A 60,267-nucleotide genomic window follows, 5' to 3' on the forward strand; every position below is an offset into this window, starting at 1 on the left:
CCAGAGAAAGCCCGCACACAGCAACGAAGACCCAGTGCAGCCAAAAAAAAAAAAAAAGAGACCAACTCACTAAAAAAAAAAAAAAGTTAAAAAAAAAGACATAACAACCACGTGCAATGTGTCTGGACCCTGACTCAGGCAAATCAAGTGGAAAAGGTCTTTTTTTTTTTTTTAAATAACTAGGGAAAGTTGCACTTCGATTTATTGGGTGTTAGATGATTTGAAGAAATTGTTAATTTCATTAATGGGAATTGTGATGGTTAAAAAAGTCCTTATCTGTTATGGGTGAAAATGGAAAAAAATTAAGTAAAATATATTCCCATTTCTGATTATAAATACATGTACATGTTTTATATGTATAGAAATGCATGGGGTGGGGAGTTGGAAGGAAGTACTCCAACTTATTAGTATCCTTGGAGAACACATATGGATGGTTTTCTCTTTTTTTTTTACTTATCTTTATTTTCTTATCAATGTACAACCTTGTGTGATAAGGGAAAGTTCAGTCACCATCATATCCTAGTGACTAGGGCACTGCAGTTGACCCAAGGAGCCTCTTGGGATTCCTGCCAGGGAGGAGGAGCTGAGACAGGGCTGTGTGAGAGGTGTCCCGGACTGGGGAACCCAAGGGGACCTGTAGCTGGCAGCCCGGTGCATACAGAGCTGTGAGGTCAGGGCAGGACCCACGGGACTTCAGCATCACCCACCTGAAGCCTGGAGCTGGCCCCAAGGGAGCTACTCCGCCACTGTGCCTCAGTGGTGCTAGACCCAGAACAGGCCCAACTTTGGCCCAGGCCCACCTTCTTCCCACAGCTCCCTCCTCACTATGGATGAACTGCTGGGCTCCCCCACCCCCAGCCAGGCTGTGCTTCTGCCTGCAGTCCTACATGTACCACAGAAAGGCCAACTGGTGATCACACACAGGGAAGTCACTGATGGGGCCAGACCTCCCCAGGCCCAGCTCTGGGCGTGCAAACCCCCTGATGATCATACCTAAGAGCCCAGAGGACAGAGGCTTCTCTCCAACCCGTCACGCCCAAGAAGCTCCCACTGATGGTGAGATCCACTAAGAAACCTCTTGGCAGGAACACCTTGCATACATCCTGTACCACTTTCAGGTGTCCAAGGGAGGAACGCAGTATCTGACTCAGCCAAGGCTTTTAAGAGAGGAAAGCCAGGAGAAGTGGAGGCCGTGGGAGTATTGATGTGCTGCTTCACTACAGCAGTGGCTGCAACAGAGTACATCTGCTGTCTTCGAGGCACTTCCCTTGGGTGATGAGCTCCTGGCCAAACCACTTCACTGCTGCCCTCCCTGAGCCCTCAAGGACCTCAGTGTGTGGAGGCAGACAGCGAAGTTGGAGACCTGCCTACTACCCAGGGATGTGGGTCCTATATTTTGGCTTCTGTACTCCAAACTCAGACTTAGATCATGTGCAGAGGAGTTCTGAGGAAAGGCAAATATCCAATAAATCCTATCTGTCTCCCCCACTCCTAACCTCTGGCCCAACCAAGTTCCCATGGGCCTCCTTTGCTCTCCCAATGGGAGCAAAATAGGAACCAGGAAGGAAGAGGTAGGACTGTGCTACACAGAAATGAGACTGGGATGGCCTGAGGACCAGGGACTGGGGATCCAGAAGTGACTTCCTATCAACATCCACTGTAGCCAAATGTGGATGGCAAGAGGAAGTGGCTGGAGCTGTGTCCCCTCTCTCCTTTGACATCTGTGGGGCAGCCTCCCCCTTGCACCCTCTAGTCTGCCTGCAGGATTCTTCTTCCCAGCTCTCCACCCAAGCTGGGAGTGCTGGCTGGCTGGGATCCTCAGTACTGACTGCTGCCACACGAGTGACAGAGCACACAAAGGCTGGCAAAGCCACCCAAGCTTGGAGGGGAATTCGTGGGGGAATTCATATTCTTGTTTCCGGAACCGATTCACTGAATCAACACTTACTGAACACTTGGTGGAGGTAGCGAGAGAACTGAATTCCTGGGCTTCCTGCAGCCCCTTCCAAACAGTGGAGGGAACATTTCAACAAGGATGCAGAGGTGGGGGAGCCCCAGGGCCAGCTCAGTGCCACTGACTGGGGCCCTCTCGCCACCTGGAGGACTTGCTGGCAGCTCACCCACACCACTCCCTCTCCCACCAACCATGCTCTCTGCCCGTGCTTGGGAAGCTGTGAAACATCACAGTAGGTTGAGAGCGTGGGGGGATTTGGAAACGGAGTGTTCCCTGAACTGCTGTTTTCAATCAGCCCATTCACTCTTTGTAATTGCCCTCATGGAGGTATCATGAAGCCCATTTAACAGGCCAGGGAGTGGAAGCTCCAAGACACTGACTTAGAAGATCCAGACCAATCACCATTGTGAAATGTGTCACATGTCTTTTGTCCTTGATAGCCCTACCTTTCCAGGAGTCCCCACTGCAACTCCTCTTTTTCAGGTTCAGTGGCTTCCTCGCTCCACCAAATCACAATCAGAGGGAGAGTGGCTACTTGTGAATTTAACGTAGTGAGTCCACCTCCTTCAGGAGCATTTCTATTGGAAGACTTCCAATCTAGAAAGGGAAGAGTCTTTCTCATTCCACATTCAAGGAACTTTGGGCATCACTGAGCTGGAAAGAGTTTCAAGAAAAGGGAGCTGGCAAGTTTGGCCCTACCTAAACAGGACTCAGAGAAGGAAGCAGTGTGGCTCCTGAGTGTGTGTATGTGTTGTGTGTGGACTCAAGATCCCACCCTCCTCCAAAGATAACATGAGAAAAGAAAAGCAGTGTGTGACCTTGAGCAAGTTACTTGATTTCTCTATTTCCTTAGTTGTAAAATAATTATATTTGGCTTGCTGTGAGGATTAGAGATCATTAAAGTAAAATTTCAACAGTCAATGAAAATTGTACTTGATGCAGAAAATGCATCACTCTCAAAAAATTCCAGATGCTTCCTTTTGTGAAATGGGTAACCTAAGTCGATTGCTCCCTAAACAGGGCCACAAATGGTGGCAGCAGTCGAGTACTACAAGCAGAATTTGTTACCCAAACCAATTTGAGGAATCCCAGGCACTGGTTACAGCCTTCCCTGGTCACAAGAAAACCAGAACCTCTTCAAACTCACCCTCCACCCCCAGAAGAAGTGAGGGATTAGACTGCAGTCCAAGTCAGGTCACAGCTACTATATCCTCATTCTTGACTAGTAATCTCAAAGTCACAAATGGCATGATGTGATTTGGATCCAAATCTTACCCAGGAAACCCCCATGATTAAAATAGATAAGGTTGGAACTATCCTTCAAATGGACAGAAAGGTACAATGACCCTTAACTGGCTCTGAGAAGGGAAAAGGTTTTTTGCTCATAATGAACAGATTGTCTAATAATCATCAGTGAGCTTGGAGCCTAGGAGGGCATGCTAACCCTGTGGGGTGGGTAAGACAGATGTACTGACCAAAACCTCCTGGACTAGTCAAAAGCGTGATTTAAGGTCTCCCATGAGGACTTCCCATGGCTGTCCTTAGGTAGGCGCCTCCTGGTTGCCTAGTGACAAAGCAGCCTGCAGTGGCTGCCTCTGAATGTGCAGAAGAGTGGGGGTGTGGCGCGTTGGGAAGGCAATTCTTCACCTTGCAAAGTAAGTTACACAGAATTCTCAAGAGTTGAAGACGTAATTCTTCAAGCAGCGCTGAAAAGTTCCTTGTCTACTTCTACATTTGAGGGATGCAAGCTAGCTGTATCTCACATGGGACTTCAGTTTTATTTGCTTGGTTTTTAAATTATCCTAGAGTCCCTTATTCTCCTTCTATCATCATACCAAATAGCACTTATGTCTAGAAGCACTGTGTCCTAAAGTAAAACTGTTCACAACCTTTCATCCCCAACTCTGAGCTGCAGATTTTTGTGAAAATCAGGTTCTGGGCCAGTTAAGTCTTGATAAAGTTGTAAATGGTCTCTTCATAACTGAGCCCTCATCCCCCATCTGGCCACAGTCACAGTAGAACCAGGAACCCAATGGACAGATTTCTCTCCTTACACAACTTCCACGCACTCCAGAAAGAAGGGGAGTCCTGGCACCTACCTGCCAAGCTCTGCTCTACTTGCCAAACTTTGATCAGCACGAACAGGTCATTTTGGTTACAAGTTCCCCCAAATTCTCCCTACCTGTGTGTTTCTTTTTTAAAATATTTATTTATTTATTTATTTTGGCTGCACTGGGTCTTTGTTGCTGCACACGGGCTTTTCTCTAGTTGCGGTGAGCGGGGGCTACTCTTTGTTGCAGTGCGTGGGCTTCTCATTGCAGTGGCTTCTCTTGTGCAGCACGGGCTCTAGGCGCATGGGCTTCAGTAGTTGCAGCACGTGGGCTCAGTAGTTGTAGCTTGTGGGCTCTAGAGCGCAGGCTCAGTAGTTGTGGTGCACAGGCTTAGTTGCTCTTCAGCATGTGGGATCTTCCCAGACCAGGGATTGAACCCGTGTCCCCTACACTGGCAGGCGGATTCTTAACCACTGCGCCGCCAGAGAAGTCCCTCCCTACTTGTGGTTTTTTTATTTTATTAATTTATTTATTTTTGGCTGCATTGGGTCTTGGTTGCTGCGCGCAGGCTTTCTCTAGTTGCGGAGAGCGGGGGCTACTCTTCGTTGCGGTGCGCGGGCTTCTCATTGCGGTGGCTTCTCTTGTTGCAGAGCATGGGCTCTAGGTGCGTGGGCTTCAGTAGTTGTGGCATGCGGGCTCAGTACTTGCAGCTCGTGGGCTCTAGAGTGCAGGCTCGGTAGTTGTGGCACACAGGCTTTGTTGCTCCGCAGCATGTGGGATCTTCCCGGACCAGGGCTTGAACCCGTGTCCCCTGCATTGGCAGGCAGATTCTTAACTAGTGCGCCACCAGGGAAGTCCCCCTACTTGTGTTTTTAAGGCACACCAACTCCTCTGTGTAAGCCTCTCTTTTTATAATGAATTATTTTAATTATTCTTACTACTCAAAAGAAACTTCCACCACTGCCCAGCCAACCACTCAACCCCAAGATGCTGAGAGTGGGGACAAGGACAGAGCCCAATTCATATCATGGATTCTGGTCCTTGGGGTCGCACTTGATCATGACTTTCAACCCCAATCCCTTTTTGGATGTTTCAAAGGCCTCCAGAGCTTTCTCCAGAGGAAACCGATGGGTGACCAAGGGCTTTACATTCACAGACTTGGATGAAAGCATTGAAATCGCCATCGGCCACCTGGAAAAGATCACAAGCATCACACTCAACTTTTAGGAGGAAAGAGGGAGGTCCCCAAAACTACCCAGCACAAGATAAGTTTGGCCACATTTGTTTGTAGCTCTGTGGTTCTGCAAGGGTCACTTCTACAGGCCAACAATGGTGGAAAGGATCTTATGACTTATAATTCAGGAGTACAGAGTCTGTTCCCAAATGTCCCCTGCCGTCTGCAATGTCTGCCATGAAGCCTAGAATTCATTTGGCATGAAGGCATAAGGCATATGGAAGCCACTGTGAAAAGGCAGATAAGCCTCCAGCGGGGAAGCCCAGGATGATCCAATCATACCCTTTAGCAGCTTGGCTTGGCAGAGTTTACTGGAAAACTAGCACTCTGCTGAGGGAATGGTTACAGACTCTGAAGATGGAAGAAAGGGCCACTGGTGGGGAAGGTGGTCCTGGACAGAGTGCCCCAGCAGGGGAGAGGATGGACCCACAGAACATGAGGTGGGATTTATTAAGACCCTCTCATTTCCCAGGGTGGGACCTGGGGATCTGGAGTGAGAACCAAGGAACTTGAGTTCTTGCGGTTGTCCTGCTTCCCTCCTTCTTTGCTTTAAAGGGGGAAAATGGAGATCTGGCCACTTAAAAGAAATGGAAAAGGGAGGGCCTAGGCAATGAGTGGCAGACATCCAAGAAGAGCATGTTTCAAAATCCCCCTCCCCCCCTCTTTCCCTACAGCCCTGTCAGCTCTGCCCTCCCATTCTTTAACCACAAGTGAATGCTCTATCTTTGGATCCTTATCATAACACACAGGCTGTCAGTGTGGCCAGGGAGTGCCCCTCATGAATAAACAGGAAGAGACTCTTTGTCCCAGAGGCCACCTAGGGACTTCCCTGGAGTTGCTGGCCACTCGCCACCCTGGCTCACCCACAACATACTCACGTGTTGCAGTATCGAAACACACCCTTGATGTCCACCTCCCTGGTAGCTGCGTGCACTAGGGGCACACTGGTCATCTCAGAGCCCAGCCCTACAAGCACCAGCGTCCCACCAGATTGAGTGGCCTGAAGAAGAGGTAAGAACAAGAAAACCAAGAAGATAAGAAAATACAGACCCCACTCACAGTAGCACTGTTGCCATACAAACAGGTAAGTATCCAAAAATTTCAGAGCATGACTCTTTCTATACTGCTGGACTCTTCAGCATGTTAACCAAACTCAACAGAGCAGCAGAGTAAACAATGTCTCCTTTAAAGATCCTGAAATAATACACTTACCAGTGGAGGCACAGTGGGAGCATCTTCTGCTGTCCACAACATCCCAGGAAACAGCAAACGTTCTCCAGAGAGCAATGAGAATCTCCCCTACAACCATCGCTGACCCTTAAGCAGTCTGAGCATCTTTCAAAGGTTTACTAATTCAGGGGGCATCTCTGGTGGTGCAGTGCTTAAGAATCCGCCTGCCAATGCAGGGGACACGGGTTTGAGCCCTGGTATGGGAAGATCCCACATGCCGCGGAGCAACTAAGCCCGTGCGCCACAACTACTGAGCCTGTGATCTAGAGCCTGTGAGCCACAACTACTGAGCCCAAGTGCCACAACAACTGAAGTCCACGTGCCTAGAGCCCGTGCTCCGCAACAAGAGAAGCCACCGCAATGAGAAGCCCGCACACTGCAACGAAGAGTAGCCCCATCTCGCCGCAACCAGAGAGAAGCGCACATCAGACAACAAAGACGCAACGCAGCAAAAATAAAATAAATAAAATTTAAAAAAATAACAATTAAGAAAAAAAAAAGCTTTACTAATTCAGTACCAGATGTTGGTGTCAGCCACTTCCTCCTCCAGAGTGCTCCCCACAAGACAGAGTGTCAAACCTCTAACGGACCACCTTCTTGGTAAAAAAAAAAACAAACTACCAAGCACTATACCAATGGGGAGGGCTGTAGGACTTCTGTGGTTTAAAAACTGCCTTGTATGTGCAGGCTGGCAATTAGAAATTTTTGTTCCAGAGACATTCTCCCAATGGTATCAGTCATAATGGATTCATCAGTTTCCTCTTTGAGTGGGCAGAGAGCAAAATTTTCCCCGACAATCTCCACATAACTTCACGAGTGCTAGGCCTGCCCCAGAGATTTTGGGGGGTCATTGTGCTCAATGCTGTGAGGGACAGAAAAATGGACAATTCATTCATGCTAAGTTTTCATTACAGTTAACAGCAGAAAGCACTTACTGGGACCATTCTAAGTGCTAAACAATGGAGCAGTAAGACAGCAAACATCACAGCTTCTACCTCCGAGGGGAAGGATACACCCTGGAGAGAGGGCTGTAGCGTGGAGGTGACTCCCAGCATTTGTACTTTTGAGCTCTGGGACCCTAGACAGTGCTCTCTCAGCCATGGGTTCCTCATGTGTGAGAATAGGACGATGCCTCCCCCTCAGCAGGGCTCTTAGGGGTGACAGTCACAGTGGCTGGCAGTAGGATGGGCTCAACGTTTGGCATGTTTTCTGTTTTTATTGAAGCGCAGTCACTTACAAATCACCTGTGACATATAAACACTGTCAGTAAGGGGGAGGGTATCTCACAACTGAAAAACATTGCTGTCCTCATTGGAAAAGTGTTGGGGGAGGGGTTCAGAATCGTGAGGGAGCCACAGAATACATTGAGAAATTTTCCAGGAAAACTGTTGCCCATTCAGCACTTCCTCTCCACCTGGTAAGGAGGAAGAGGAACCTCTTCCAAACTGGTCATCCCAGGCTGCCAGGAGGCCAGTAGCTTACTGACCATAGGCAAAGGAAATCTCAGACCACTGTTTTGTTGTTGTGACTTCCACACCAAGGAGATGACATCAATTCTACCCTAAGCATTTGCTATGTCTTCTCACGAACATTATCTAGACATCACATGGCAGAAAGGTGACTCTCAGGTATGTCCATAAGGTGCCCCCGCCTAACCTGCCCTTTGGCAGAGTGACCTGTAGCATTCTACAGCACCTGTCATGCATGATGCTCCACTCCCCACTCAGGACAGGCACCGGCTTCAGGCTTCATAAGGCCCTTGTGTCACATTTACCTCCACGCCCACCTCAGGTAGCCTGGCAACTGGACCCCCACCATCAACAGTTGGAGATATCAACTTGTTCTCAGATGCCCTCCAGGCAGGGCACAAGAGGAAGGAAGGACTTGCACTAGGAAGCCATGTCTTTTACTGCCTCTCTCTTGAGTGGGGGGTCACTGACCTGCTGACAACTTGAAAACAGTAGACGCACCTTCCTGGTCAAGCCCTCAAGGTGTCTGGCACAAAGCCAGGCACAAGGCAGGAACCCAAGCCCTGCCATGGGTCGAACACAGCTCCACTGATCACACACAGACCCGTCGCCCTCTGGGTTTTGGTTTCTCTTTCCCCCTTCCCACAAGGTGACCACTGACTGTCTTGGACAGTGGAGCAGAGAGCTGGCTGATTCCAGCTGGAACAAGGTTAGGGCAAAAGTGGCACCTGCTCCTGCCTCTCCCGCTGCTTCCTTGGCCCCCGGTGCCATATGCATCTTGGTAGGAGGAGGGGAAGGCAGCTCTGGCTGGGTGTGCCAGGCTTGAGGGCCCTGCCACACAGCTCGAGGGATCAGGTTTTCCCAGAATGCCTTGCACGGTGGACAGTGCCCTTGTGTGTGACTGGCTGTGACTGAGAAGGAAGGAAGAAGCATGTGCTGCTGTGAGAAAGCAGTTTGGGAGACAGGGCAGGAGTGCCCAGCGGTGGCAGCTACCGATGCTCTCCCCAGCCCAGCCCCTCCCACCCTAGCACTGGTTCCTTGTCCCCTCTATCCCTTCCTCTCCAGAGGAGCCAGATGGAGTAAGGAAAGCCCAGGCACTGGAGCAGTGCGCTCAAGGCGAGTCACTGGGCCGCTCTCCTTGTAAAATGTGGAAAACGAGAACTCATTTTCAGGGCTATTATGCAGATTAGGCATCATGTTTATAAAGCACACAGCAGAGGACACGGCCCACGGTAGAGCTCGGAATCTAGCTCTTATTCTTTTCTTCCTTCTTTTCCTCATACTTTGATTTCTCAATTTTACTCCTCCCTGCCCCTCCCCCTCCAACATCCCATAAATTACTGGTGGGTTGCTGAGGGGTAAATCAGGTATTGGCAGCTTATCTGTTCGTAATTCTGGGAAAGGACAGTAGTAGACAACTGTGACACTGAAATATCACCTCACCTTTGTGACTAAATGAATTAACAACTCAGTTTGTATCAATGACTCAAAGACTACAGTTTTCCTCAATAAAACAAGATAGGGATTTCCCATACTCAACTAAGGCATGCTTCCTTGTTCCTCCTGTTGATTTTTTTTTTTTACCAAGAGCACTATTTTCATGATCACAGATGTGATCATAACAACAATCCCATTCTAAAGGTATGGGTCACTTAACATCTTTCAAGGCCCATGTATATCTGTTACCTAGTTTGAACTTCACAATAACCCAATGAAGATGTTAGGGAACTGTCACTACCTCCACAAGAGAGATAAGAAAGCAGTTAACAAAGAATTACCTGGTTGGGGGAGGGGTGGTCAACATAGCAAATCAGTGGAGAAGCTTGATCCTAGGAATCCTACTTGGTTCACTACCCTGCACTGATTCCCTGAAGCTGCCTACCAGCTTAGCTACCCTTATTCCACTCACGTATATGCCCGCCTGGATGGAGGTCTCCACCCCTGTGCACTCGATGGTAACTTCTGGCTTGCACCCCAGCAGGCCTTCCACTTTATTGGCAATTTCCTGTGGGCTCTCGTTGGAGATCTGGAGGAGGAAATCAGCTCCAACTTCCTTGGCTTTAGACAACCGAGAGGCTGACAGATCTAAAGTTGAACAAAAGTTTCTTTCAAACTGAGAAACTGGATGGTGGATTAGGAAGAAACAATGAAGGTGCAGATTCCGATGGCAAGGAAGCTCTGGTGTAGTGATGGTATCACTGAGCCCAACACACATACTCTCTAAACACACCCTCACACATAATCTCTTAGAAAACTTCTCAAACATCCACATCCTTCTACACCCCGATACACCCCCATACATACCACACAGCTCTACACAGCTACACACACACTCTCTCACCTTCTCACACAAAACACGCAATGACATCCTTCTGCATCCCCACTCCCCTCATATATCCCCAACACCCCATACACCACACAACTCTACATGCCCACCCACACACTCTCATATAACCTCTCCTCACACCTACAAACACTCTCAGATACATTATACACACACACATTCTCTCTCACGGATGCCTTCTCCACACACACACACCCTTCTATACCCCACACGCTTCCATCATACCACACTGCTCCACACACACATACCCACGTCCTGTCAGAGAAGCTCTCCTCACACACACGAGTACATGTCTCTCACTCATACCACACACCTCACACATAAACATCCTCTTATAAACACATCACATACCCCACTAACTCCACATCACACACACACACGCACACACACCCTCTGAGCTTGGTCAAACAACCCAAGGGCTGAAACTCTTCTTAGGACCAAGTGGGCAGTATAAGCATCTGAGGTCCGCACATAAAGAGCCAGGTCCTCTTCTCTGCAGCAGCCACCCTCTCCCAGGAGCTTCAAAAGAGTCTCCTCCTCAGCCCTGACTTGGTCATCTCCTGGGTGGGCTTTTCAACCCTGGAACCCAGAAGAAAAGAGCAGGAGCCTCGTTAGAAACCCACTACTCCAGGAAGGGAACAGGTCTCATGCTCCTGCTCCAAAACTGTAGGCCCAGCTGCTTCCATCCCAAGGAGATTTAAAAAGAAGAAAACCTTACCAGTCACCACCACTTGAGATGCACCCATTGCTTTGGCCACGAGCAAACTGACCAGTCCAATTGGCCCTAAATAAAGCAGGAAATAGGAGACATTTGTGAAATATCAAACACCAGCTCTCCCCCTTGTCTAGGCCATGGACAGGAACTGTATCTTTTGAGTACCTCTAGCATCTATCCCAGTGCCTAACATATAGTGAGACCTTAACAACTGTTTGTTGAATGCATGAGTAAATGAGTGCATGAGGGACTGTCCTCTACCTGGAATCTGCTCCCAGTGCTGGGCTCCTCTTCTCTCTTTGACCCCCTACCTTCTTAGAACCCAACATGCCTCCCCAAGGTGAGATGTATCCTTTCAGGTGCCCTCTGAGAACCACCTTGGAGGGTGTCCTAGGTTGACCCAGTTAATCAGGCAGCTCCAGGATGTCCAGGTGCCTGAGAATCAGCCCAAAGACCACCTGCTTCCCCACTTTATAGGCACACTAGATGGTTTTACCACAAAAACCAGACCACAAATAAGGCTATGCAGAATATCTTTGAGGATTTGCTTTTCGGACACTCCCCTTGAGAATAATTTAGTGAGTTCGCCCAGAAAGCAAAACACTGAGAAATACCTGAAATAACCAACAAAGGGGTGACTACTTAACTTAACTACAGAAGGATACTACACAGCTATTAAAAATTATGTCGTCTAACTCTTTTATCTAATGACATAGAAAAATGTTCACAGTATATTAATTTTTTAAAAGAGTAGGTAAAATGAAGCATATTCAGGATGATCTCATGAGTTAAACAAACAAAAACAAAAACCAAACTGAAATATTCTACACCAAAATGTTAAAAGTGGTTCCCTCAGGCTGATGGGTGATGGGGCTATCAGTGAATTTTTGTGTGTGTGCACGTGCGTGCAGGTGTGGTATGTATGATTTAACTTCTTTTTCTATAGCAAAAAAGTATTACTTATGCAGAGTTTTTTTTTTTTTTTTTTTTTTTTTTTTTTTTTTTTTTTGCGGTACGCGGGCCTCTCACTGTTGTGGCCACTTCCGTTGCAGAGCACAGGCTCCGGACGCGCAGGCTCAGCGGCCATGGCTCACGGGCCCAGCCGCTCCGCGGCATGTGGGATCCTCCCAGACCGGGGCACGAACCCGTATCCCCTGCATCGGAAGGCGGACTCTCAACCACTGCGCCACCAGGGAAGCCCTATGCAGAGTTTTTTAAAATAAATCTGTCACGTGAATCCTACAGTCTGCTGGCTCATTGAGGCAAATCTGTTCTACACCCATCACCCTGCTTAGGAAGCCCTGTAGTCACTTATTTGGCCCTGCCAAAGAAAATCAGTCACAAAGTGTATGAGGATTAACTCAAAATGGATTAGTGACTTGAATATAAGACCCGAAACCATAAAACTCCTAGAAGAAAACATAGGCAGTAAGCTCCTTGACATCAGTCTTGAGTTTTTGGATTTGACACCAAAAGCAAAGGCAATAAAAGCAAAAATAAACAAGTGGGACTGTATCAAACTAAAAAGCTTCTGCACAGCAAAGGAAACAACAACAAAATGAAAAAGGCAACATGTTGAGTAGGAGAAAAATATTTGCAAATCATATATTTGATATGGGTTAATATCCAAAATATATATAAGAACTTGCACAACTCAATAGTAAAAAGCAATCTGATTGAAAAATGAGCAGAGGATATGACTAGACATTTTTCCAAAGAATCCATACAGATAGCCAAAATAAACATAAAAGGATGCTCGACATCACTAATCAGAGAAATGTAAATCAATACCACAAAGAGATATCACTGTACCCCTGTTAGCATGGCTATTATCAAAAAGACAAGAAGTAAAAAGTATTGGTGAGGATGCAGAGAAAAGGAAACCCCTATGCACTGTTGGTGGGAATGTAAATTGGTGCAGACACTACGGAAAACAGTGTGGAGATTCCTCAAAAATGATCCAGCAATTCTACTTCTACTCAGAAGTGGAATTTTATCCAAAGAAAATAAAAACTTACTCAAAATGTTATCTCCATCCCCATATTCACTGCAGCATTATTTACAATAGCCCAGAGATGGAATCCACCTAAGTGTGGATGAATGGATGAATAGGCAGAGAAAATGTGGTGTGTATGTGTGTGTGTGTGTGTGTGTGTTTGTATATAAAATATTCCATAGATATGAAGAATAGATATGGAGCTGAGCTCATAGATATGGAGAATAGATTGATTGCCAGAGGTGGTGGTGGCAGCAGTGAAATGGATGAAGAGGGTCAAAAGGTACAAACTTCCAGTTATAAAATAAATAAGTCCTGGTTATCTAATGTACAGCATGGTGACTAAAGTTAATACTGTATTGCATGTATGAAAGTTGCTAAGAGAATAGATCTTAAAAGTTCTTATAAGAAAAAAAATTTTATAACTGTAAGGTGACAGATGTTAACTAGACTTATTGTGGTGATCATTTTGCAATATATACAAATAACAAATCATTATGTTGTACACTTGAAACTAATATAATGTTATACATCAGTTATATCTCCATAAAAAAATAAAAGTGTATGAGGAATACCAGAGTACACCCACAAGGAGTGAAGCATGTTGTTTGAGTCACCAGAAGCAGTTAGAAGCCTAGATGATTCAGTCTAAGGCCGCTAGGCTTGTTCAAGCGACGGGAAGCAGGGGAGGAAGAAGGCAACTAGCTGCAAGCCAATGTGGGCAGAGTGCTGACTCACAGTGAGCTGGACCCCACTCCTTCTGCTGGTCGTAACCATGGGCCGCCTCATTCTGGAAGGACCAGGAGACCAGTTCTCTAGGATGATTTGAAAGTTCCAAAAGTTGCCCTTCCCTTTACTACCAAAAATATTTCCCTAGTTTCCTGTCAAGGGTTGAAAAATAATCCCAAATTGTAATCTTTAAGTGAACAAAAGGGTTATGTTGCCTAGGAAATAACATTGGTTACTACCATGCCTGCAGATATTTATTTAGCAAAGTGCGTGTCATTGAAGGAATGGGACACTGTGATCCTCCCTAACCCGGAAAGATTCTAGGACCAATTTCAGCCCTTGGAGGGGGAATGAAATGGGCAGAGGGATCCCCATATTCCCCTTTAATGAACTCATAACCAGGGTGTCATCTGTTTCTTACCAGCTCCGCACACAAAGACCTTGTGCCCCAGGGTGACTCCAGCTCGCCGGCAGGCATGGATCCCCACAGACAGTGGCTCAATCAGGGCCCCTTCCTCAAAGGTGACATTGTCAGGAAGTCTGAGGAGTCATTCAACACACTTAGTTAGTCCTTCTGGGTTAACAACAATAACAATAGCTAATATTTACTGAGCTTTAATTTATGTGCTGGGCAATGTGCTAAGCAATTTACATACATTCACTCATGTAAATCCTCAGAATAATTCTGTGGTAGATATTATTATTCCCATTTTACAGACGAGGAAACCAAGCCTTGGAGGATTAAATGGCTTGCTCCAAAAATTCAAAACCAGTGAGTATTGAGAGGCTTAAAGGGTTTGAACTGGAAGCCAGATATGTCTGATTCCAGAGCCCATATCATACTGCTCCCCTCTGAAAATGCTATCCAAGATAAAGTGTGGTGTGGCTGTCATTCATAAATGAAAAGTTCATTTCACAAGGGTTTAACTTAATACCATTCCAGCATTTCATCTGCTTCTCAAACTTATAACATTTCTGGTTTCGTTTTAGCAAACAATCCAGACTATCAGCAGCTTTGCAAAACAGTGATTAGAAGCTGACTTCACTCTGTACACTGTCTCCCATATTAACACGCTCCAGAAGAACCACATCTGATAGCAGCAGCTGCCTGGCTGTCCCTGGATTGGTTAAGCAGATTAAATGCTGTGTCACCTTTGCCACTGGGTTCTTGGTTTTCACTTCCCTGTCCACTGGCACCTTGACCCTCTTAACCATCCCACTGATGAAGACAGCAAATATTTGCATAATGCTTCACAGATTTAGAGACTTTCTCCTCCATATCTCATTTAATCCTCACCATGAACTTGTCAGGCAGGAAGGGTAGGCTTTGTTGTTGGTGGTGGTTTTTTGTTTTTTTTTTTTGGCCACAAGGCTTGCAGAATCGTAGTTCCCAGACCAGGGATTGAACCCAGGCCCTTGGCAGTGAAAGCCCAGAGTCCTAACCACTGGACCGCCAGGGAATTCCCGGGCAGGCTTTGTTTTTACCTTTATTCTACAGAAGCAGAACTGAAGCTGAAGACATTGAGAGACTTGCCCAAGGTTACAAGGCTAGTGAGCAGAAGAACAAGACTTAAACCCAGATCGCCTGATTCCATATCCTCTGCCTGTCCCGCATCGGCTGCCTCTCGGTACAAGCAGCTCCGTAGTTAATATCTAACTTCTGCTAGCTCCTCACTGCCCAGTATTTATTCAGCACACCCACAACCTCCGCATGCAAGAACGTGAAAACCCTCAAGTTCCAAAAAGAGAAAAAAGTGGCAGCCAAACCATGTGCTGATCCCCATGATCCTTCTATTCCTGATCCTCCACAGAATAAATAACAAGGCCTGCATTCGGCCTGACTGGTGCCCACCACCCCTTTTTTCTCCCCTCCCCTCTGCTTCTCTCACATCATTTCCCACACGCCAATCCACTCTCTTGCTCTGACTGTTGTCATCATCCCTTCTACCCACCAAACCTACCCCATCAATTCCAAATAAGGGGGAAGAGTTTGAAGTGAAATAATGAAGATTCCCAAACTCTCTCAAGGACCCCCAGTCACACACACTCTCTCCGACAGTCCTGCCTCTTCACATTTGGGCCTCCCCCAAAGCCGGTGCTGGGGCTAAACTGAGGGTGGCCTGTGGTCAGGAACTGTGTGCTCCTCTCATCTTCTGCTCTGACTTCCCTTTGGAATAAGAATACCAGGGAGAAATGGGATTGGGGATGGTGATGAGAGAGGATTGTTACATGGGAGATTATTCCACTGATTAGGCAGATGCTGCCTTATCACACATGCAGCCGTAGCCAGAGTCCTGGGGTCCAGCCCTTTTGCCACTGACCTGGGGAGAGTTACTGGGTCCTCCTTCCCCAACCTTGTTCAGTGGAGGTTGAGGGAAAGGGGATGAGTTTCTTCCCGGCCCTAATTGTTCATGATTTTACAAACACCAGAAAATGACAAAGCAACTTGGTGGTTTTCAAAATGGGATTCAGGAAATAGGAAAAAGGGTTAAAGAACGATCAAGAAGCCAAGGGGGAAGCAGGAAGACAGAAAGAAAATAAGGTGGGTCGGAAGATAAAGAAGGTGTGGCAGTGTACAAATCCGCACAAAGAGAAACCAGAGAGAAGGGTGTAGATCCACGGCTGGGCTGGGGACATAGATACAAAGTACCCCAGGAGAAGAGGAAAGGTAGGGGTTGCATGTCCCCTAGAGGCCCTCCACAGCCCTCCCCTTGCCATTGCCAACCAGAACACTTCCTCCCGCACCATTCCCTGCAAACCACTTGCGCCCCCGTCCCCCGCCCACGATTCCCAGTGCAAGGCTCCTTTTCAGGCCTATCCCTGTAACATCCCCCAGATACAAGGCCATAGCTACGACACATCATGGCACTGTTTACTGAGCTCCTCTTCAGTGCCAGGCCTCGTGCTGAGTACTTGATATGCTTTTCCCACTGAATCCCATCTCTAATTCTATGCATTTCATCATGGCGATATTATTATTTCCATTGCACAGGAGATTGAGGTTACAAAGTTTAAGTACCTTGCTCAAGGTCACACAGTTGGCAAATGGGAAAAACCAGTGGTTAGTCTCAAGCTTTACCACCATGCTCTTCTGCTTTCCACGAAACACTTGTTTGCCACTTTGACTTGGAAAGGACCCAGAAAAAGTGGGAAGATTCAGGAACCACTTGCTCAAAGGTGGACTCTGCACAGGTAAACTGCTCTCTCCTAGAGTGCTGACTTAAACTCATCATGAGGTCCCTGGCCTGTGACTCCTCTCAAGACTTCCAGTAGGCACTAGAAAACTCAGATCTGTCAGACCGCCCCTGACTGGCACCTGGACTTCAAAAGACAAGCCCCATCCTGGCCCAAAGAGTCACTGCCAGGACCAGGCTGGGGTAGGAGGAAAATGCGCCTCGTTGGTTCAGAAGGAAAGCAGCATCCCAGAGCTCCATGGGCTGGGGCCCATGCAGAAGGTATAGAACTCTGCTTCTGCCAGACACAACTTCCCCAAATCACTTTGACAGTTGAGGTAGGGTAGTGAGCACAGGGCAGGAGCTTGAGAATCACAGCCACCCCAGCTTGACTCCTGGCTCTGTTCTGTGTTCAAGCCAATTAGCCAGTTAGCCTTCTCCTGCCTCTGCTGACTCTCACACAATACTGCAATACTGGTGCCCACCTCGCCATTACAGTTATGAAAGTTAAATAAGGCATGCAAAGCACTTATTAGCACAAGGCCAGGCACGTAATAACAATAATTGTGGGGACATCCCTGGTGGCACAGTGGTTAGGAATCCACCTGCCAATGCAGGGGACAAGGGTTCGAGCCCTGGTCTGGGAAGATCCTACATGCCGCAGAACAACTAAGCCCGTGCGCCACAACTACTGAGCCTGCGTGCCACAACGACTGAAGCCCACACGCCTAGAGCCAGTGCTCCACAAGAAAAGCCACCACAATAAGAAGCCCATGCACTGCAACGAAGAGTGGTTCCCACTCGACACAACTAGAGAAAGCCCACGCACAGCAACGAAGACCCAACGCAACCAAAAATAAATAAAAAAACAAACAATTGTGACTTTATGTGCATTGCCTTATTTAATCTCCAAGTGATTAAAAGAGACTGAAGCAGAAGAAGGTTAAGTCATTTCCTCAAAGTCACTCACTAGGAGGGAGTGGATCCAGGGTCCCAAAGCTCATGCCCTGGCTCCATGCCACAGTAAACCCTAGTTGTTGCCAAGGTTTCTACTGTTACAAGATCTCTTTCTTGTGGCTGCAGTGGAAACCAATAATGGAGGACAACTACAATAAATTATCTCCAAGACGGCTGGAGAGGAGTGAGTGATTTCAGCAATGATTTTCTATTATTGCTCTAGGTGAGGGAAAGTTAGACTGAAAGACTAAAAGCAAGCACTGTGAGTCAGTCTTAGCCCTAGTCAGGCTACCCTCCCTCAATGACTCCAAGAAGGGCAGGCCTGCCAAGGGATGCCTCATGTCTAGAATTATGAGCTAAAAAGAATGAAGAAAACTAGAAGAAAGAGCACCAAACAAACATTGGAGAAGAGGTCCCAGGTGGCACAGCTGGGCCATGGGCACTAACTTGTAGCAGAAGTTAGCATTGTGCTTGTAGAACCGGCAGAGGTTCCCGTCATCAGGGGGCGTGGCACAGAAGAAGATGGTTGGTGACAGATTGTATCGGCCAATCTTGCAGAATTCATCAGCTTCTCGGGGAGCACCAGGCTCAATGGCAACACGATCACCTGGGGGAAAAAAAAAAACACAGGCAGGGGCAGAGATGCTGTGAAGAGATACGTGCTCATGGACAGATGCCAGCAGGGGAATCTGGCCAAATGAGCCTCCCTCCCCGCTGGGGACCCAGGGAACGCCAGGCAAGCCCAGCCCATTAGTGCTCGCAAAGGAAATACCAAATGCAGCACATACACTCTGGAAGAAAATGACCAGTCTGCCTCTTCACAGGCTGGTTTGGCTTGCCTGCTCTTTTATTGGCTCATGGAACAAGCCAACTTGCCCCTCCAGCTCCACAGCCACCTCCCAGCTTGGGAAACACACAACCAGTCCCATCAAGCCAGGTTTAGTTCCCATTTCAAACTGCTGTGAAAGAGGTGGCTAGTGTGTGGAATTTGCAGGCATTTTTTTCTTCACCTGTTTTGATAATATGCTAAAGGGAGTCATAATGATGGCATGGTTTATGTTCAGTCTCCTAGACAATAACTGATTCCTGGTTAGCAGAACCACTAAGGCAAATGACCCACAGAGGCCTCAGACTCTGGTAGAGCAGAGTAACATTCAGGCTTGTGAATGGCCAGCTCTATTGTACTTCTATTCTGTGTCTCACTAGGCCCACTTGGAAACCCAGCTTTAGAACTGGCTCTTGCATCTTCTTAGTATGAAAATTTTCAAACGTACAGCAAAGTTGAAAGAACTGTATGGTGAACACCCAGATGTTCTCAACTTGGTTTCTTCACTTAACACTTAGCTACAAATTAATCTGAAACTTAACCTTCAAGGTAACTGGGACAATATGCTTGTAGAAGTGTTTGCTCCCCTTTGCTTTTATCATCAGTGTACCTCTTTAATCCCCTTCCAGCCTGATTCACTTATCTTGTTATGAGAATAATGTGTAACTTTGTGGCTGAAGACTTGCAAAGAATGAAGATAACGGGAACTTTTATTCTCAAAATAGTGACATATTACCTGCAGCCACAGATTCAATATCAGCCCTGAGAATAAAGATCCCTGGTACTTAAAAAAAAAAAATTTAGCTACATTCACTTTATCACATATCACATATCCATGCCATTTATCCATCTCTCTTCCATCCATCAATTCATCTTCTTTTCTAATGCATTTCGAAGTAGGCTGCACACATGGGTACACATCACTCAGCTTCCTATCATTATACTTCAGCTTGCATATCATTAACTAGAGTTCAAAACTTGTTTATGGTTCCTTATTAAGGTGAAGTTTAGATGCTGACAAAATGCACAAATATTAAGTAGATCATTAGATGAAGCTGATAAAGGCATTCACTTGTGTAACGTAAACTCCCATCAAGACAAAGAACATTAACACTACCTCAGAAATTTCATTCCTTCAAGTCCCTTCCCAGCCAATCCCCACCCCCGCCACCAGAGGGCGTACTAACAGAGTTAGGGCCCACCTGTGCCTGAGGACTGTGTTAGGAGCCTGAGAAGAACCTGTGAGAGGTCTGCCCTTCACCAAACAGAGACATATTAAGCTATTTTTATAAGTCTTTTGTGTTCAAAGGACTTACCGGATACTGTAGTACTGGTATGTAGTAAGTACACATTAAAAGTACCGGTAGTGATGGTAGTAATATATAGTAGCATTAATAACAATCTTTATTGAATTTATCATTATTATAATTATCTGAGCTGGTACTATCACAGAGGAAATTCAAACAATAAGATAAAAAGGCAGGAGGATGTGACCAAGATGGCAGAGTAAGAAGAACCTGAGCTCACCTTCTCCCATAGGCACACCAAAATTACATTTACAGAGCAACTATCAATGAGAACTAGCAGAAAATATTTCCCACAACTAAAGATATGAAGAAGGAACTACAACAGATGGGTAGGAGGGGCAGAGATACAGTATAGTCAAGACCCACACCTCTGGGTAGGCAACCCACAAACAGGAGAATAATTACAAATGCAGAAGTTCTCCTCCAAGAGAAATCAAGGTCAGAGCCCCACATCGGGCTCCCCAGCCAAGGGGTCCTACACTGGGAAGATGAATCCCCAAAACATCTGCTTTGAAGGCCAACAAGACTTTTGTACAAGAGAGCCAGAGGGGGCTGTAGGAAACAGAGACTTCACTATTAAAGGGCACTCACAAAATCTCACACACTGAGACCCAGCACAGAGGCAGTAATTTTTTTTTTTTTTTTTTTTTTTTTTTGCGGTACGCGCGCCTCTCACTGTTGTGGCCTCTCCCGTTGCAGAGCACAGGCTCCGGACACGCAGGCTCAGTGGTCATGACTCATGGGCCTAGCCGCTTCGCGGCATGTGGGATCTTCCCGGACCGGGGCACGAACCTGTGTCCCCTGCATCGGCAGGTGGACTCTCAACCACTGCGCCACCAGGGAAGCCCAGAGGCAGTAATTTGAAAGGCAGCTGGGTCAGAACCACTTGCTAATCTTGGAGAGCTTCCCAGAGAGGCAGGAGGTAACTGGGACTCCTTCTGGGAACATAGATGGTGGCGGCAGCAATTTGGGGGAGCCTGTTCTACCACAAGAACACTGGTGCTAACAAGTGCCATTTTGGAGTTCTCCCTCTTGCCTATTAGTGCAAAGGGCTTACGTGCCCACCAGTCAGTCAGAACCAGTCCCAGGACCCCACAGGCTGCACAGCCAGCCATGCCAGGACTCAGCCTCAGCTACCAGTGGCTGGCAGCCTCAGCACAAAGCAGGGCATGGCCGCCAACTAGGCCAGGAACCAGACCCACCAACCCACAGTAGTCAGCATGCCACAACAGAAGGCCCCATGCAGCCCACATAGGTGACACCCCTCTGGTGACCAGAGGGAGCATGCTGCTGGACCCATAGTATATCTCCTACATCAGCCTAATTCTCTAAGATTGGGAAATGAAACTGATCTAACTAATGTATAGGAATAAAAACAGAATTGGGCAAAATGAGGTGGTAGAAGAGTATGTTCTAAACAAAGGAACAAGATAAAACCTCAGAAGAACTAAGTGAAGTGGAGATAAGCATCTACCCAATAAAGAGTTAGTTCAAGGTAATGATCATAAAGTTGCTCAATGAACTTGGGAGACGAATGGATGAACACAGTGAGAAGTTTAACGAAGAGTTAGAAAATATAAAGAAGAACCAAACAGAGCTGAAGAATACAATAACTGAAATTAAAAATAAATACACTAGAGGGCTTCCCTGGTGGCGCGGTGGTTGAGAGTCCGCCTGCCGATGCAGGGGATACGGGTTCATGCCCCGGTCTGGGAGGATCCCGCGTGCCGCGGAGCGGCTGGGCCCGTGAGCCATGGCCGCTGGGCCTGCGCGTCCGGAGCCTGTGCTCCGCGGCGGGAGACGCCACAACAGTGAGAGGCCCGTGTACCGCAAAAATAAATAAATAAATAAATAAATAAATACACTAGAGACTCTGGTGGGGCTAATGGCGGACTCTAGGAGGGCTCACGCCAAGGAGTACTTTCCAGAACTTCTGCTGCCAGTGTCCTTGTCCCCGCGGTGAGCCACAGCCGCCCCCTGCCTCTTCAGGAGACTCTCAAACACTAGCAGGGTAATATGGAAAATCAAAAACTGTGCTGTACCCCTACAATCTTCCCTTGAACTCCCTCCCAAATTTCCTTATAATAGTTTTAGAAGATTTGCCTTTCTGAATAAAGTTATTTACTACTCCATCTGACTTTTTATTTTCATGTAGGATATGAGGTGGAAGTATACATCACTGAGTTGGGACTTTTCTTATTTTTAATATAAGAATCGAATGCTATAAACTTCCCCCAGACACTACTTTAGTCACATCCCACAACTGTCATTGTTTTTTTATTACCTTTAATTTCAAAAAAAATTCTTTTAGTTTCCTTAGTGACTTCTTCTTAGACATGTGGTTTATTTAGATGAGTGTCATTTAATTTCCACATATTTGGGAGTTTTCCAGATATCCTTCTGTTATTGATTTCTAGTTTAATTCCATTATGATCAGAAAATGTATTTTGTATGACTTAAATTCTTCTAAATTTGTTGAGGTTTTATTTCCCAAAACATGTTCTATCATGGTGAATGTTCTATGTGTACTTGAAAAAAAATGTGCATTCTGTTGCTTTTAGGTGTTACATTCTAAAAATGGCAATTAGGTCAAGTTGACTTTAGTATTATTCAGGTGTTCCGTATCCTTTCTGATTTTGCCACCTTCCTGTTTTATCAGTTTTTTAGAGAGGAATACTGAAGTCTCCAACTATAAATACAGACGTGTCTATTTCTCCTTTCATTCTATAAGTCTTTCCTTGGTATATTTTGAAGTTTTACTGTTAGGTACATCAATATAGAATTATTATGTCTTTCTGGTGAATTTTTGTAATACTTCTCTTTATCCCTTGTAATAGTCTTTGCTCTGAATTGTATGTTTTATGATATTAATATAGTCACTGGCTTTCTCTTGAGTAGTGTGTGCATGCTAACGTTTTGTATATTTTTATTTGTAATCTATTTAAATATTTATATTTTAAAAGGGGTTCCCTATAGACAACATTTTTTAATATGATCTGACAATGTTGAAACAGAGCAGGACCCTACTATGGTCCTTCCCCCCATGTCCTCAGCCTGCCTTTTGTCTGTGGAAAAACTTTAGCCAGAGAATAAGTTTAATCAGAGAAGTGAGAAAATGCAGAAACAAAGGAAAACAGTCAAAGGAGAACAAATAATAATAATTTAGTCATTAAGCATACTCAAGGAACTTTAGTTCCTTCTCAAGGGTTATAGATAATATTCTGAGCCATGTCCTGTGAGCTGTCTTATAGATACTGAAACCCCCTTCCAGGTGGAAAAAATTAACTACATGATGACCAGACTGAAGCCATGACATAAGCTGCCACAACTCCGAGAACTGGCTTCAAGGAAATGGGAACAAACTGACCCTGGAACTGAAGCCTAAATGTACTTAAATCAAGATGACCCTGATCAGACCACCTCATGATTAGTTTCAAGATGACTGTCAGAGCTGACTGTGCTGTTTTTGCATGTAGCCCCCTCCCTCAGTCTATAAAAGCTGTAGCCAACTGAATGTCAGAGGGAGGAGTCGGCCTTTGGACAGGCGTCCGCCCTCCCCCCTCCCTCCCCCACCCTGGTTGCTGGCATCTAAAATAAAGCAAGCTTTCCTTTCCACCAAAAACAAAACAAAACAAAACAAAAAAACACTAGAAGTAATCAACAGATTAGATGATACAGAGGAATGGATCAGTGAGCTGGAAGACAGAGTAGTAGAAGAAAAAAAATTCTTTAAAACAAGGATAGTTTGGGACTTTCCAGGTGGCGCAGTGGTTAAGAATCTGCCTGCCAATGCAGGGGACACAGGTTCGAGCCCTGGTCTGGGAAGATCCCACATGCCGTGGAGCAACTAAGCCTGTGCACCACAGCTACTGAGTCTGCGCTCAAGGGCCCATGAGCCACAACTACTGAGCCTGCGTGCCTAGAGCCCGTGCTCCGCAACAAGAGAAACCACCGCAATGAGAAGCCCACGCACCCCAACGAAGAGTAGCCCCCACTCGCCGCAACTAGAGAAAGCCCCTGTGCATCAACGAAGACCCAATGCAGCCAAAAATAAATAAATTTATTTATTAAAAAAAAAACAAGGATAGTTTAAGAGATCTCTGGAACATCAAGCATACTAACATTAGGGGGCTTCCCTGGTGGCGCAGTGGTTAAGAGTCTGCCTGCCGATGCAGGGGACACGGGTTTGTGCCCCGGTCTGGGAAGATCCCACATGCCGCGGAGTGGCTGGGCCCGTGAGCCATGGCCGCTGAGCCTGCGCGTCCGGAGCCTGTGCTCCGCAACGGGAGAGGCCACAACAGTGAGAGGCCCGTGTACCGGACAAAAAAAAAAAAAAGCATACTAACATTCACATTATAAAGGTCCTAGAAAAAGAAGAGAGAGAAAAAAAGGCAGAGAACTTATTTGAATAAATGATAGTTGAAAACTTCCCTAACCTGGGAAAGGAAACAGATATGCAGGTCCAGAAACTACAGACTCTCAAACAAGATCAACCCAAAGCAAAATTTAAAGAGAAAAGGAACTAGTGACACACAAGGGAACTCCTATGAAACTGTCAGCTAGCTGACTTTTCAGCAGAAATTCTGCAGACCAGAGAGGAGTGGCATGATATATTGAAAGTAATGAAAGGGATAAATCTACAACCAGGAATAAGAATATTCTACCTGGCAAGACTATCATTCAGATTTGAAGCAGAGATCAAGAGTCTTCCAAACAAGCAAAAGCTAAGAGTTCAGCACTACTAAAATGGCTTTACAAGAAATGTTAAAGGGACTTCATTAAGTGGAAAATAAAACCACAACTAGAAATTTGAAAATTATGAAAGGAAACATGTCATTGTTAAAGGCAAATATACAGTAAAGATAGTAGATCAATCACTCATAAAGATAGGAGGAAGGTTAAAAGACAAAAGTAGTAAAATCACCTATATCCATAATGAGAAGCTAAGGGATACACAAAACAAAAATATGTAAAATATGATGTCGAAAACATTGAACATTGGATTGGGGGAGTAAAAGTGCAGGATTGTTAAAATGCATTTAAACTTAAGAGATCAGCAACTTAAAATAATCACATGTATATATATATATAGGTTTTTATGTATATAAGTATTTATGTATATCCTGATATCTGGTCTCCTCAACTAAACTGAAGCATCCAGGGATCATACCTTCTCAATTTTCTATATCCCCCAAAGCACTGGGCACAAGGCTGGACCCATTGTAGATGCTGATTAAGCGCTTGTTATAACTTAAATTTAGAGAAGCCCACTTCCTATTATGACTTATATTTAGAGACCTTGTCCCACAGGTAAGAACCAATCAGTGGCTGTTGGAACCTATGAACCTCCCACTTTGGGATAACCCTGCAAAACTTCAGGGGCTTTCTCGACTTCACTGATGATAAATGGAGGGCCTGACTTAACATTCCCAAATGAGACACATGCCTAGCTTCTTCAGAGCTCGTGGATCCCTCACCATGCAGTCAGGCTCAGAGAGCCTTATAACACAGGATGGCACCTCCTGAGAACTCCCTCCTTCCCCCAAATAATCCATCATCCCCAGGCTACTCAGTGGCCTCATCAGGAAAGGAAGGTTAAAGCCAACAGCTGGCTATTCTAAGACAGCTTGGATTTAATTCACTGAGTTGGGGAACATCACAATCTGCCACAGCTGAGAATTCCTCCCTGAATTAAGCAAATCTAGAAAAATATTGGTGGTTTCCCAGTCATCCAATAAGATCAATGCTGCATAGAAGGCCCTGGTTCTTAGCATGTAGAGGCATTCTGTGGTTCCTGTGGCTGGAACGTTTTTCCCCTCCCCTTTACTTGGCTTATTTCTTACTTGCCTTCAGATGTTGAACTAATTGTCCTTCCTCAGACAAGCCATGGGCCTGGAGGGTAGTATACACCGATCGCACCCTGTATTCTCCTCTGCTGCCCTCAACACAATTTTGATTAATTTACTGTCTGTCCCAGCTGCCTTCTCCTGTGGAACATAAGATCCATGTGTGTAGGAACTGAGACTGTCTTGTTCATTGCTGTATCCCCAGTGTTTAACAGAGGGCCTGACCCTGAGAAATCACGTACAAATACTTGTGTTGAATAAATAAACAAATCCATTGGCTGAAGGGCTTTGCTGACCTGGTTTTAGGTGTTTGACCAATGATCCCACTTTTACGACTGTTCCTGAGGCTTCATGCCCCAGCACCATTGGCTTTTTCACAACAAAATCTCCAATTCGACCATGCTGCCAGTAGTGGACATCTGAGCCGCAGATTCCAACAGAATGCATCTTCAGCAGCACCTCTGATAAGATAAAGGAGAAGGAAAAAACAAGTGAGGGAGGGAAGGACCTCTCTGCCCCTCTGAGGCACCCTGGAGTTTTTCCTCTGGATGAACGAGAGGGCTTGGTTTCAAAGGCCAGGTAAAAGATTTAGATCACAGAGAAAAACAAGCTAAACAGAAACCTTAAGTCTTGTAAGGCAAGAAAGCTTCCACAGAGCAAAATAATTGCATGTGAGGGCTAATTCTATGCATCAGCTTGGCTTGGATATGGTGCCCAGTTGTTTGGTTAAATGCTAGATGTTGCTGTGAAGGTGTTTTTTAGATGTGATTAACATTTAAGCACATCCATGTTCATTGCAGCTTTACAATAATCAAGATATGGAAACAATCTAAGTGTCCATTGATGGATGAATGGACAAAGAAAATGTGGCATATATACACAATGGACTATTAGTCATAAGAAAACGAAATCTTGGGGCTTCCCCGGTGGTGCAGTGGTTAAGAGTCCACCTGCCAATGCAGGGGACATGGGTTCGAGCGCTGGTCTGGGAAGATCCCACATGCTACAGAGCAACTAAGCCTGCAAGCCACAACTACTGAGCCCACGTGCCACAACTACTGAAGCCCATGCACCTAGAGCCCATGCTCCTCAACAAGAGAAGCCACCGCAATGAGAAGCCCGCGCACCGCAACGAAGAGTAGCCCCTGCTCGCTGCAACTAGAGAAAGCCCATGCGCAGCAACGAAGACCCAATGCAGCCACAAATAAATAAATAAATAAATAGATTTTTTTAAAAAAGGAAATCTTGCCATTTGCAACAACATGGATGGACCTTGAGAGCATTATGCTAAGTGAATAAGTCAGAGAAAGACAAATACCTTATGATCTCACTTATATGTGGAATCTAAAACCAAAACCCAAACCAAAACAAAACAAAAACGTACCAAGCTCCATAGACACAGAAAACGGTGGTTGCCAGAGGCAGGGAGTGGAGGGTGGGTGAAATGGGTGAAGGAAGTCAAAGGGAACAAACTTCCAGTTATAAAATAAATCAGTCATAGGGAGGTAATATACAGGATAGTGACTATAGTTAATAACACTGTGTTGCATATTTGAAAGTTGCCAAGAGAATAGATCTTAAAAGTTCTTGTCGGGACTTCCCTGGCGGTCCAGTGGTTAAGACTCTGCACTCCCAGTGCAGGGGGCATGGGTTCAACCCTGGTCAGGGAACTAAGATCCCGCATGCCGCACAATGCAGCGCCCCCCCCAAAAAAATGTCCTCATCACAGGAAAAGAAATTTGTAACTATTTGTGATGACAAATGTTAACTAGACATTGTGGTGATCACTTCACAATGTATACAGATATCAAATCATTATGTTATGTACCTGAAGCTAATATAACGTTATATGTCAATTATACCTCAATAAAACAAATATTTAAACCAGTAGATTTTGAGTAAAGCAGATTACCCTCCATACTGTGGATAAGCCTCCTCCAATCAGTTGAAGGGCTTAAAAGAATTCTGAGGTTTCCTGAAGGAGATGGGATTCTCCTCAAGACTTAACTGAAGTTTCAGCCTGCTGGTTATCTCTACAAATTTCAGACTAGGCAGCTTCCCCCACCCTGTCTCTCTCTATATCTAAGTAAATCTATATATAAATAAGTATAAATAATAACTTTTCTCTCAGGTCTGTTTCTCTGGAGAACTCTGATTAGTACCGAATGAAAGATATTATTAGTAGGAAGAAGTGTGTCAACTACCTAAGAGAAAAAACCTGTTTTCTAGGAGATAACTGTTTCCAGACAATTAATATGCTATGCTTGATTCTTATCTATTCATGAGAGAGGGTGGCACAATCTAGGCTTGCCAATACTTTGTGTGCTATAAGGCTGAGTTCTTCATGCCTGTTATTTTATTCAAAAGTGCACCTTTAATTTAAACCATCCAAAGATTTCAACTGGCATTTCTCCTTCACAGGTTTGAATATAGTGAGATTTGGTGATATTGCTGTTGTCAGTTTTCCAAGTTTAAAATAATGATGCTACTGAGCCCCTTTGTTGAATTAAATCCCAAAGGATTACTGGCCTAGTCTGACTAAGTTTACCACATTACAAAATATCTCCCTGAGAAAAAGTTCTGCCTTAGAAAGACAAAGAGACCCAAAGCTCAGCTCTGCACTAAGATGTCTTACACACTGCCCTTGCCACAAACCATGGGAGATCCAACAGGTGTGGCTTTGTAGAACTTCCTTCATCCTTGGCTTTGGTGAACAGAGTAGGAAGTGGCAGGGTAGATCCTGAGATCAAAGGTAGGGAAAAGTCATCCGAGTTACGAAAATTATCTCAGAGTTTCCTCTTGTGAAGTTACCAATTTATAATAAGAGATTAAATTTGAGTTGCTAGAACTCTAGCTGAAATTTACCATCATTTCCCCTTCCAATTGAAGGGTGGCAAGAAAGAGAGCAGGATGCTGCTCCAGAGAGAGAAACAGTAAAGGATCCTTTGGATACAAAACAGCACCCCCCCCCTTTTTTTGGCCACTTCTGGAATCTACACCAACTTTTCAGAACACAATGAAGTGTCTCTTTCACTTCTCTGAACATAATATCTCAGTAAAAACACTGAGCCTTAAATATACATTACTTGGTAATGTATAGAAACAGCTATTGTCTGTATTCTTATTGCTATAATAAATCAGTAACCCAACTGGCCTTTGGGTAGCAAAGCTCTAGAGGCTCCAAGAAAGCTGCCTTCAATCTGATGTTCACACAGAAGCCACAGTTCTGGGGTAAGGTGGGACAAGGTGGGGAAGCACACTCCCAACTCATCAAGGACAGAAAGAGACCCGAGTGGCTGGGTGTGGGATGAGCTATCTACAGTCACTTTGCCCCTTACCACCAGCCTCACCTCCTGCTGTGGGACTCCAGAGATGGAAGGAATTAGAGAACTGTCAGTTGTGATCTGCCACAGCTAAGAGGGTGGCATGACCTCCAAAGGTACAGACACCACCCCAGGAAACATGCATGTCAGCTCAGCTCAGCAGGTTCGGCCAGAAGGACTGGAGCAAAGGTGAAGGGAACCCTGCCCCAGTGTGCTCACCCGCTTTCTGCTCCTGGTTGATTAGGGTAGTAGGGTAGGGCTGCATGGAGCCTCTCCCATCTCCACAGGACAGAAAGTTCTGGTCTTCCTGGACCTTCCTGGGTGTTCCCTTTTGTAATTAAAAGATTAAGATCTATAGACTCACTCCTTTTCAAAGTTTGGATTAGGGTTAGGACATGATTCAGCCACCCAAATATAAGCCACACAAATATAAGCCACCCTCCAGCTTAAAGAGTAACTCTGTCATTAGTTCAAAACAGGAACAATTCTGCCTTTGGTCCATAAATTGAAGAATTTTATGTCAAAAACTCTTTGGGACAAGTCAGCAGTTTGATATGGTAACTCTCTTGGTTCTACCACTGTTTCTTTTATTTCATGTAGCAGCCAGATTGAATCTATCCAGTCATGCTGGGGACAATGGACTACGTTAAAAGCCTAACAAAAGCATAGTTTTTAATGGAGGCTTTTAAGTAATAAACAGTAGGGAAAGAGGGCTAAATGAGCAATGCACATGTGTCTCCAGGGTAAACAATAAGAAACAATAAAATATAAGGCAAGTATTCCCAGGACCTACCATTTGGGCCTGGTTCAGGGATAGGATAGTTCTCCTAAAGGAAACAAAATAGAAAAACCATTTAGTATGCATAATAACTTTACCTTACGAACATTTTCAATCTTTTTTTAAATTAAAGTTTCATTCAAATACTTCTTCTTATAATTAACACAGACTCAGACCATACTGCTGCTGGGTGGATGCCTGAGGGGCTACCCTGAATACTGCTGACTCTAACTTCTGACCTCATCCCACCCACTGGTGCAATTTGCCGTGGACCAAGAAAAAGTATACTACTTGCACACCCTGGCAGAAAGGATGCTTCTGGGTCTCTAATATGGAATGTGGAAAATATATCCTTAGATACAGATTTGTTTGGTCTGGCAAACTCATACAGGGCAACGATGAGGTGTTTCTGGCAGTTGCATAGGAGGGTTTTTGTCTCTAGACAGGTTGGAGAAAGTGTGTGTGCTCCGCTCATTCACATCAGTGCACAGACCAATAGTTGTTACTTACTCTCTTCCAAAACCTCCCATGTGGTGTTTTAGAGGCCCCTTGGGAACACATAGGACCTGCATTTTGCCCACTCTCACCGAGTTAAAAAGCAATCTGGTGTTCACAGCTATTTATGATGAGGATGATGATAATTTACCAAGCTTTTTCCCCACTGCCAACTGGCTAGGAAATTCCTGGTGACAAGGAGGAAGGGCAGTGAGTTGCCAAATCCAAGTGTTCATTTTATTAATTCTTTGAAGGCAGCCAAGCAAGAAGAGGGAGAAGGGATGTAAAAAAAAGTGTTCACTGTCCATACTGTGCCAAACAGTCTACTGGGCTTTACATACATCATGGCACATGGCCACCATTTGTAGATGAGAAACCTGAGGCTAGGAAGTTAAATAACTTGGTCAAGGTCATATGGCCAGAGTGGATAAACCAGGTCTAATCCCAGGTGTGTCTGACTCCCAAGCCTGCCTCACTGCATCCCACTGCATCCCCAAGGTGGAATCTGCCTTTTCTCCTTCAGTGGTGATGTAAGGAAAGTCAATCAGGGGATGAGTATTTTGGAACTGGGCCCAATGCACAGTGCTCTGGGAGGAAGCACTGCTCAAACCTTGCCTCCTTCAGAAGGCCTCCCCCAGATACTTTTATGGGTAGCAATAAATAATCCTAGGGCTGGGAAGGGATAGTTAGGGAGTCTCAGATCGACATGTACACTAAAATGGTTAACCAACAAGGACCTACTGTATAGCACAGGGAACTCTGCTCAGTGTTATGTGGCAGCCTGGATGGGATGGGAGTTTGGGGGAGAATGGATACATGTATAGGTATGGCTGAGTCGCTCTGCTGTGCACCTGAAACTATCACAACATGTCAATCGGCTATACTCCAATATAAAAAAATAATAATAATCCTAGGGCTATTTTGCTAGCAAGATAAGTACCTAGTTGCCAAAGACTATGCCTTCCATCTCTGGCACCAGGTACAGTGCCCTGCTCCAAACCTGGGGGGCTTGTACTTGTTAAATAATCACCCTCCATAACAGTATTTCCACAGGAAGTCTGAGGTTCTTGCTCATTGGAGATTACCAGCCCTTTCTGTTGTAACAGCTCAATGCTTATTTGAACGCCCTGTCTCCAGTGAAACAAAGGTCAAAGGGATAATGCTAATGCTGATTAGCTAACACTGACCAACTTCCTTTTGTCAGGTCCTGTGCTAAGTGCTGTGTATGCATCACCTCAGCTCATCCTTAGGACAATCCTATGTAGTGCCTTTATTATTATCCCATTTTTTGTATGATGAGGCTGAGGAATGGGGAGATTTGGCAATCTGTCTATAGTAACACTAAGGTAGTAAATGATGGAGCTGCATCCAAAGCAGCATGACGTGGGGTCAAGAGGCAGCTTTTTCATCTCTTAATAAATTTGGAAGGCAGAGAGGAAAGAAGGAAGGAAGGAAAGGAGGGAGGGAAGGAGGGAATCCATCTAGGACGGGCAACTCCGGATACCTGGCTGTCACCAAAACCTTTCTCAAAATTGCTGGTTCCACATCTGGCATTACACAGTATCAGGGACTGCTGTGTAAAGTTCTGCTTCTGTTACACAGAGTAAAATTTAAAATTGCAGGTTAAATTGAAACTAAAGAGTAAGTAAGGCCTTTTGTTTCAAACATGGAACTGTACTCTCCCCCACCCTCATAGCCCCCTAAAGGCACTAGTAGGCAGCTTCCCGGGCACTGGGAATTCCACAGCATACTCTTCATATCCTTGGCTCCAACCAGGCCAGGCCCAAACACCCCATTTGGGGTGGAAAGGTGGTAAGAGCCAAACTCAAAGCCACAGTTGGGGACACCAAGTTGCCCTTGGGTCACTAGAGATTACTACTGTAAATGTCTGTTGGAATTAACAGAGCTGACCAACTTTGCCCTTACCACCTGGGCAAAGATGCAGCGTCTCCCCTGGACACCAGAGGGTGCTGTGCCGATAACCTGGTTTTTCCTTAGTAGCAGAACACACATTATGGAGAACTTAAATACCTCTCCCTGAAAACCAACTTTCTTTTTTTTCTCTTTCTTGTTGATTCTAATCACCCTTACAGCTCAGCTTGGCTCCTGTCGCTCTTCTCTGCAGGAGACATGCCACCTAAGCACAAGACCATGTTAAGATCAGTCTTTAATTAAGTTTGTAAATATTATCCTAAGCGTGGCTGCAGGGCTCACAATGTCTTCAAAAGTTATTAGAGCATGGTTACTAAAAAAACCCTGCTTTTCATTTATGGTTCCTTGGTATGATGTTGGCTAATCTCCTTTTCTGTCAGATTACGGTGGTGATATTCTTTCATTTATCCTATTTCTCATGTATCAAAATTTCTTAGCTCCTCTGAGATCTCGAACTTTCACTTTTAACCCCCTGCCCCCTCTCTTCATTCCCAAAGGTTTTGTAATCAGGCATATTCATAGTTTCCTGAACAGGATTTCTTATCTTTCTGTGAGTGATAGTGACAAGGGGATAAAGAGGAGTTGAGTAACCGTTCTTTACTGAGTTATGTAAGTTTTACAGCATTTTTCACTGAAATACTTAACTTACATATTCTCCTTTCTATGACCTTCAGGTCTCCCCACCACCGGCAACACCATCACAAATAAATCACGGAAATACTTCAGGAAGAACTCTCTGTGGGAACACAGAATCAACTCAAGTGCCTCTCACATCCTAAATGTTATCTTGCCTTTCCTAAATATATTTTCTCAAATTAGCTTAAATATATATTTCCTTTATATACACTACTGGCCCCCTTTCCTCAACTTCCAGCTGCACATCTGAGTTCACACCCTCAGTACATCTTGCCTGGATTGCAGCAATGGCCTCAACATGAGGAGAAATTAGACGATGCCCTTTCCCTCCTCCAGACAACATAGCTGGTACAGTGGTGAAGAACTCAGACTCTGGAATCACTGTCTGCTGAAACCCAGGCTCCCCTCCAGGAGCTGTGTGACCTCGGGGCAGTTACATAACCTCTTTGTGCCTTCAATTTCCTCCCCTGTATAATGAAGATAATCATAAAATAGAGTGCCCTTGGGAATTCCCCACCAGTCCACTGGTTAGGATTCCTCACTCTCACTGCCAAGGGCCAGGGTTCAATACCTGGTCGGGGAACTAAGATCCCACAAGCCATGCAGCATGGCCAAAACAAAACAAAAACAGTGCCCGACTCACAGTAAATAAATTAGCTCTTATTACAAAAGAAATAAAATCAAAATCCTTTCTGTATAATCAGCTCACAATATGGTTGAACCAGCTCTGGACAACCCTGTCTGTTTCCTTTTGAAAAGGGTAGTTTTTAAAAATTGTTTTGGGGAAAAGCTGTATTTCTCTTGTTTTCACGTCAATATTAAGAGAACTTGACTGCTCCTTAAAAGGCTGGAATTCAGAAGAAAGTCAAGTAGGATTCCAGCAGTGTTTTTAGGCTTGATTCTATCAGTTGAGTGTAAAAGCCGTGCTCCCTGCCTTAGAGTAAGGGACAACAGGCAGGGCTAGGAGAAAGCGGCCAGTTTTGCCCTAGGTCCTTGCAGCCCACCTTTGCCACCTGCTCTGCCTGCAGGTCTCCTGTCAACCTGTTGGCTGGCTGCCCTACACCCTTAAGGAGAGCAGAGCAGACAATCTTACTTTTGCTTCCCTCCCTCCTCAACTTTCCCCCTCCCTTCAGGGCTTGAAGGGTGTTTTGAGGGTGGGAGGAAAATCCAAATGTTTCCCATTTGGCCACTTTATCCTAAAAGGCTTTGTTCTAGCCGCATTGGTCCTGTCCTGGCAAACTTGGGGTCAAAGTAGAAGGGTCAGACACTCTCCCAAAGTTCACTGAGCCAGTCTCCAGCCTCCAGCCCAGGCTCTCTGGGCTCCAACCAGCCTCCTGCTGATAACAATCTTTCTAAAATGCAAATTCATTTAAAGTGCCCAGTGGCCCTGCAAAATCCTAAACCCCTCATTTTGCGGGCTACCTGCCTCCTTGCAAACCTCCTGCAATTCCCAAACCACCGCACACTCACTCCCTCACCTCAAGGGGGCCATTTCTCCACTGGCCAATTCCCCTCCTTCTTCACTGAGATCCCACAGGAGGTGGGAAGTGAGGGGAAGGGAGACATCTAGAATGACTTTCTAATTCCTGTGGGAACTCAGGGAGATTTTAGGTTTGGGTGTGTTGGGATTGTGGTGTCGGGGGACATCCAGGTGGGGTTGTCCAATAGGTCGTTGTACTCCTGGGACTGCGGATCAGGCATGGGTCAGGGACAGAGACTCATGAACATGAATCATGAACATGGAGAGAAACAATGACTTCCTGAAAAAAGCCTTCCCTATCCTCATCATCCTTCCTCTCCTGAGCTTCCCCAGCACCTACAATTGAATCCATATGGGATGGTTAAAGGATTATTTCTCAGCTGTGATAAATAAACTATAAAAAAATTCCTCCTAATTCAAAATGTATGAATATAACTATACATGAACCTATTAGATGCTTCTTTATTTAAAGCGAAAATATGAAGACTCTGAGCTTGGTTGGATGCTCTAGCCTATTAGTATCACTGATTAAGTGCTCATTGTGTTCAGGTCTATGTAACTGAACATTTACATTTCTAAAACATTATTGAGCTGAATATCACTTCACAAAATCCAACCATATTTTCTCCAATAATTAATGTTCTTCTTGTAAATCTGGTTTGGGGAAAACTGCCAGCTTTAACAGCCACACTAAAAGACTTAACAAGTGGATGCCAATACTGTATACATGAGTACGTATTTTTCCTCCGTAATTTCTCTACCATGCAATTTTAAAAGAAATTTTCCCCACATCCATCCATAATTCTAGTTTTCCCCACAGAACACGGTTACTTTTACCAGGTCTCTTAGTAGTGCTAGGACTTATTACATAAAATGTTAAAATCCTATTTGTGGTATTGTTTACTGTTCCTCCTGCTTTTAGGGGAAAATGTTAGCTTTCTACTTCTTGGTCTTTTGCAGACAAAGGCACTGCCCTTCCATAGGAGTTGGCAGAGATGGCAGTATTTGCTGGATTTAACTGCCTATTGTCTATCTGGTTGGGTTTTGTTTTATTGTTGAAACATAATTAAGATGAAAGTGAAAGGAGGCATTTCTTTAGGCTATTTGCTACTACCTAGTTTTCTCTTTTTCTGAAGGAGTTTTAGATTCTGTTTTCAGTCTCAACTGCCTCTGACTGATAAGTCTAGCTCAGGTATTAAAGGGTTAAGTGGCCTGCATTTCCTCACTCACAGTAATCTCCCAGTTTAACCCAGCTTTTCCTTGAAGCCTTTCAGGGCCCTTTAATTTGATTCTATAGAAGCAAGCAGCTCTGTCTACTAGTAGCAAAACCAGGGAGAGACCTGACATTTAGGACCATTCTGACTGCTGTATGTTCACGCCCCCCTCTTTCTATAATCCCCTCCTCCTCACCCAAAATCTTAACAGCAACGTGTATATGCAAGGAGGGGATGCCTTGAATGTGCTGTATTACAGATACAGAATTATCTTACTTTTTAAAATATCATTACAGATTCAAAGCAATTCTTTTGACATCTGGCATAATACATTTCCTCACAGAGCAAAACCACTAAGAACTATCTTCACGGTACTCTGATTAATGTTTAAACGTGATGTTGACACACTATTTTCTCTGCCCTTTGTAATTAAACAACATTAACCCATCACTCTGAAATGATTCTTTACCCTTTAACTTGTTCTCTTCTCATGCAGCTAATCATAAAACAAAAATGTGACTACATCCCCTGCATGGTGTCCACCTCGTTGCTCCTGTTCTTCCCTGTCCAGATGCCTGGAATCTGATAGAGCTGGCTATCAAGAATAAGGGAGATAACGTGTACTCAGTATGCTCCATGGACTGGCCCTGATAGGTGGTGCAATATGCACAGAAATTGATAGGAGCATTTAGAAATGTTTACAGCACTCTGACATTGCTGCAACATCCAAATGTTGGTACAAACATATTGGTCCATGGCCAATTGGAAATAAAAATAAAATTGGTCCTTCATCTCTGATACTTTGTGAAGCACAAACTATCCCATCAAACAGCTTCTTCAAAGAAAAACTAATTTGACTATTTGATATCCCAACTCCATGAACTAGTAATTCAGAGAGAGAATTCTGTAGGGGAGCAGAATTTGCCATCCCAAAATATGTCTCTAGGGCATATTAATTATTTTAAGCTGGTTATTTTTTTAAGAAACAGCAGATTTGGGGAAAGCTCTGAAAACCCAAGTGACACATTTGTAAGGGAAATCTCCACTTATAAGGGTGTCTCCCTCAAAGTACCAAAAAGAGGAGGATGACCAAATCTCTAGAAACTCATCAGTGGAGAAGGCAATGACTTAAAACTGTGTAACAATCTTACCCCTGTTTTCTGTGCTTTTCCTGGCAACCTCCCATAAGTGACTCTCCCTGCCCTCAACATCCTCTTTTCTCTTTAGCTGAGGATGGTATTTAGGGTGAGGGCTTTGGCCATTTTGGCAACTTTCTCAGTTTTCCTAGGCCTCTCCCATGTATACATGTTAATAAAATTTTGTTTTTCCCCTGTCTCATGTAAATTTAATTCTTAGACCTGCCACAAGAACCAAGAAGGGTAGAGGAAATTTTCTTACTCGCCGATACTATCTAATCCTCACACAACCCAGAGGTGAGCACTACTATCATCCCCATTATACAGACAGAAAACTGAAGCAGAAAGTAATTTGGCAAGTCATACAACCAGAAGCAGTAGAGCTGGGCTAAACTCCACTCTGGCCCCAACCTGGCTTGTGACCTCATTACTGTTTCCATTTGAAGAGATCTCAGCCAGCTGACACTGTTTGCTGATAGGCTGTTCGTCTCTATGCATCAGCTTGGTCACCTCTTCCACTGCTCCTTAAAAGTCCCCACGTTCTCTATTTAAAATGGTGTGTGTGGGGGGAGGAGGGGATATAGGAGTCCTAAGTCCTCATGATAAGGAATGATATAAAGAAACCGACAGTCTCTCAGTATATACATGTGTATACACACTCCCACCCTCTCTGATTTACCACCCAACTTATAAATGCCCCAAAGCCCAAACCACTGTGCAGGCCCGAGTCCCCAGGCCAAGGAGCACTGCCTCCACCCTTGCTGGTACTGTGGTGATCACTAGCTACCTAGTAGTGAAGGAGTTTAATTTTTCCTTCCCTGCAGCCACAGCTTGGAGAAAGAAAAGGGAATCCTGCCTTCTCCACAGGCAGGTAGGAGGAAGGCTGGGTGTCAGGTTTCCTTCCTGGTAGGTAGGGGACAAGTTTCAAGTGGCCCAGGTCTAACTCCATTTCAACCCCAAAACACTTAGCCTATTTGCTTTAAGGAAGGGGGTACAAGGGCAGAGATACCCTACCAGGGGGTTCCCTATGGAGGTGCTGGGGGACGACCATGCTCAGGAAGGAGTGGTGAGGGCCAGAAGGGTCTGTGTTGGGTTGCAAGTGTCTCCAGATCCCTAGAACCAAGGTAATTTCTCAGAGACCCCAAAATGTCCTGTCCCAGAGACATCTTAAATTCAAGCCTGATCTCATCATTTTAATCTACTCTCCTTTGTCTAGTAAATGAACCCCATCACCTCCAACAGAGCTGGGGTCCTCCTGAATCCACCCTGAATGAACGTTTTCACCCAGTTAGCGTACAAATCCCACAACCATAAGCTACATTCCCCAGCCTATCACATTCTCATCTCTTTAGGATACACTCACCCCAACCCAGCCCCTAATTTGGTCAGGGAGTGGATTCTAAGGCACAGCTAATAAGACCAACTGTAGGTGAGCCTCCCCACCCTCCCTCTTCTTTATTCAAGGCTTTGTTCTACAGAGCCACATAAACAGTGGCTGAGCAGTGGGAGAGCCTGAGTTTAGGAATTAAGGTAAAGCAGATCCTGGGGTTGTAATTACAGTTCTGCTCATTATTAGGTACATGACTTTAAGGCAGGCCCTGAGCAGATGGAGAGGCAGGGCCTGTCTACCTCTCCAGCTTCACCACCGGTGCATTCAGTGCATCACACTATTTACAGGACCGATAAACAAGACTTGCGATTTTGTACTTCACTTAGTTTGCACTTGCTCTTCCACTTACATGAATGACCCCCAGTTTCCATCCAAGAAACAGCTAAGTAGCATCCATCTCTTCCAGGGCCTCTACCCTGGGCCAAGGGTACCCTGTGAGGCCTTTACTCTCTATGCTCCTTCAAAGCCCTCACACAGTTTTATTGTTTACAGCATCTGTCTGACTCCCTAGAGCAGCTTGGGCGTAGGGGCTGTGTCCTCCTCCTCCTCTCTGGACCCCCAGCCCAGTGCTTGGCACATGGCAGGCACCCTCTCATCTAGTAAATGTTTGTAGAATGCAGGACTGAGTTTGAAATCACTCTGTAAGCTGTGCAGAGCTGTACCACTTTCCTTTCTTCATAATACCATCTGGCATTTGCAGCAATAAAAACTAATAGTGTCACTTTAATTCAGGACCTTGGGTGGAAGCTCCAAGGGGAGTAGAAAGAACACTAGAATGGGAGTCTGAACTTCTGGGTTCTTTTCTGGGCCCTGTTAACTAATGAAGCCTGTCACCTTGGGGATGGCACTTTCCTCAGCTGAGGAAATGAGTTGGCTCTGGGCAGGAGTTCTTAGTCTGGGGTCCACAGACCTCTAGAGGGTCTATGAAGAAGAGGCTTAAAGGAAGTCCATGAACTCTCTGAAACCGCTGCCAAACTCCATCTGTTTGCATTCTGTGGGGAGAGAGACCACAGATTCTCAAACAGTCAAGAACTGCTAATCTGGATACTTCTCTGAGTCTCTCCAATCTAGACCCTGGCGCATGTTCTCTGTGAGGGGGAAGGAAGTGCTAGGGAACAGCAGAGATGGCCGGCACTGGTCCCACATACCCACTGCCCAGGCCCGCCTGCGAAGGGCTCTGTCAGGGAGCCCTGGCACAACCACAGGGCTGACTCTGCAGCTCCCAGAACTTTGGCCCCATGAGCCACTGAGCAGAGGTAGGATCTCGAGTGGAGGAGACACACACATAATGCTCTTAAACGGACAGGGGAGCAGCATCAGGAAGGAAAATGGCTGGAACATGAACCAGATGCCTACCGGAGGTAAGGAGGAAAGGAGTTTTAGAGACATGAAGACTATCAAGATCCAGAAATCTGGCACAGGCATGGCGAACACCAAGAGTCTTGGAGATGGAGGCCTGTGCTGGCAGGAAAGTGGAAGGAGCTCGCGCTTTCTGAGTATCTATTAAGTGCTAGGTACTCCGCTGATCATCATAATCCTGCAAAGGAGGTTTTATCAGCCCCAAGCATGAAAGATTAAATACGAGTTCCACAGCTTTTAAATGTCCCTATGGCCCCCCTTTCTGCCCTGCACTGCCTACTCAGAGAAGAAGTTCAGCACGTGTCCTAAATCAGGCAGCCTCTCTGGTATCTCTTCTGCAAAGTGCAATGACAAGAGGCTGGACTATGAATCTGCAGCTGGGAAAGGAGAGAGAAGGCTTCAATCATTTTGTAACCTTCCTGGGTTCTGGCCACGTGCCGGCCACGGGGCTAGGTTCCGGAAGACACGCGACAAGAACCCTGCTCTTAGCACCTTAGAACTAACCGCCTACCGTGCCCCTCCCCCCAACATGGTAACCAGCTCCTACTTGGGCGGCCTGGGCGCGCAGTGTGGGGCCCGCACCGCGCTGGAATTGGCCAGCTCAGACCGCGGCTGCGCTTGGAAGTGAATAGGGCAGGAACGGGCAAGACTTCCCACTCCCATTCCGGTTTTACCAAGCGCAGGTCTCCGGGTCCGTGTACCACCAGGGAGAGGTTCTCGGGCTTGGCCGCCGCCATGTCGCTCTCTACCTCTCGGGTCCGCCGAGGCTGCAATCCGCAGCTCTTGAGGTGGTTCGGTTGGCGGCCCCGTGCAGAGCTGGGGATAAGGGGCGGTAGGCTGGGCTTTGCCTGGGAGCGCGCGCCCGGCCCGGGGCGGGGTTTCCTAGTCCCTGACAGCCGGGGCAGGGCTAGCGTGGAGGGGCGGGGCGGGGCGGGGCGGGGCTGCCCTGCTCCCTCTCCAGGGCAAGCCAGGGAAGGGCGTGGGTGGGGGATTGGGAGTAGGGGATTGGGGGAGGGGGGCCGGGGGCTGGGGAGGAGGGGTAAGGAGGGGTAGAGAGTGTAGGGAGTGGGTGGGGAGGGGTAGAGAGTGTAGGGAGTGGGTGGGGAGGGGTAGGGAGGGGTGGCGAAGGCCAACCCAGATCCACCTGCACTGTTTGTCTGTCTCACATCCAAGGGGACCAATGTGCCCTGAAAGTAGTCTGCAGAGGCAATCCCCCGACCCAGACCAGAGTTCTGAAACTTTAGCTGCAGAATAATGGGGATGGGCAATGTGGGGCAGTTTCTCAGGACCAGCACTGAGATTTTGATACAGTAAAGTCTAGTCTCAGCTGAGGCCTGAGGGTCTGTATTATTAGCATTGATAATGCTGAGGCTGCAGGTGGGGCACGGTCTACAAGTGGGGAACAGGCCCTGCATTGATGCAGTGTCCATGTTGGCCCCATGTCCCCAGCATCCACAAAGTGCCTGGCACCAGAAGTGAATGAACGAATTGGTGCATCATCCCACGGGCCTGACACATCAGTGTAAAGGAGCTGTGAAATGAAATCTGTGAGCCCCTTTCTCTTAACCAGCTCTGCTTCTTATATTAGAAGCAGGATTTCTGCCCAAATTTTTTCTTGAAGCCTCTCTCCCCTTCAACAAATAGTGAAGTTTTACTCTAAGGGGAGTGAGCTGCCCTCTGGAAAGGCCTAAGTCTGCAAAGGCCCCACCTCCTTTTCAGACTTTGAAGACAGTGTAGGGATTTCATTCCCTACAGCCTTTCCTCCTCCTCCAGACACCCTACCAGATCCTCTGACCTCCTCCTGGACACTTTCCCCAGCACCTCATTTCTTGAAGATGTCTCAGTGTGGCACCTACTGAGCCCTCACATATGGGACACAGCCTGTATTTTCACCAGTAATCATCCCTTCCCAAGATGCACTGGAAGACCACTGAGGCTAAGGCCTCATTTCTTTCTTTCTTTTTTTTTTAATATTTTATTTATTTATTTATTTATTTATTTATTTATTTGGCTGCCCCGGGTCTTAGTTTCGGCATGTGGGATCTTTAGTCACGGTATGTGAACTTTTAGTTGCAGCATATGGGATCCTGACCAGGTATCGAAACCGGGACCCCTGCACTGGGAGCACAGAGTCTTAGCCACTGGACCACCAGGGAAGTCCTAGGTCTCATTTCTTAAACAGAACCTGGTAAAGTGTTCTGTACAGTGTAGGATCTCAAAAACAAAATTGTTTTTTGGATGATGAACATGGATCAAGCTCTGGAATGCCAATAACGACAAAAAGGGAAGTGTGGGGGGGGAGTGGGGGGCGTTTTACAAGGTATAACAGGCAATGGGATGGATTTTGCAGGGGACTTGCAGAGTCAGTCCTGTTTTTGCTTTGCGACACCTCCCACAAGGTTTGGCTGTGCTTGGCTTGTTCCCCAGGTTGCTCCTGCACTCAGCTCCTGAGCAGGCCTTGGAGAGATGACTGACTAGGAGTTGCCTGCCTTCGCTCATGCACCTGAATTTAAAATTCAGCCTCCCCTCCTTGTCTTGAGGAGTTTCATCACAGTCTCCCAGAATGTGTTTCCAATGAAAGCTGAAGATGGAGAAAGCCCCAGGAATGGCTTAAGAGCTGAGGGCTACTTGAAGTAGACACTTCTTGAGTTTTCAATTAAGGAAACAGAACACCAAGAACCAAAGCAAGAGTCACTAAAATAATGACACAACTGCCACACTTGGAGTGGTATTTGTTTTCTCCTGAGCAATAGGACTTTGAAACTCTCTTGAAGGTTGTTGGCTGAGGACCAAGAGATTCGGAAGGGCAGGAGACACCTTTTAAAATATATTCTATGGGGGCTTCCCTGGTGGCACAGTGGTTGAGAGTCCACCTGCCGATGCAGGGGACACGGGTTCGTGCCCCGGTCCGGGAAGATGCCACATGCCGCGGAGCAGCTGGGCCTGTGAGCCTTGGCCGCTGAGCCTGCGCGTCCGGAGCCTGTGCTCCGCAATGGAAGAGGCCACAACAGTGAGAGGCCCGCGTACCGCAAAAAAAAAAAATATATATATATATAAATTCTATGACTAGGGCCCTTTATAGAAAAGTTAACATGGTGAGTTGATAAGGATGCTTAAGAAACTGACAGTTTTTTTTCAGTAATATTGCTCTCAATTTTATTAAACATTATAATTATAAACAATATAACATTATAGATTATAAACTTCTAAACAAAGTTGATCATGTTACATACATTTTGGGTTTCCTACACAGAAGCTATCTCAATAAATACTGGCTGAATAAATAAGAATAGTTAACATGGTTGAAGAAACTGACATTTTTAAAACAAAAAAGCAAGTTGTTATTATAGTATTTAAACTTGTTTTGATATTTCTACATAATTTCCTAACAGAGACCAGCATCCATAATGGTGAGCAACAGGTTTTTTAGGCATTTTACTGAATAAGGGATAAAATGCTGGCTTTGCCTTTGCTGGTGGCCTGCTTAGCACAGCTTCTCTGGGCCTCTGCCTAACTTTCCCAAACAGTACGGCACTTTTAGGCACTTTCTCCACTGAATATAACTTCAACAACTTGTCAGTAAAATTCTGCTGTGAAAACATATTTGGAATTTAAAAATTAAATCACAGGATGCATATCTTCTGGGGGCACATATCCAGAAAAAGGGACACATTAGCCCAGGGAACATCCTATCACTGATACAGGGTTACTTCAGATCTGGAATTTTACACAGTATACTAACAAGAAAAATCAGTGTGCTGAGGCGCCTTTGTGTTCCAAAGATCAGAACAGTTATAAAATTCTGATTTCCAGATTTCTCCATTTGGTCATCAACTATTCAATTACTCAAACCTGGCTATTTACAACAAAAGAAGAAAGAAACAACAAAAACAAAAAAATCAAAAGAAACCATGAGGTTTCCTGCAGACCTTGGAAATAAGGTTAACAATGAGAGTTAAACTAGTAAAATCCATATGTAATGGATGAGATTAATGGGCTTCCCCAAGGATCTAGTAATATACCTGCCATTAGCAGATCTCAAGAAAGGATTAAGAAGGGTTAGAAAAAGGAACTAAGAGGGCAAGAGTTTTAATCTAGAACTATCCAGGGGAGAGAGGCGCTTGGTGGTAGTGGTGGCCGTGCTGCTGGCACAGAAGAGTGGAAGCAAGTGGACATGGAGTTAAAGGTTATTCCCACATGTCAGCTGAGGATGATAACTTGGACTTAGACAAATGGTAGAAGTAGAGATGGAGTGAAGAGGATAGATTTATTTCTGAGGTAGGTTCCATGGGACTTGGTAGGGGATTGGCTCATAGAAGTTGAGGAGAATGTAGTGGAAAGGTCTACTCTCAGATTTCTGACATGATTAACTGGAGGGATGAGACGTAATTATCTGATACAGACAGCACTGAGGGAGGAGAAGATTTGGGAGAAAGATCAGGCAGGTAATTTTGGATAGGCCAAGTCTGAGATGCCTATGAGACATCCAGGTTAAATGACCACGTGATATAAGGGCATGTTTAATATAAGGGTCTGGGAAAGTCTAGGCTTGAAAAGTCTAGACTAAATTTGGAATCACTGATATATAGACTATATTTAAAGCAATAAGAGAAATGAGATAACACAGGGAGAGGGTGTAGCATGAAAAAAGAGACAGCTCAGGTCTAAGCTCTGAGCATCCAACACTGAGGGATGAGGAAAAGAAAGAGGGACCAGCAAAGGATCCTGAGAATTAGTGAAGCCCTAATAGGAAAAGGCAGTGTTTTAAGAAGGCAGTGGCCAACTGTTGAATACTTACAAGAAGTCAAGGTAGAAACCAAAACGTATCTTGTGGATTTAGCAACAAGGAAGTTATTGGTGATCATGGAAAATGGTTTTAGTGCAAAGATGGGAATAGGAGCCATAATGGGTTGGGATCATTCATCCATTCATTCAGCAAATATGTAATAAATATCTACGACATGCCAGGTACAAGGTGTTCGGGAGACAATGAACAAGACAAACACAATCCCCACTTCAGGGAGGGGAAGCTATTAAATAGATAATCACAAAAGTAATGACTCATCCCTAATAATGGTAAAGGTTATGAAGAAAAAGGTAAGGATACCACAAAAGTGTGTAACAGGGAAACTCAGTCTAGCTTGAAAGCAAGGAAAGTTTGCCCCAAGACAGTGATGTATAAGCTGTACTTGAAAGAATTAGGTAGTCACAGCAGTGAGACAAAGGTGAGAGTATATATTCCTTGCTGAAGGAAACACACACATGGAATTCTCAAGGGGGAGGAGACCATCATTAAAAGTCAGCAGTGGGGGAGGGACAAATTGAGCAAGGGGACCCAACCCAGGGGTATATATATAGGTCTTCCAGTGTTTCACATTGTTAAAAATGCAGAAGTGTAAGAAGAAATGTGAGAATGTCTGTGGCTGAAGACCTCAGGGAAAAAGCTTGAAAATTATACTTCTCTAAGGTGAGGAGTTCACTTTAAGGTACAAAGTCCATTTTGCAGCAAGAACAGGGAGCATAGCTTAGTGGTGGAAGCTCCAGAACTTGTTTGGTTCTGAGAATCAGAGAAGATGGATTGAATAAGGAATCCTGTTGACAAGGAGGCAATGGGAAAGAACTGGTAGGTTCTGTTATAAACATCCCAACAGTTGCCTATCTTTGTGGCTGGGAGGAGTAGGAGCTAAAAGAGCTCTTATAGACAATCTGGGTCATAGGGGAAATTCCTGTTAGCCTAGAACTTAGCCTTGTCCTCTTCCTTCATGTCATGTCTACAAATAGCTGGTCAGGAATAATTTACTTCATTCAGAAATTAGTTATCCATAAAGGATTATAATAGAAACTATACAAACATCATACAGGAAAAAAGGAAAGGGAAAAAATGAAAAGAACATTCACCAGAAAAATATTGTTGGGGGGCAAATGAAACTTGTGATAGAAGAGTTTGTCATAAAACTGAAGAGGGCATCTAATGTGGACATACTACACACTGGAGGTAAAGAGGGGGTAAATGAGGGGGTGGCAGCTTGAGTGGGATGAGAAGGGCATCCTCACAGGGGAGTGGTAGTAACATGGAGTGTTAAAGCCCTAGAAAGGTGAGGAGGAGTCCATCTCGGGGGAGCACAGCTCAGTGTGAGGTGAGGGAGACTGAGTATGATGAAGAGGATGACCATGAGGAGGAGCCAGTGTGGGGTGTGGGAGCCTGGGTAAGTTGGGGACAGCATGTGCTTTGGTGAGGGGGCAAATAAGTAAATATATCAAGGATGATGGGAGCAAGGTTTCACTGTTAGAGAAGGAAGCTACAAATATGGAAAGAGAGGGAATTCCCTGGATGTCCAGTGGTTAGGACTGCGGGCTTTCACTGCTGAGGGCACAGGTTCAGTCCCTGGTTGGGGAGCTGAGATCCCGCAAGCCACGTGGCGTGGCCAAAAAAACAACAACAAAAACAAATACAGAAAGAGAGAAAAACAGAATGAACCCTGTGTGGTGTTGGATAAAATTGAAGAGATCAGTGTGAACTTATGGTTTTCAATATAGACAGACAAATAAATATAAATATCTGTATGTGTACACACACACTCCATAGTTCTGTCTACTGAAAGAGTTTGGGAACAGTGATACTCAACAGTAAAAAGCACATGTAACACCAAATCTTGGCTTCTAAATACCATTCTCCACTAACAGAAACTAGGTCTCCTTGAAGAAATGACTTAATCTAGGGCTGAGAAAGGAAAAGTATGCTGAGAAAGGAACATACAGGATGAACCTGTGAACTTGTTGTGGCAGAAAGTAAGGAAGTATTCCAAGAATGATGGAATATATTAAAGGTCACAGAAGCCAGCCTGAAGACACTTCTACTAGTCAAATTAGAGAAAAATTGAGCATAAAAATAAATAATAATAGTAACAGAACATAACCCATTGAATAAAATAGGAAACCACAACTCCATAATGATAAAAATTAATTAACACTTTGAAAGTTTGACAAAGAATGGGTAGTTACATAATCCAAAGCATTTACCCACAAACTGTTAATTAATTATACAGGGAAAAGAGTAACTTTATAATGGAGAAGACTGGCATATATCACTTAATCAAGTGATCAAAGTCGGTACCATAAGGAATAGAGCAAATTGCAATTCTGTACCACTTGATAGGACACAATGAGAAGAAAACATTAGTAGTAGCATTACTACTGAGATATTCATGCCGAAAATGCATAAAATGAATCTAATAATGAGAAAGCATTAGACAAGACCAAACTGAGCAACATCCTACAATAACTGGTCTTTAATCTTTAAACATGTCAATGTCATGGAAGTCAAAGAAAGCCTGAGGAAATGTTTCAGACTGAAGGAAACTAAAAAGATATGACACTTAAATGCAACACAGGATTCTGAATTGGATCCTTTTGCTATAAAGGACATTATTGGGACGATTGGTAAAATCTGAATGAGGTCTGAGGGTTAGCTGATAGTAATACTATATATCAATGTTAATATCCTAATTTTGAGGGGGCATCATGTTCGCAATTTATACTCCATGGGTTAGGAAATAAAGTACTTTGTATTGTACTTGTAACTTTTCTAGAAATAAAAATTTAAAAATAAAGATGAAGGGAAATTCAATAATGCACTTGCCTTTATAAGAAAACAGCATAAAGCAGAGATGAAAAGCTCAGGGAAGCAATCCTGAAATATTAGAAAGAAATGAAATGTGAGCTGGAAGACCTCAGGAAAGAAAGTAGAATAAAACAAGAACATAAATTTAAAAAAAAAAGAAAGAAAGCAAAATTGGAAGTATCACAAAGAAGAAAGACCCTGCCAAAAACACAGCAAAGGACATATAGGACAGGATTGAGGACAGTAAGCAAAATGAAATGGAAATGAGAAGTTTAAAGGGATTAAAGCTTAAATGATAGATATGAAAGATAGGCAAACGAGATCCAATAGTTGCATAATGGATTCTCTGATAAAGAAAACCAAAATAACAGAATAGAAAATCATTTCAATATATAATTCAAGAATATGTTCCAAAAATAAAAGAACGTTTGAATCTACAAAGATCACACCATATCCAAGTTAAAGTTAACATGGAAAGGTCAACACTGAGAAGCAGTTACTTGGTCTCACAGATAAATAAAGAATCCTTTTGCACCTAGGCAAATAATCAAGTCATTTAAAAGGGGGGAAAAATTCAGGCTTAGCTTAGACATTTCCATAGAAATATTCATTGCTAGAAGCAATGCCTAGGAAGTCCTCAAGGAAAGTAGGTGTCGCCCATATATTTTATACCCAACCAACTGTGGTTTACCCAAAAAGGCACAGTGAGACACTTTTGAACATGCAAGAACTCAAGAAATATTGTTTCCATGAGCCTTTCTTGAAGTAACTACTAGAAGATGAACTTAAGCCAACCAAGTGATGAATGAGAAAACGATGGCAAAAAGAAAAGGGCTATAGAGGGCAGGAGAAAGAGAAGAAAAGAAAATATACTAATTTCAGGGACTTCCCTGGTGGTCCAGTGGTTAAGAATCCGCCTTCCGGGCTTCCCTGGTGGCGCAGTGGTTGAGAGTCCGCCTGCCGATGCAGGGGACACGGGTTCGTGCCCCGGTCCGGGAAGATCCCACATGCCACGGAGCAGCTAGGCCCGTGAGCCATGGCCGCTGAGCCTGGGCGTCCGGAGCCTGTGCTCCGCAACGGGAGAGGCCACAACAGTGAGAGGCCCGCGTGCCGCAAAAAAAAAAAAAAAAAAGAACCCACCTTCCAATGCAGGGGACATGGGTTCGATCCCTGGTCAGGGAACTAAGATCCCACATGCCACAGGGCAACTAAGCCCACACGCCACAAATAGAGAGTCTGCGTGCCACAACTATTGAGCCTGTCCTCTCTGGACCCCACATGCCACAACAAAAAAAGATCCTGAATGCTGCACTGAAGATCGCATGTGCTGCAACTAAGACCTGATGCAGCCAAATAAATAATAAATTAATTAAAAAAAAAGAAAATATACTAATTTTATTATTTGTTCAAATTAGGGGATTGATAAAATAATGACTAAGAAATGAAGATTAGGTGTATAAGTTATAAAGACACCCACTGAAACAAAAATATAAGCCTTCCAAATTTTCAGAAAAAATAAAAACACATACCACATTTTCAAAGAGTTTTTAAAGAATCTATGAATAGAAGGCATCATATCAAATAATATGACAGAACTAAGACTATGTCAATTTGATAAATATAAATGGACCAAAATAATTTACTAAAATAAAAGAAATTTACTGAATCAAAGCAAAATCCAATTTTATTCCATATACAAGGGATCCAAAACAAAATAATTCAGAAATCTTTGCAATTGCAAACAAGAAGAAAGCAGAGGTTGTAATTTTAACATCAGGCAAGGTTAACATTATGACAAACAGGTGTTAAAGGTGACAAATAATAGTCATTTATAATGATAAAGAATGCAATTCACATTAAGTTTACAAAGTTATGAATATATGTACCAAACAATATAGCATCAACATGAATATTAATTAAATCATAATACCACAGGATATACAAGGAAAAATAGAAACACATTAGTAGGAGCCTTAAAGACTTTGGTCTAAAATGCATAATTAATAACATAGATAAAATTTTCTAAAAAAAATACACTTTCCTTTAAGTATCTATGGATAATTCACAAAAACTGACCATATATTATACCAAAAAGAAAATTTGTGTAAAGTACAAATGGTACAAATAGTATAGATAACATTTTCTAAACACAGGCAATAAAAAAAGAGGGAACCCTTTCTAACTCGTTTTATGAGGCCAGCATAACCTTAATACCCAAATCGGACAAGGACATTACAAGAAAGGAAAATTATAGGCCAATCTCTCTCATAAATATAGATGCAAAAAATACTGAACAAAATATTAGCAAATTTAATTGCAATAATACATTAAAAGCATGTGTAGTTCTTAAAAGCTCAACATGAGTTGATATGCAGTCAGATTTGAACCACTGTTTACGTGGTATAAGATGTTGTCACCAGGCAACATAATAGTAAATTCCCAATTGAAATGTTAGTTTGGAAGCTTGACTTTTCACAGTCATTTTTCATAGTCACTTCAGTATTATGTAGGAAGAGGCTGAACTTTGAAATCAGACTTATCTGGAATGGAGTCACAATTCTATAATTTACCTGTTATGTTATTTTGGACAAGTTTGGACAAGTCTTAGAGTCAGTTTTTTCAGCTTTAAAATGAGAATAACACTAACTACTCCATAATGATCATTTGTGGAATCAATGAGACAGTACTTATACGGACAGTATGTTGGGTTGACACCCCAGTGTATCCTCGAACTTAGGATAAAATCAATAAGATCCAGATAAAAGGGATGAGATCAGACACCAGGAGAAATGACACAGACAAAGGGATTATTTGTGAATGTGTAATAGATGAGTCTCACCCAGATCAAATTAAAGTGACATGGGTATATTGTCATTTCAGGAAAATAGGATGGGACTGGATTAGGTTAAATTTAAACCTAAATCAGTTGCATAGTAATGTGAGAAGAAAAAAAAATGTGCTAGCAGAAGGGGTACTTTGTTTCCAAAAACACCCTAGAAAGATAGTTTCCTGACCTGAAAGTATGAGGAGCCAGTCTCTATAGATGGGACATCCCCATGACAGATGTAGAGGCATCAGGCCACAAAGCAGGCTGGCATCAGCCATTGGAACCATCCCCTCCCCCACTCCCTGGTTTCATGCTTCTGAAACAATCTTCTGGTGATGTTTTGACTTCCACACAGATTTGCCCACAGGAAGGGGAGGTACTGGTGAGCCAACAGTGCATCCAATCAATTCCCTTAGAGCTGTATGGGAGGAAATCTAAACATCCTAGACCAGGACCTTGTCCACCTCACTTCCCTTAGTGCCTTGGAGTTGCTGGTGAGGATACTTGGTTACTGTTTGTAGTTTCCATCTTTTCCTCCCACCCCAATCTACTGAAGTTACGTGAAAATAAGGAGGGAAGAGGAGGCTTTGGTGATTCAGGTTTCTGGGGTGGCTGCTACATGATTCATCAAAGACAAGGTTGTGATGATGATTTTTCTGAGTTACCAAATACTAACGAACCCTTACCCCTTCTGAAGGAAAACAGATTAATTTTTATATGGTCACTGCTGGTTCCTTCTCTCATGTTTTAGAAAAAAATCTTGTATTAACCAAGCTCTTTCTCCTTCTCATTGCCTAGTTCTAAGCCTCTCTTTTCTTCTCTTTCTTCATGTTTCATTACCTCCCGGGAATGCAGTTCCAACATCACATACTTCCATTACCTTTCTTCTCCTTCACACAGTGCTTTTCCCCACTGTCACTCAGAATACTTATCATGTTGATCTTGTGGATACCTCTTTCTTCATAGTTCATTTCCTGGTTTGACCATCTTCTGTTGAATGATGTCCATCTCCTACCCATCCCCATGCTATACTGAGTTTAACCACAGTCCCAACATGCCAGAGAGACCAGAACATGCTGCATTAACAAAACACTATGTAGGACTTCCCTGGTGGTGCAGTGGTTAAGAATCTAACTGCCAATGAAGGGAACACGGGCTCGGGCCCTGGTCCGGGAAGATCCCACATGCCACGGAAAAGCTAAGCCCATGCGCCACGACTCCTGAAGCCCACGCACCTAGAGCCCGTGCTCTGCAACAAGAAGCCACTGCAATGAGAAGCCTGCACACCACAACGAAGAGTAGCCCCCACTCGGCACAAGTACAGAAAGCCTGCTGCAACAATGAAGACCCAACGCAGCCAAAAATAAATAAATAAATTTATTTTTTACAAAACCTCTATGTATTCTTCATAGAACAAAATGAGAAGATGTTTTCCTGAAGAGTGGTTGTTCTAATTTCTACATGTCCCAGACACCAATATACCTGCTGACCTTTAGAAGATGAAACTAAACTTCTCAATTTCAACTACCCCCCTCACTACGTCAGCTTCTAAGGGTGGCACAATAAAGATGTAGATTTTGTTCTGTTTGATCAGTATTGTTTGCAGTTAATTATCTTCATGGTCTCCAGCTTTAGCAGTTAAATCAACATTGATTTGTTTTCAGTACATGCAGAGCACCAATCACAAGACAAGGTGCATGACAGACTCCCTTGTCCTGAAAAAAAGATGACAGTCCATGGGGAAGGATCTCCCTTCCCCAAGAAAATATGCATCAACTCGAATGACTCAAATAGAAAAGTAGGCTGGAGCTTCACTGTTATTGCAAGGGGAGTAATAGAAATGCTCCTCAAAGCCAGCCTGTGATAGAAGCCAAGAGCATGGGCTCTGGAGTTAGTCTCTTGCATTGGAATTCCACTTACCATTTGATTTTAGGAACTATATAAGCTCTCAAACCTCTTCTCTGTAAGATAGGGATAAATATAGTTTCTACCTCATAGGGTTGTACTGAGGATTAAATGAGATAATACATTATGAAGTGCTTAGCACAGTAATAATAATAGCTAATGTTTCTTAAGCATTTACTTTATGCCAATGTGGCAGGCTGAATAATGGCCCCCAAATGTATCCAGGTGCTAATCCCTGGAACCTGTTGATGTTACTTCATATGGCAAACAGACTTTGCAGATGTGATTAAACTGAGGATTTTGAGATGGGGGAAATTATCCTGGATTAAATTGGTAGACAGTAAATGTAATTGTAGGTGTCCTTAAGAGAGGGAAGTCGAGGGAGATTTTACCATCAGTGTGAGGACTGAAGCAATATGCTACACTGCTGGCTTTCAGAATGGAGGAAGGTGCCACCAAAGATACAGCTCTAGATCCTGGAAAATATGAGGACATAGATTCTTCCACAGAGCCTCGGGAGGAAGTGTGGCATTGCAGACACCTTGATTTTGGCCCAGAGAAACTGATTTCATACCACTGACCTTCAGAACTGTAAGAGAGTAAATGTGTGTTGGTGTTGGTGTTTTTTTCCAGCTTTATTGAGATGTAATTGACATATAACACTGTGTAAGTTTAAGGTGTACAATGTGATGATTTGATACATGTTTATATTATGAGATGTTTACCACAATAGGGTTAATTTAGCTTTAGCTCATCCTTTAGCTCATATAATTACCATTTTGTTGTTGTTATAGTGAGAACATTAAAGCTCTACTCTCATAGCAACTTTCAAGTATACTTCAAGTTACTTGCTGTAGTCAGCAAGCTGTATATTAAGATCTCCAAAACTATTCATTTTGATTTGTATTATGTTTAATACGCTGTTGAATTTGGTTTGCTAGTATCTTGTTGAGAATTTTTGCATCTATATTCATTTGGTCTGTAGGGATATTGGTCTATAGGTTTCATATCCTGTAATGTCTTTTTTTTTTTTTTTAATTTGTCCGTGCGGCTTGCGGGATCTTAGTTACCCAACCAGGGATCGAACCTGGGCCCCAGGAGTGAAAGCCCAGAGTCCTAACTACTGGACCGCCAGGGAATTCCCTCCTGTAATGTCTTTATCTGGCTTTGTAAGCCTTGTAAAATGAGTTTGGAAATGTTCCCCCTTCTTCAAGTTTTTGGAAGACTTTGAGAAGATTATTAATTCTTTTTTGAATGTTTGGAAGAATTCATCTGTGAAGCCATCTGGTCCTAGGCTTTTCTTTGTTAGGAGGTTTCGACTACTGATTCAATTTCCTTACTTGTTATTGGTCTATTCAGATTTTCTATTTCTTCATGATTCAGACTCGGTAGATTGCATGTTTCTAGGAATTTATCCATTTCTTCTAAGTTATCCAATTTGTTGGTGTATAATTTTTCATAGTAGTCTCTTATGATCCTTTGTATTTCTGTGGTATCAGTTGCAGTGTCTCACTTTCCTTTTATAATTCAATTTATTTGAGTCCTCTCTCTTTTTTTTCTCGGTAAATCTAGCTAAAGGTTTGTCAGTTTTGTTTATCCTTTTTTTTTTTTTTTTTGCTGCACTGCGTGGCTTGTGGGATCTTAATTCCCCAACCAGGGGTTAAACCTGTGCCCTCAGCAGTGAAAGTGCATAGTCCTAATCAGTTGACCGCCAGGGAATTCCCAGTTATGTTTATCTTTAAAAAAAACAACAACAACTCATTTTTGTTGATCTTTTCTATTTTCTATTCTCTATTTCACTTATTTCTGTTCTGATCTTTGTTATCTCCTTCCTTTTGTTAACTGTGGGTTTAGTTTGTTTTTCTTTTTCTAGTTCCTTGAGGTATAAAGTTAGATTGTTTATTTGAGATCTTTCTTTTTCTTAATGTAGGCATTTATGCCTATAAACTTTCCTCTTTGCACTGCTTTTGCTGCATCTCATAAGTTTTGGCATGCTGTGTTTGTTTCAATTTATTTTTTGATTTCCCTTTTGATTTTATCTTTGACCCACTGGTTGTTCAGGACTATGTTATTTAATTTCCATGTATTTGTTAATTTTCCAGTTTCCTCCTATTATTTCTAGTTTCATACCATTGCGGTCGGAAAAGGTAGTTGGTATAGTTTCAGTCTTTTTTAGTTTGATGAGACTTGTTCTGTGACCTAATGTATGATCTTGGAGAATGTTCCAAGTGTGCTTGAAATGAATGTGCATTCTGTTGCTATTGGATGGATTGTTCTATATATGTCTTCTATGTTCACTTGGTCTAAAATATAGTTCAAGTCCAATGTTTCCTTATTGATTTTCTGTCTGAATGATCTACTTAAAAAATTTTTTTTAATGTATTTTTGGCTGTGTTGGGTCTTCGTTGCTGTGCATGGGCTTTCTCTAGTTGCGGCAAGCAGCGGCTACTCCTTGTTGCGGTGCACAGGCTTCTCATTGCGGTGGCTTCTCTTGTTGTGGAGCACGGGCTCTAGGTGCATGTGCTTCAGTAGTTGCAGCACACAGTCTCAGTATTTGTGGCACGCAGGCCCCAGCGTGCACAGGCTTCAGTAGTTGCGGCACGTGGGCTCAGTATTTGTGGCTCACGGGCTCTAGAGCGCAGGCTTAGTAGTTGTGGCGCACAGGCTTAGCTGTTCTGCGGCATGTGGGATCTTCCTGGACTAGGGAGCGAACCCGTGTCCCCTGCATTGGCAGGCGGATTCTTAACCACTGCACCACCAGAGAAGCCCCTGAATGATCTATTCATTGTTGAAAGTGAGATATTTAAGTCCTTTACTATTATTGTATTGTTGTCCATTCTTCCCTGCAGATGTGTTAGTATTTGCTTAATATATTTAGGTGCTCCAATATTGGGCATGTATATATTTGCAACTGTTATATCCTCTTGATGAATTGACCTCTTTATCATTATATAATGACCTTCTTTGTCACTTGTTATAGTTTTTGACTTAAATTCTCTTTTGTCTGATATAAGTATAGCTACCCCTGTTCTCCTCATTTTCACTTGCATGGAATATCTTTTTCCATCCCTTCACTTTGAGCCTATGTGTGTCCTTGAAACTGAAGCAAGTCTCTTATAGGCAGCATATAGGTGGATCTTGTTTTTTCATCCATTCACTCTATGCCTTTTTATTGTAGCGCTTAATCCATTTAAAGTAATTATTGATAAGAAAGGACTTACTATTGCCATCTTATTCATTGTTTTCTGGCTGTTATGAAGTTCCATTCTTCCTCTCTTGCTGTCTTCCTTTGTGAATTGATGATTTTCCATAGTGGTATACTTGGTTCCCTTCTCCTTATCTTGTGTGTATCTGTTATAGGTTTCTGTTTTGTGGTTACCCTGAGGCTTACTTGAAACATAGATATTACAGTCCATTTTAAGCTGATGATAACTAAACTTCAGTCATATGCAAAAACTATACCCTTTTATTCCCATTTTATGTTTTATGGTTTTTTTTTTTTTTGCGTTACGCGGGCCTCTCACTGTTGTGGCCTCTCCCCCTGCGGAGCGCAGGCTCCGGACGCGCAGGCTCAGCGGCCATGGCTCACGGGCCCAGCCGCTCCGCGGCATGTGGGATCCTCCCGGACCAGGGCACGAACCCGTGTCCCCTGCATCGGCAGGCGGACTCTCAACCACTGCGCCACCAGGGAAGCCCTGTTTTATGGTTTTTGATGTCACACTATACATCTTTTTTTTTTTATTAATTAATTATTTATTTTTGGCTGTGTTGCGTCTTCATTTCTGTGTGAGGGCTTTCTCTAGTTGCGGCAAGTGGGGGCCACTCTTCATTGCGGTGCGCAGGCCTCTCACTATTGCGGCCTCTCTTGTTTCGGAGCACAGGCTCCAGACGCGCAGGCTCAGTAGTTGTGGCTCACAGGCCCAGTTGCTCCGTGGCATGTGGGATCCTCCCAGACCAGGGCTCGAACCCGTGTCCCCTGCATTGGCAGGCAGATTCTCAACCACTGCGCCACCAGGGAAGCCCTATACATCTTTTATATCATGTTTCCACTAGCAAATTATTGTACTTATAGCTATTTTTAATACTTTTGTCCTTCAACCTTTATATTAGAGTTAAGTGGTCAACATACCACCATATTATAGTATTAGAGTATTCTGAATCTGACTATATGCTTGCTTTTACCAGTATGATGTTTATTTTCATATATTTTCCTGATACTAGTTAGCATCCTTTCATTTCAGCTTGAAGAACTTCTTCCAGCATTTCTTATAAGGAAGGTCTAGTGGTGATGAACTCCCTTTGGTGGCACCAAGTCTGGGGGTCATGGTGACTCACTGGCTCAGGCCATTGGGGTCCACATCATCTACAACTGCATGGCCCTTGACAAGGGCTGTTGGGAGTCCGCAGAGACTGCAAGGGCTGTTGGGGTCCTCAGCAGTGCCTCCAGATCCAGCAGCTATGGACCAGGGCAAGCAGCAGTGATGGCTGGAGCTGACAGTATGCACACAGTCAGCTGTGGGGGCCAGCTGCTGGTGCCTATAGTGGCAGGGGGTAATTGAACACACATGTAGTGGTTGGGACCAGGGCAGGCAGCAAGGGACAGGGCCAACTGTGTACACACTGACACCTGCAGGGGCTCTGGCTGTCTGTGTGCACTACCATGGCTGCTGGGTCTCACCATGGGCACATGGCAGTGGAGCCCACCTGGGATTGGACCAAGGGCACACAGGTATGCAGTTGGAGGGGTTAGCTGCAGGTGAGTGTTGTGGTGAAGGCCAGTGACAGAAGACAGGGCCTGATCCAGGCCCACAAGCAGTTGCATGGTCCCAAGTCATTGGTGTGCTGTCCATTGGCTGCATAGTCTCCTCATGGACATCCATACAATAGTGGAGTCTGGTGACAGGCGTCAGGCCAGTAGCATGCAAGTACACAGACGGAGGGGCTATCCCCAAGTGCATGCACAGTGGCAGGGGTCAGCTGCAGAGGTCTAGCTTGGCATCTTGCATTCATGCGCTGCAGAGGCCTGGACTGGCTGCCAGGGCACTTCCCGGGCCCCAGCGGGCAAGGGGAGGGACTCAGGAAGCTGGCATTAGCAAATGCAACTACCTGTGAGCAAAAGCCAGTGAAATCTGCAGGGGATCCCCAGCAGATGTTGGGGCTGTTGGTTTCTTCAGTGTTGAAAGCTGTTGGGGTCACCTGTGGAGCAGGGGTGACCTGGGAACTGTGATTGCTCTGACTGGATGACTGCTACTGCAATCCCCACTTTTCTTCCCTATTCCTAGCCATCTTTATACATCTCAGCTTTGCCAGTCTCTGAGTGGGGTGAAACTGAAGCAGGTCCTTCATGTGATGCCCCAAAAGGCTGCAGAAGCTGGTTGCTCACCCTGTTCTTCCTTTCCTGGTGAGTCCTAGCTGGAGAGTTCTGTCTTGGTGCTGAGCAATGCTAGCTTGGGGGATGGGTTCATGCAGACAAATGAAGCTGTCTTCCTTCCCTTTTCGTGTGGTTATTTTCAAGTGTTTTGTTCAGTAGTCTTAAGTGGACTCCAGAGATCTCCAGAGCTGTTTTTATTCATGGATAGCTGTCTAATTGTTGATCTTTGTCGGGGAATGGAGGCAGGAATCTCCTACTCCATCTTGGTGATGTCACTCCCAAATCTGTGCTGTTTTAAGTGAGTAAGTTTGTGGTAATTTATTACAGCAGCCATAGTAAACTAATACAGCCAGGCATTATTCTAAAGGCTTCCCTTATATTATTTCACCCAATTCTCACCTTTTTCCATCTCCTCATCTGTCAGGGAGAAGTGTATTAGTAAGTAGATACTTACTGATTTACCACCCTCAGTTTGTCCCACTACACTCACCCTGTACCCACATGTGCAGAATCCTCCTGACTTTTATTCTGGGACAGGGAGAAATCTGAAGGGCCTTAAGCCTAGGGCTTCCCTCAAACCACTCCTACACCAATCCCATAACCCAGGGTCGAGAATAAGGTGGAAAGAAGTTGCAACAGGAAAAAAAAATTATATTTTCATTGACTTGTTTTGTAAATCTGGATTTTTACATTAAGATGATACATCTGTATTTACTATTTACCTTAAGGTGGATTATGGTATAAGATGGATCTGTCTTAGACTTTATCCATCAGGTTTTATTCTAAGTAATATCCCAGGTTTGAATGCACAGGATGCCCCCCCCCACACACACACACACTAACCATAGGTTAGCTCTCCTAGGAAAACCTGTCCTTTATGCAGTTGTGCAAGGAACAGAGGGCAGCAGTAGTGCTGTCCAACCTCTGCCATCTCTCTGCCTTGTAATTTTGTTTCAAGAGAATTCACTTAACATGCTTCCTTGAGGCTTCTGCATGGTGATTTCTGATGGCAGATTTGAGATTGCATGCTGAGTTTGCCTTAGTTAATCTCTCTGTTCCCTAGATTCTTCATCTATAGAAAATAGGATGGTATCTATTGTCAGGATTATTATAAGGATTAAAATGAGATGACATAAGTGAAAGTATCTTGGACACAGCAATCATGGTGACTGGTATACTCACGGCCCTTGTTGAGAAAGAACTTGGGCAGCCTAGTTGGTCCACAGTTGATTGGACCATGTGTGGGCACCCAATTCCCCAAAGTCAGCTAGATCTACAGGCTGATCAGATACTAATGATGAAGCTTAGTGGAGAAAGTTCTGCCTAAAAAGTAAGGTAGCAGCAGGTTGCTCTCTACAATCTGAAATGGGAAGTAAGAAGAGAATCAAGAAATTAGGGGCAGGAACTGAAGCTAAAAAGACATAAGGAGGGAGGAAGTTGTGGGGCCAGAAGCAAGTTGTAGTTCTTGAGTAGGGCTAAGTTATGAGGAAACAGAAACTATGAGTATACAAAAGTAGTGAGGTCAAGAGGAGATATCGAATGGATGCTGATGAAGTCAGGAGAGGTGGTAACTCCCCTAATAAGCAAAGTCTTAGTAGATGAGTCACAAACAGAAGAACAGTACAGTGAAGATCTATTAACTCCTGTCACTGAGATTCCTAGAGCCATCTTGCACCCAGAAGATTCCCTGTTCTTGGATTTCCATGGTTTGCCTATCTTCCTTATTGCTACATGCTATCTTAAAATAAACTCCTATTACTTGAGCTGGACTATTAATCCTTATTTCTTACAAAAGAGCTTAATTAAAACAAAAAGAGGGCTTCCCTGGTGGCGCAGTGGTTGAGAGTCTGCCTGCCGATGCAGGGGACACGGGTTCGTGCCCTGGTCTGGGAAGATCCCATATGCCGCGGAGTGGCTGGGCCCATGGACCATGGCCGCTGAGCCTGCGCGTCCGGAGCCTGTGCTCTGCAACCCGAGAGGCCACAACAGTGAGAGGCCCGTGTACCGCAAAAAAAAAAAAAAAAAAAAAAAAAAAGAATCCATGTGGTAGTTTCATCTCATTTTTAAAAATGGATCATGAAACAGTGGGGCCTAAGGGAAACAGGAGACTATTCCTGGCACAGGGAATACCTTGGAGAGAATATTAAGGGTGGTGGGCAGAATCTGAAAGCATTAGTCAGAGGGCTGCGGGAGATCAGAACCAAAGGGTAAAAGCAGTAGGGTAGGGTAGGGCACTTGGGAACCTAGATGTCCATGATGGGGAGCTTTACTGTGTTATCAAGGGCTGAAGCTCCTCCACTAAGACTTTGTTGTTCTCACACCCTCAGGGTTTATTTTAGTAATGCATATCATCTTAAAGATCTTTAAAGATCAGTGAGCAATTTGATATAAGTGCCACCCCCACCTTGGGCAAGCAGTATACCAACCTAACTGATTAATGATCAAAGGCCTAGTTGTTATTATGGAAGACTCCACCAGACCAGCCCCTTACCTTTTTTTTTTTTGCGGTATGTGGGCCTCTCAATGCTGTGGCCTCTCCTGTTGCGGAGCACAGGCTCCGGATGCACAGGCTCAGCGGCCATGGCTCACAGGCCCAGCCGCTCCGCGGCATGCGGGATTCTCCCCAACTGGGGCACGAACCCGTGTCCCCTGCACCGGCAGGCGGACTCTCAACCACTGCGCCACCAGGGAAGCCCAGCCCCTTATCTTTGCTTTTCAGAAACTTCAAGGAAGCTGCTTGAAAGAAACACAGAAGACAAACCAACTCCCTGTCACGTTTGTCTCTGTGACCTTAGTCACAGGGAAATGCAGTAGGGAGAGAACCAACTTTCCCAACTGTGGCCTAACTCTGCCCCAGACCAGACCCAAGTGATGACTGAAGTCCCTGAGGGTTTGGATCCAGGTCAGGAATGGTAAATACCACTGGGCCTGGGTCCTGGTTCAGTATCAAAATCTATCTATGTGTTTTC

The 60,267-nt window shown here is 44.5% G+C and overlaps 1 protein-coding gene across 1 annotated transcript; it reads right to left on the reverse strand.

Moving 5' to 3' along the window:
• Nucleotides 1-4,901: 4,901 nt before the first annotated feature.
• On the reverse strand, nucleotides 4,902-40,331 carry SORD (sorbitol dehydrogenase). The gene is made up of 9 exons (XM_079701026.1): nucleotides 40,249-40,331; nucleotides 29,948-29,981; nucleotides 26,128-26,292; nucleotides 18,300-18,459; nucleotides 14,144-14,262; nucleotides 11,001-11,066; nucleotides 9,848-10,023; nucleotides 6,118-6,239; nucleotides 4,902-5,196 (listed from the first exon to the last, which is right to left on the reverse strand). Exons 1-9 carry the CDS (start codon nucleotides 40,309-40,311, stop codon nucleotides 5,031-5,033), a joined length of 1,071 nt encoding a protein of 356 aa, XP_079557152.1. The 5' UTR covers nucleotides 40,312-40,331; the 3' UTR covers nucleotides 4,902-5,030.
• Between the last annotated feature and the right edge of the window lie 19,936 nt (nucleotides 40,332-60,267).

This window comes from Hyperoodon ampullatus (assembly GCF_949752795.1).
Source record: "Hyperoodon ampullatus genome assembly, chromosome: 3".
In the NCBI taxonomy this organism is placed as follows: Eukaryota; Metazoa; Chordata; class Mammalia; order Artiodactyla; family Ziphiidae; genus Hyperoodon; species Hyperoodon ampullatus.

Coding starts and splice junctions, on each gene's coding strand:
- SORD (XM_079701026.1), bottom strand. CDS start 40,311: ATGGCGGCGGCCAAGCCCGAGAACCTCTCCCTGGTGGTACACGGACCC. Junction 26,293..29,947: donor CCCTGAACCAGGCCCAAATG/GTAGGTCCTGGG, acceptor TTATCTTATCAG/AGGTGCTGCTGAAGATGCAT. Junction 6,240..9,847: donor CCATCCAGGCGGGCATATAC/GTGAGTGGAATA, acceptor CCTCTTCTTCAG/GCCACTCAATCTGGTGGGAC.